This window comes from Borostomias antarcticus (assembly GCF_949987555.1).
Source record: "Borostomias antarcticus genome assembly, chromosome: 1".
Lineage (NCBI taxonomy): Eukaryota > Metazoa > Chordata > Actinopteri > Stomiiformes > Stomiidae > Borostomias > Borostomias antarcticus.
The window spans coordinates 4,274,386-4,346,474 of record NC_140234.1 but is presented as its reverse complement, the minus strand read 5'-3'; the positions used below and the strand labels follow the sequence as shown (position 1 = coordinate 4,346,474).

General features: G+C 43.9%; 2 pseudogenes across 2 annotated transcripts; both read left to right on the top strand.

The window, feature by feature from the left end:
• The first annotated feature begins 24,291 nt into the window (after positions 1-24,291).
• LOC311311399 (7-alpha-hydroxycholest-4-en-3-one 12-alpha-hydroxylase-like) lies at positions 24,292-25,822 on the top strand (annotated as a pseudogene). Its single transcript has one exon. The product of its transcript is annotated as a 7-alpha-hydroxycholest-4-en-3-one 12-alpha-hydroxylase-like (transcript).
• A 327-nt stretch (positions 25,823-26,149) lies between these two features.
• Positions 26,150-62,250, top strand: LOC311316074 (5-beta-cholestane-3-alpha,7-alpha-diol 12-alpha-hydroxylase-like; annotated as a pseudogene). Its single transcript has 2 exons — positions 26,150-26,162; positions 60,753-62,250. The product of its transcript is annotated as a 5-beta-cholestane-3-alpha,7-alpha-diol 12-alpha-hydroxylase-like (transcript).
• Positions 62,251-72,089: the final 9,839 nt, after the last annotated feature.

Below are 72,089 nucleotides of genomic sequence, written 5' to 3'. Positions count from 1 at the left end.
AATCAAAAAACTCATTTCACCTGAAACGGTTGTCAATCACCTTTTAATTTGGCGAATCGCCTTTCTCTTAGGAGAAGGGGCATGGTGGAAATGACGCTAGCTAGTTAGCTAGCTGTCTACATTGACTTAGTTTGCTAGCTTGCTAGTTACGTAGGCCTAATGCAATTTGTTATGGAGTTAGATTGACTGGATTACATGACTGTGTGTGAGAGAGAGATTATATTTTTAATGCAAATCATGTAGTTTGAAAGACGTAATCCATCAACCTCCCTGATAAAAGCCTTACCAAGACTCCCCTTGTATTCTCTTAGTAGGCCTATGATCAATGTAATGGCTTGTGGGTAGAGGCTAGCAATGGTCTACACTAGCCCAGGGGCAGGGGAGCATCACTAGCCTACTGATCCATAGCCAGGACTGGGATGCCCTCAGTGGAGGTCCCAAGTCAGTCTTCCAGTCATTCAGCCAGCCTGTCAGTAGATGTGCTCTACTTGTATTGATTTGTTCATACACTAGTATTCCAGCACGGGTTATGTTCTTGAATGCTTCTGGTGACTAGCAGTTCTCTTAGCAACCTAATTTAATCCCTATCACTGTTTTCAGATCCACATAGGGGAAACATATGGCTGAGAGAGGATTGTGGAGGAAAATCAACAGTACCACACACACACACACACACACACACTTGCATAAACAACCAAGCAAGTTCTACCTTTCTATACCACAAATATAAGTTTAAGAACCTAGGATACATACAGCCCGCCTAAGGGGGTTCTAATGTACTGACCTCCCGGCACAGGCCTGACCCTGCTGGCAAGCTGCCTTGGGCCTAGCCAAGGAACAAGCGTTTCAGCTTCCGCTCACCTGTATGCAGCTTATACCATGCTGACTGGCCTGGACTAGTCACCACATCCACAGTCTAGCCAAGTTAGAGATACCCTTGTGCATTTTACAAAACAAGTGTCATACAATTAAGGTCATCATTTGTGCAGCATGTGTGCTGTAAGTGTAAAGACAAGATACAGATACTTTTCTCCAGGTCTTATTGAATAGCTTGTAGACCAGACTGAAACACTGGGCTGACAGTTCAGTTGTACAAGGCGGACCTGGGAGACCATTCAGGACACCTTGTTTGGGTCGAGGCTCTGCTTAGTCTGCTGGCCCAGGTGAACTATCAAACTGGATGTACTGACGCTGAGAATGGAGACACACACACATGACACAGCTGGCCGACACTTCCTGCACTCTAAGAGGTTAGGGTTAGGGCTAGACTGAATGTAGGTTGGCATAAAATAATACATATTTATTTTTAAATGGATGGAAAGATGCTGCCCATGCCTAGATCTTTATGTCTATTCAGCATGTCTGTTCTCACCCACTGAGGTCCCATCACCAAACGTGAAGCCTCGGATACAACAATAAAACAGGGGCAGATAATGAGAGATAGAGAGAGAGAGACAGACAGATATGTAGACAGATGGGTTAAAAATTAGAACAGTTAGTGTTGTGATCAGACGGTACAACCAAAATGTCACCTCAGTGTAGTGATGCAGACAGAATTATGAACACCTGCTCCTTGCTTAGAAGGAGGTTATCATCTGCCCTCTGAAACATTCAGGACCAGGGACGTACGCAGGATGTTTGTAATACTTTTGTCCATGTTGGTCTCCTCCCGTCACCTCTCCTCCACTGTGGTGTCCATTTTCATCTCCTGTCCACAAATTAACAAAACATAAACATAAGCTATAAACACACACCCACCCACCCACCCACCCATCCATCCATCCATCCACATTATTTTTTAAACTGGCCAGGATCTAACTTAATGTAGTGTCTCTTTGGCTAACATCAGGTATCTCACCTCTCATCTCTATATCCTCTCCTCCTGTCCCCTCTCTTCCACTCTCTTGTACCTCTTGGTTTCCTGTCAACAAATTATATATTTTTAACCGAACATAATCATGCATACTGTGTCTATTTATACACACCTACAAACCTGTCTATTTGTTTATCTATATACAGACATACAATGTATCCCGTCAGTGTGCTTTTCCCATCATGTTAAGTAAAGAGTAGGCAGTGTACCACCATCATCACCTCTTTCTTTTTGATCTTGTCCTCAACAGTTCGCTTTCCAAAGCTGAACTTTGTTTGATGAAATCTTTTCATCTTCTCCCTCTCTTTCCCCCTCTCTCTCTCTGTCAGTGAAGAAAGCAAACACGGTCAACTGTTATGTGAATAACGGCCTCTGCTATAGTTGCAATGGAAAAGAGGGGGCTTCATTTCAACATGAATTTCAACCATTTACACGTCATTGACGATTTATCAGTCACAGACATGCAACGTGCCAACAGTTGACTTGTGTGATTTACACTGTTCCTGAAGTACTGTCTGACAATAGGCTCTTTGCACAAGCTCTACTACTTCCTGAAATTCTACAGGCATATTTATTTCCTGTCCTGTACTATTGGATGGAAGTGATTAATCAGGTGTGCGGCACAATGGTATAGGACAGGAAATAAGGATGCCTGTAGAATTTCAGGAAGTAGTGGAACTTGTGCAAAGCAAAGAGCATATTGCTTGGCAACACCAAACGCCCAGTGTATGAGAAAATAAATATGATAGATTTCTTTGTAGCACTGCTGTTTGTGCATGTGCGCAGGTACACCGCTTTGCTAATCTTAACGTGGGTCAAGAATAGCCTACAATTAGCTAGCCACGTTGTGACGGCTATAGGTACCTGGATCTGGAGGAGAAAAGAAGGGAGCAGAGTTCAAGGACTATGCAAACACCTTCCCAGTCCAGTCCGCCTCCCCCTGCTGTTGGCTGTAGCCCTGGTTCTGGACCCGGACTCGGAACTGAATGTTTGATTGATCTTAAAATGACCTCATATTGGTATAATCACTGGTATGTAGACTATGATTGGTTTGTCAAATAAAGGGAATTATTCGTTTTGTTTTTTCTTGGGTGGACTCAATCTTATTTGGGTCCCTAAATTGGGCCTCAGTCATCAAAACTTTGATTATAGCTTTAGGAGAGCATATTCAATCTTGCTAGAGATAAAAGCAATGAATTAAAATGGATTTAATAAGGATTTGTGCCTATTATTATTTCTCTGACTCAATAGCTGCAGCCCATAGATTACATGTTCTATAGGGTGTGTTAGGGTATTTATTTTCCAAAGTATGGTAAAATGAGCACTTGCGTTTTCATTTGCGTTTATGGTCTTCTAACATTACGACTAGTCTAGATCCTGCTGTAGCCTATTCATATCTACCTGGTTAGATTTCTATCTGAAGTTGGCTAGTTAATGTTAATTGGTGGTGTTATTAGCAAGCTGGCTGGATTTGGACCTGATCCAGGGCTCTTGTTCTTGTGCATTCCATTCATTTCAATATGAGAGGTGTGAACGGCCTATTGGTGGTATTTGGCGCAGCTGCACAGCGTCATTAGTTCATTTTCATTGATGAAGCTGGATTCAATCTATCTAAAACCAGGTGTCGGGGCCCAGATGTTACAGGACAAAGAGCTGTTGTGAATGTCCCTGGGCAGCATGGGGGAAATATCACCTTGTGTTCCTGGAAGAAGAAACAGTGTTTTGTGGTGTGTGGAAGCAGGTCTGTGAGCTTCAAGAATGTTAAGTTGGGGGAGGGGGAGAGCCCTTTTCACTAGCCCAGAGAGATAAGGAGGAGGTCTTAAGATGGTCATTTTTGCTGAAGTATGAGACGCATTGTTTTCTGACCACACATTTGTACTCTGATATCCCTGCTCTGGAGATCAGACATACCTTGTGAGCTCACAATAAACTCATTTAAACATGCCTCAGTTTACGGAATATAATTACTAGATTATCACCCTGCAAAAACCTAGATATGGTCTTTGAGGGCTGAAAACATTTTCAAGAGGTTCCTACAACTGCAAGGAGTTCTCCATCACCATGCCACCCTAGGTCCATCCAGTACTGCACACATGATCACGTTCTGAGGGGGCGGCAGCAGCTCAGGAGGTAGAGTAGCCGTCTGGGAGCCTCCAGTTCAATTCCAGCTATCTCCTCTGCTTCGTCGACGTGTTCTTGAGTAAGACACTAATTTATCCCAAAGAGCAGGCTAACACCAGTTGGCCACCATTGGTGAGTGAATGAGAGAAGATATTGTAAAGCGCTCTATGCTTGAGAAGTGCACTCCACTCACAATGACATATCTGGTGCTCTATATAATGGAGTTGTACAGGATGGAGCAGAGCAGCCCAGGTTTGTTGTCATGTGGGATAATGTTAGTTTCCACCGGGCTGCTCTGGTCTGGGACTGGTTCACCAACCACCATACATAACTTCACAGGTGGATACACCGTTACCCCCTTACTCCCCATTCCTCAGTCCCATTGAGGAATTATTTTCACTTTGGTGTTGGAAGGTGTTGAATATTGGTTGATTTTCAGAGAAATATTGGTTTAATCTGATCCTGTTAGCTGTTCCTAATGATAATTGATTGACCTCTGAGTATGGCTGTAGCTGGAGCTTTCTGTAAGAAATGGTGTCCCTCTTCCATAGACTTATGAGATAAAGATGACATTCCATGGCTGGTACACTCTGTGCCAAACAGCAATTGTTGTGGTTAGCGCCAAGGCGGCGTAGGTTGACTTGACAAAACAAGGCCACAGAAGAGACCAGAAAGACAGTCTTATCAGAGAAGAGACGAGGGGGGGCTGGGGGCACTCAAACCACATAAGAACCGTGCTCGAGCTCAGATGATTTGATTTGAGTCCAGACAGCATACAGACAGGTCAGCTGTACATTAGACTATATGCCATCGTCTTTTGTATGTTAAACCTTCTGTAATAAACAGCTTTTGATGTCGCTCAAATCCTGTGTTGGAGAGATTCATTTGGAATACACCTAAAGAAGGGACACTGGACTGTGTGGTATTGTGTGAGATCTGGGGCCGTCTTTTATTGTAATCAAAACACAACGCAGAGCTTAATAAGGACAATAATAAAAGACAACGAAAGTCAACAAAGGTCTATGAACACCAACCAGACACCTGCATGACTCTCCCTGGGAGCAATGGAAGAGGCATGCAGAGACACTGAGGTGGGGTCAGTCCAGGGTTGGATAGTGAGGAGAGGTCAGTCCAGGGCTAGATACTGAGGGGTCAGTCCAGGGTTAGATACTGAGGGGTCAGTCCAGGGTTGGATACTGAGGGGGGGTCAGTCCAGGGTTGGATACTGAGGAGGGGTCAGTCCAGGGTTGGATACTGAGGAGGGGTCAGTCCAGGGTTGGATACTGAGGAGGGGTCAGTCCAGGGTTGGATACTGAGGAGGGGTCAGTCCAGGGTTGGATACTGAGGAGGGGTCAGTCCAGGGTTGGATACTGAGGGGGGGTCAGTCCAGGGTTGGATACTGAGGCAGGGTCAGTCCAGGGTTGGATACTGAGGCAGGAACACAAATGAACACACTCTACAGTACCTCTCTCAGGTTATACAATGTTTATTAAAAAGGCTAATGAAAAAAAAACATTCGGAAAAGGTAGAGTTTAAAATACCATCCAACCAACGCCAACAGTCACCAACAAATACATTTCCATCCCAGTTTGTATTCCATGTGTGGAGCGCATCCCCTGCTTTTAAAATAATCTCAAATCCAAAATTTATTCCAATCTCTAATTGCAATCTGCACTGCTATGATAACAATATTATAGCCTACCATTACTACTGTTCATCTGATAATTTATTCATGTATATTGTATGAGATGAATGGTTGTAAACCATGAACTCAACCAGGTATATTGGAATTAATTTAAACAGTTCCCTATGCAATCACCATTTCATCAACTTCGTGTTGCAGTACTTTTTGGTTTTATTCTTTCATGTTTTTAAAGCAATTGACTTTTACCCAGAGGACAAAATTAAATCCATTCATTCACCCAACTTCCTGAACAGCATTCCATAGGCCTATAGGATAAGGCCTGCCGTATTATTCAGTTCACCAAGGATCTTCCTCATGTTCCTCTTTTCATTTTCTCCAGTAATCCAAACTCCATATCCAATTCCTATTTAGATTTTTTTTATCACTGACTACGTTTACATGCACTCAATATTCGTTTTATTGTCCATATTCCGGTTATTGAAACATTAGGAATAAGGAGTTTAAATGCGCAAGCAAAAAGGAATATTCCTGTATGGTAATTGTAATCATTCGGTATATTCCGAATTTAAACCAGCGACGCACGGAGAACGTCATCGCAATGAAAGTTTTTCGGCGCGTTTCTTCTTCCTGTTTAGCCCATCTCCCCAGACAGCAAAGAATGGAAACGATAGCAATATGTTTGTGGTGCGCTATAGTGCTTGCTCCCATCCAGCAACACCACTTCACACTCCTCCTTATTCACTTCCTTACTGAAAGGAAAAAACGAGAGGAAATGTTAAATGCCTGTGCTGTGGCTCTCTTTCATATATTTTGAGAATGGCTAACGTTAGTTCAGCAATCTAGAACCAAGATTCCTTGCGAATAAAACATGCGCAGAGCACAAATTCATGTTCCTTTTGGTGGGAATAAACCGATAAGCGTATACATGACTCAATATTCGGTTTGGAAAAGGAATAAACCAGGGGACTTATTCGTTTTTTTTATATTCGGAATATGCCCATATTCCGTTTATTCAAACGGTTTGTTGATGTTTACATGGCCATTGTCAATATTCCGTTTAAGCAAGGTTTATTGAGTGCATGTAAACGCACTCATTGGTTCACCCGAATAAACCAATTGCTTGTAGAATGATTACAGATCTGACTTCAGAATATTATTCCAGATTAAACTGTACAACATATTTGAGTTTTTTTTTGCAAAAGCAAACATCTGCTTTTACTGGCCTATTAGGTACCCTAAATCATGTTGTCTGTCTCATCATATCTGTGGTGCGGTTTAAAATAGTAAGCTTATTCATCTCTTGATGGTGATGTTTTAGAACGACACCATGCAGGACAGATAGTTGGCATATTCGTAAAAACATATTACGTCATAATATGGGAGCTATATCGTGAGGGAATGGATGAAGGACTTAAAACAAACTGATTGTACACAATGATTGTGAACAATACATTGGAACATTTGGACTGTATTTGAGTATTGAATAGAGATATTATTGAAAAAGAAAAGGGCAGGAGTGCTGGGAAGTTCAGATAGGTGTGATCAAGGTGATATTTGGTCAGGAACACAAAAGACTGAGCTAGGGATCCTACCCACACGTGTAGCAGCATATCTCAATATATATCTTATATATAGCGATAGCTCAATAAAAAGGTTAAACAAGAAAACTTTTTGCCAGTTACTTTTCTTTTAACAAGATAATTGAGGTGTCTACTCTTGAGTAGGTTATGATTTGAAATGTCTTCTTTTTGGGTGGAACCTGCAAACATGGAATACAGTGAAATTCCTCCTACGATATTATCTGCTTGTCTGATTAACTATAGTATACAGTAAGATACTATGTAGCTCAAACTCATGAATCATCCGTTTGATTGTTATAAGGTGAAGTGAATACAGCGTTACAGTGTAGCCCTATTCCTATAGTTTTTTTCCAAAGGCCTCCAGATCTGCCTATTACACTAGAACGCATCGCCGGATTTCAATCACCAAAACGTAGCTCCGGACGTATCGATCTGCCTCTGGGTTCAAGCCTCATTTTGGCCTCGGTATTGTAATTGCTAGGCGCAAAGGCAGGCGAAAACTCAGAAAAACACAGTAGTGTAATCCAGGCCTAAGGCTATGACTTCTCTCCTGTATGAACACACTGGTGTGTCTTTAACCCTCCTGACGTAGTGAAGTTCTTTCCACACTGGTCACAGTGGTATGGCTTCTCTCCTGTATGAACACTGGTGTTTCTTTAAATGTCCTGACTCAGTGAAGTTCTTCCCACACTGGTCACAGTGGTATGGCTTCTCTCCTGTATGAACACGCTGGTGTGTCTTTAAATGTTCTGACTGCGTGAAGTTCTTTCCACACTGGACACAGTGGTATGGCTTCTCTCCTGTATGAACACGCTGGTGTATCTTTAAATATCCTGACGTAGTGAAGTTCCTTCCACACTGGTCACAGTGGTATGGCTTCTCCCCTGTATGAACACGCTGGTGTATCTTTAGGTCTCCTGACGTAGTGAAGTTCTTTCCACACTGGTCACAGTGGTATGGCTTCTCTCCTGTATGAACACGCTGGTGTTTCTTTAAACTTCCTGACGCAGTAAAGTTCTTTCCACACTGGTCACAGTGGTATGGCTTCTCTCCTGTATGAACATGCTGGTGTTTCTTTAAACTTCCTGACGCAGTAAAGTTCTTTCCACACTGGTCACAGTGGTATGGCTTCTCTCCTGTATGAACACGCTGGTGTTTCTTTAAATCTCCTGACGTAGTGAAGTTCTTTTCACACTGGTCACAGTGGTATGGCTTTTCTCCTGTATGAACACGCTGGTGTATCTTTAACTTTCCTGAGTCAGTGAAGTTCTTCCCACACTGGTCACAGTGGTATGGCTTCTCTCCTGTATGAACACGCTGGTGTATCTTTAACTCTCCTGACGTAGTGAAGTTCTTTTCACACTGGTCACAGTGGTATGGCTTCTCTCCTGTATGAACACGCTGGTGTATCTTTAAATGTTCTGACTTAGTGAAGTTCTTTCCACACTGGTCACAGTGGTATGGCTTCTCTCCTGTATGAACACGTTGGTGTGTCTTTAAATTTCCTGAATTTGGGAAGTTCTTCCCACACTGTTCACAGTGGTATGGCTTCTCTCCTGTATGAACACGCTGGTGTTTCTTTAAATCTCCTGGCGTAGTGAAGTTCTTTTCACACTGGTCACAGTGGTATGGCTTCTCTCCTGTATGAACACGCTGGTGTGTCTTTAAATGTTCTGACTGCGTGAAGTTCTTTCCACACTGGACACAGTGGTATGGCTTCTCTCCTGTATGAACACGCTGGTGTATCTTTAAATATCCTGACGTAGTGAAGTTCCTTCCACACTGGTCACAGTGGTATGGCTTCTCTCCTGTATGAACACGCTGGTGTTTCTTTAACTCTCCTGATGTAGTGAAGTTCTTTCCAAACTGGTCACAGTGGTATGGCTTCTCTCCTGTATGAACACGCTGGTGTTTCTTTAAATGTTCTGACGTAGTGAAGTTCTTCCCACACTGTTCACAGTGGTACGGTCTTGACTTGTCTGTGTCTCTCTGTCTCTGGGCGGGAGCTGGGGTGAGGGGGGTGTTGGAGGTGGTGATAGTGAGTGATTGAGAGGAGGAGGAGAGAATCTCTGGTCTGATCTGTCTGCTCGAGAGACGAGAGAGAGAGACGTAGAGGTTGTCATGGCTCCTCTTGAGGTGCTTGTTGAGATAGATCTGGGAGGTGTAGGTGAATGGGCACACAGAGCAGGAGAACACCCGAGTCTGGGACAAGTCTGACATCACTCCTGGGAGAGTGAAAGATAAAGAGACAAACATTAAAAAGGATTCTCACACCTGTATTACAAGTGCAAATACTGTATAGTGTTTATACGTATGTAACTAGTGGGGGGCAAAACACGACGACACTACAACTTCAGATTGAGGACAGGAGAGAGAAAGATATGTAAGAGGTTCCTCTGGCTGAGCTCGAGTGAAGGAGAGCGACAGAGGAGAGAGAGGAGTGAGAAAAATAAAAGAGAAAGGAGAGAAAACAAGCATGAATACATTGAAGCCCACGGCAATAGCTACCTTAGATAGCTAGAGTAAGCTAGCACTCCTAAAGATAAGTCAAGCTACCATGTTCCATGGCAACTAACAGCATTCCATTTTGTTCTGAGCAAGTGTGCCTGCCTAATATTGGCAATTTGCGTGCCTCACAACATCGATTTGCACAGGCACCATTGCAGTTCATGACATAGTGCCTTCTGTATCGTTGCATCCATGAGTGTCCTGAATTTCACGCTGTATGCCCATGTCTTGCCTGCTGGCTGGCGCCATGGGAAAAAGACAGAGGAGAGGAAGGACGGTAGAGGAGAGCTACTTGGACAGCGGTTATTATTATGACCAGCAGACCTCTTGTTCTTTCAGCTTTAAGGAAAGAGGTGGATGAGAGAGAGATGGAGAAGACAGAGGGAAGAAGAGTTGAGGACAGATACCTCTAGCGGTGCTCTTTTCTTCCCAGACGTAGTTGAAGGAGATGCTCTTGTATCTGTACTCCTGTCCGTACCAGACCAGCAGCTCCTTCCCGACAGCCAGCAGCCGACAGCAGCGAAACAGGATCCCTCCACGGTACTGAAACGCTACCAGGTTCTGCTCTTCCTCAGTATGGGCACAGTTCACATACCTGGGGGAGAGAGGGGGTGGTTTCATAAGAACAAACAGGTGAGGGAGGGAGAGACGGGAGGAAGGAAAGATGAAGGAAGAGAGGGAGGGAGAAAAAGTGGGTGAGATGTAGGGACTGACTGTATGGAGGGAGGAAGGGAGGGAGGGAAACTTTCAAGACTGGACAGATGGTTTATTTTGAGTGAGAGCAGCAGAATAGATCCTGGAAATATGAGAAATGAGCATGTGTTCATATTTCTTAACCTGATTGTAATGCCTAATTATTCTACAGTTTACACATGCAAAGATGGGTCCATCCCTGACATGATCTCTGAAAAGCCTGCCTATTGTTGTCCTGTTTAATTGTTCATGAAGTCTTTCCCTTAACATAGCCTTTTTATTTGCATCTCATCGTTTATAGGCCTCTGGATTAATTTATAGTTGCTTCTCTATGAACTTCCTTCTGTTAGTTCTATCACAGTCCCTTACCATCTCTGGATCCTGCTGTTTCGGTCTCTTGACATGATGTTCATATGCGCAGTTTGACTTTTTGATCAGGGGGGCAAGTCAGTCCCAGCCTACTTCTAACAATATAGATTAGGCCTACTTCTAACAATATAGCCTAGGCCTACTTCTAACAATATAGATTAGGCCTACTTCTATCAATATAGATTAGGCCTACTTCTATCAATATAGATTAGGCCTACTTCTAACAATATAGCCTAGGCCTACTTCTAACACTATAGCCTAGGCCTACTTCTAACACTATAGATTAGGCCTACTTCTAACAATATAGATTAGGCCTACTTCTATCAATATAGCCTAGGCCTACTTCTATCAATATAGATTAGGCCTACTTCTAACAATATAGATTAGGCCTACTTCTAACAATATAGATTAGGACTACTTCTATCAATATAGCCTAGGCCTACTATCAATATAGCCTAGGCCTACTTCTAACAATATAGCCTAGGCCTACTATCAATATAGCCTAGGCCTACTTATAACAATATAGCGTGAGCGCAGCCAAATAGATTCTGGAAATCTGAGAAATGAGCATGTGTTCATATTTCTTCACCTGATTGTAATGCCTAATTATTCTACAGTTTACACGCACAAAGTGGAGTCCATCTATTTGTAGGCATCTGGTATGACTTGCACAAAGTCCTCCGTGGGAGCAGTGAAAACAAGTGCCAGGGGAATGCTCAAGTCCAAGCCATGCCAAACATGTACAAATATTGGGATTGCGATACATTTCACAGGAGAGCATATTGAGACTGGTAAGATTACACCCTGTGCTTCCCGTCTCAGAAAAGCACATTTTCACTAACACAAATCCCTATCCATCCATCCATCCATCCATCCAAGTATGAATGGATAACTATCTGTATGTCTTCTATATTTTACTTCAATTCAAAGGGCTTTATTGGCATGGGAAACATACATTTACAATACCATACCAAAGCATCCCAAAAGGTCACAGAAATGTTATGGTTGAATTGAATGAATAAGTAAGTGTAATATTTACAAATATATTTAAATGGTAACTTTAAAGTTTGTATGTACAGTGTGTATATGTATAGTGATCAGTGCGGTGTGCAGGGATACTGATCGAAGATTTTCAATCGTGGAACCAAGCCAACCAGCTATCTGATCAATCGTGACCACAAGTCCGTATGGTAGAAGCCATAGCGCGCCACAGACTGGAAGAAGAGGAAGAGGAGTATGCCCACATGATGTACAATATCGATGATGAAAAAAGAGTAGAGCCATACAGAGAGCAGATGGCAGTGAATGGATGCAACATTGAGTTTGAAGTAGACACTGGGGCAAGCCTGACTATAGTGAATGAGAAAACATACAGGAAGATGGGAGGGGGGAAACTCCACCATACAAGAACAAAGCTGTATATGTACACCAGAGATAGTGTAGGGGTGCTAGGCAAGATGTACACACAAGTCAGTTACAAGGGGCAGACCAGACAGTTGCCATTGATAGTGGTAAGAGGGGAGGGGCCAAATCTCTTGGGGATAAATTGGCTAGAGGCCATTAGGCTAGACTGGAGGGCCATTTTCAGACTACATACAGGTCAGCAGCAGGAGTTGAGTGAGCTACTCTCACAACACGGAGAGGTGTTTAAGGTGAGCTGGGCAGTTTAGTGGGAGCTACAGCAAAGATCTCTGTTGACCCCGAGGCCAAGCCAAGGTATTTCAAAGCCAGGCCTCTGCCATATGCCCTCAAGGACAAAGTTGAGACAGAGTTGGTTAGATTAGAGAAGGAAGGCATCATAGAGCCTGTGAGTTTCCGAGTGGGCCACTCCCATAGTTCCTATACTTAAACCAGACAAAACAACTAGAATATGTGGGGACTATAAAGTTACCGTCAATCCAGTGTCTAAGATAGATAACTACCCAATTCCAAAAACTGAGGACTTGTTGGCAGTACTGGGGGGGGGGCAGAAATTCACCAAACTAGACATGTCTCAGGCATACCAGCAACTCCCACGGGATGAAGAATCTAAGAAGTTCACAACAATTAACACCCACCGCGGTTTATACCAGTACACCAGGCTACCCTATGGGGTGTCATCAGCCCCAGGCATAGGAGAGAGACATGTGTCTTCATGGCACCAGAGGTGGTGTACCTGGGATACAGGATCAACGAAAAAGGAATTCATTCCGTAGCAGATAAGTGTTGAATCTGGCTGATTTTCAAAGAAATATTGATTTAATCTGATCCTGTTAGCTATTTCTAAATTATTATGATCGACCTCTGAGTATGGCTGTGGCTGGTGTGTTCTGTAAGAAAACGGTGTCCCTCTTCCATAGACTTATGAGATAAAGATGACATCCTTAGGGCTGGTACATTCTGTGCTAAACAGCAATTGTTGTGGTTAGCGCCGAGGCGGCGTAGCTTATCTTGACCAAACAAGGCCACAGAAGAGAAAGACAGTCTTATCGGAGAAGAGACAAGGGGGGGGGACACCCGAACCATAAGAACGTTGCAACGAGACCAATGCTTTAATTTGAGTTCAGACAGCATACAGAGAGGTCAAGTGTACATTAGACTTTATGCCATCATCTTTTGTATGTTAACCCTTCTGGAATAAACAGCTTTTGATGTCTCTTAAATCCTGTGTTGGAGAGATTAATTTGGAATACATCAGAACAAGGAGACACTGGACTGTGTGGTATTGTGTGAGATTGGGGGCCGTCTTTTATTGTAATCAAAACACAACGCAGAGCTTAATAAGGACAATGATAAAAGACAACGAAAGTCAACACAAGGTACAGGCCATTGCAAGCGCTCCACAGCCAACTGACCAGACACAGTTGAAGTACTTCTTGGGCTTCATGCTTAACTACAGTAGGACCCCACTAATCCCAACTTCAGAGATCCCAACCTCCCGGTCTACCGGACAGGCTTAAAAAACTTTTTGTTTTTGTTTTAGCCTGCTATCTGGTTACTGGTGGGATTTTCATTACAGTACTGTACTTAAATCTGTCATAGTAAACATGTACTGTATCCTACTGTGAATAAAAACTTAACTGTATGTAGACCTACATGTTGCCTGTAGGCTGTAGCCTATTGTCACGTTTCATTTCTTTGTTTCTCTAAAGCGGGAAAATGTCGAGCACAAAACGCAAACTAGTCGTAGGAAGTACTGTATTTGATCAAAGCACGCACTCAAGTGGAAATTCGGTTATCTTATTATAGGCTAGGCTATATGAGTTTAGTTGGCTATTTGATTGCAATCTTGATGCATTTTCACAAGTAATTAAGGGTATTTATCGGTGTATTATGAGTCTATATGAAACAAGTATACCACTTATTGAATTTGGTGCATTTTAACATGTTTCAGTCATCCGGACATTTCAGAGATACGAACGACCTTCGGTCCCGTTGGGTTCGGATAAGTGGGGTCCTACTGTACTACTTCCTTCTAGTCTAATAAACATGATGAATCACTTGAATGTCTTTCCTACCTTGTAATTTCTTCGGAAAATGATATTTAGCTAATGTTTTGAAAACAACAAAGATGTGTGAAACGTCACTATTATGTGCTCCACGTATTGACGCAATGACGTAGTACGCGATTTTCGGGGACCAACTCAAATTTGCTCTAGAGCGCGTACTAATTGTCAAAAACTACATTGGGTAACTTTAAAGGAGTAGTAAAGGGAAAAATCATGTTTAGCCCTGTTTTAAGGTTACTAATGATCATATACAAGAGTTTAACATATTTTTTGAATGATTTTCCACAGTGCTCACCCACATCCATTGTATGACCAAAACGGTGGTAGAGCAATTATCACACTCTCAAAAGTGCTAGTTTTGTCAACTTTTTGATCTGAACCATTGTATATGATCATAAGTAACCTTAAAACAGGGCTAAAAATGATTTTTCCCTTTACTACTCCTTTAAGAAATTCCACCAGTATCTGTTTGGGAAACACTGCACCATTGTGACAGACCACAAACCGCTGCAGGACCTCCTGGGAGAGTAAAGGCATCCCACACCTCGCCGCGACCAGAATGCAAAGATGGGCACTGATTTTGGCAGCTTATGAGTACACCTTGGAGTATAAGGAGGGCTCAAAACACGGGAACGCGGATGCACTGAGCAGGCTCCCCCTGCCGATCACGTCCGCTGCCACACCACGGGAAGAAGAGGTGGTAATGCTCATGGAGCACATGAATGGCACACCACTACAGGTAACGCAGATATGGGAGGGGACCCGGCGAGACCCCATTCTGTCCAGAGTACATCAGGCGCTGCTGCAGGACTCCTGGCCCTCAGAGTACTGCAACAACCCAGAAATGCAACCATACATGAGAAGAAAAAAGGAAGTGAGTGTGGAGGAGGGGTGCATACTGTGGGGAAGTAGAGTTATAATCCCACCTCAAGGAAGACGAATCATGATTGAGGAGCTTCATGAAGCTCATCCGGGGGTCCGGGGGTCTCACCAATGAAGTCTTTGGCCCGCAGCTACGTATGGTGGACAAACATGGACGCGGATTTAGAGTCCGCTGTGCGGGAATGTCATGCATGTCAGTCCTACCAAGCCACCCCTGCAACAGCATCGCTACACCCGTGGGAGTGGCCAGACCAACCATGGATGAGGCTGCCTCTGGACTTCTGTGGGCCAGTATTGGGGAAGATGCTCCTCATCGTCGTAGATGCCTATTCAAAATGGATCGAGGCTCACCCAATGTCGTCTATTAATTCACCCAATGTCGACACTTCCTTCCAGCTTTCGTTAAGAGCAGACGCTTTTTTTGCTTGCTCCTGCTCTTGTATTTTTTCTATCTCCCCTTACTTTGTAGTTCTTTTTTCTGTGGATTTTCAAATCTAAACATGGAATTGATAAGCTGGTCTCTCAACGCAATTGACAAAATCTTTTCAACAAGAAACTCAGGACCGGGGGAACCTATGTGCCCAGACGGGACCTTTGCCGCGGGCTACTCCAGGGACGTGTGGGACAAGTGGCAGGTTCTGTGCCTTGCGCCCCTTTCCATAGAGAACATTGAAGACATTTACCTATTTGCCTCAATGATAACGGGACATCTGCTCTTCGGACTGAGCTTTGCCCTGGTCTATCGAAGAATTGGGAAGACGGCAGTCACTCTAGCCCAAAGGGTGCACGTCATGCTAACGGAGCTGGGCAGAGCAGTGAGTAATCTACCTGTGGTGATTTCTGAACTGAACCGTAAGATCGATACCCTGCAAGGCGACGTGGCAGAGTTGAGGACCAGGCTCGATAAAGAGAAGCGTTACAGAGAGGAATGACCATTGGAATCTGTTGTTCTTCTCCCTAACCCAAACATCTAATCTACTTTGGCTCCCACCCGGCCGTCAAGGCCGTTTCGCCCAAACTCCCCTGAAGATTCACAGGCTAAAGAGGCGCTGCACCGTCCCCCCTCCTCCCTGCCCTCCTCCTGTTGACTTTTGGTCTTGAGGCTGATCGAGGACGTCTCCATAGCAACCTGCTGTTATCACTAAGACATTCCGTCCGAGTCCTCGGCCAGAGGCCTTCAGGCATACACATACACACACACACACATGGACTGAACTCATGGACTCAGAAACACACACACACAAACCACACCACACGCACCCACCCCTTCCCCAGCCCTCCCCCACCCCCTCCTTTCGCACCCTCCCCCCCCCCTCTCTCATTACAGTAAAGTGCTGTCAGGTTATTGGCTGCGCCGATTGTATGGCTGCATGTCGAGGCTGGCTGCCTGTATGGTAATTCCCTCCCCCCTCCCCTCCCCTGGTAACTGTAACTGCCTCGTACTGTATTTTGTAACTGCCTTGTAATGTATTTTGTATGTCGTAATTGCCTTGTGTTTTGTATGTATTGTATTTTGTATGTCGTTCTTTCTTCCCTTTTTATGTGTTATTTGTATTGTAAAGCGCTTTGTGCATTCGTGCTGTGAAAGGCGCTATATAAATAAAACTTACTTACTTCATCCATGACTATCGAGAGACTGAGAAGCATTTTTGCCACCCCTGCAGTGATTGTCAGTGATAATGGGCCTAGTCTGGTCAGTGCAGAGTTCAAGAACTTCCTACAAAAGAATGGCATACAGCATGTCACAACAGCACCATACCACCCGTCCTCAAATGGCTGTGCAGAGCGGGCGGTGCGGGTGGTCAAGGAGGGACTCAAGAAGAAGGGGGAAGGTAGTCTGGAGACAAAGCAATCCAGGTTCCTGTTTAAGTACAGATCAACCCCCCAGACCACCACGGGAGCCACGCCAGCTGAGTTGCTCATGAACCGCAGGATCAGGACTTGGCTAGATCAGGTGCGTCCCTCGCTATTTACTTGTGTCTGATTCAGTCTATGTGAGGGGATACTCAGGCCAGAAGTGGATTCCGGCAACTTATAGAGAGGACCGGTCCAGTCTCTTGGAGAGTGAAAACACTGGATGGGAAACTGGTGAGACGACATCAGGATCAGATACGGCCATGTTATGATCACAACCTGGCTGATACCCGTCTCTAAGAGGAGAGTGTTCCTGTGGACACAGCAGAGCAAGGACTAGAAAATCAGGCACACGAGGTAGTATGGGCACCGCCACAAGAAGCAGAGGATCCAGGCATACTGGTGCCGCCAGCAGACCTAGAGAATTCAGCATCAGATGCAGTGGCACCGGGGCCTCCAGACATTGGGGTTTTGGGAAATTGTTACCCAGTGAGAGTTAGACAGGCACCCACGTATCTCAAGGACTAAGTGGTAGCAGGGGCAGAATAATCCCCTCGTAGAATCAGACTAGGTTTAAGTGAATTTGTTCAGCACATAAAATGATTTTTGTAGACTATGGGGGGAGGAATGTTGTAATGTTCTGATTCATGTTGTGTTATATTCAGTCAGGCAGTCAGGTGATATAAGGAGAGGGGCTTAATGTAGAGGGGGACCGGAAGTAACGTTCAGCAAGGAGATAACCACCAGAAGGCGTAGTAATGGAGTCTGAAGAGCAGAATGCAATAAAGAGTAAATAACTTTAAAAGTGTATCATCCTTGAATTTATTACAGTAATTGTATAGCAACATGTAAACCTCAGTTGCTGGCGGTCCATCTGATGCCTGACCAGCCTCAGTGCAAATGTATAACTATGTGTGTGTTTATTCTATCCAGAATAAATCAGCCTTCAGCAGCAAGACGTGGTCCAGCTATTTAATACATTGAAGAATATAGGTAAAGAGCAGAATGCAATAAAGAGTAAATAACTTTAAAAGTGTATCATCCTTGAATGTATTACAGTAATTGTATAGCAACATGTAAACCTCAGTTGCTGGCGGTCCATCTGATGCCTGACCAGCCTCAGTGCAAATGTATAACTATGTGTGTGTTTATTCTATCCAGAATAAATCAGCCTTCAGCAGCAAGACGTGGTCCAGCTATTTAATACATTGAAGAATATAGGTAAAAGTCCACAGTCTTAAAGTCAATGTAATGCTTGTTTGTGTGTTTTTGTGCTCATGTAAACAGCCTGGAATGTGCAGTGGAAGGGATAGAAGGAGACAGCTGATGCTGCTGTGGCCGTTCAGGGTAGTGGGTGTCAAGAGGTCGCTCTTAGGCCACAGGGGGGGCCTCTCCTCTGGGGTATTAATGACACATCTCTATGGGACACTAAACAGACACAACCTAGACTGACAACCAATGGTGATTAAGATATCATGTTAGGGTGACAGGCGACACATCTGTATGGTCACTCCTCCACCAATCTAGCTTCACCTAAACGGGCAGGCTTAGGCGTGGGGGCTGGGCCGAGAGAGCACTATTTAACGTCTCAACCAAACCTTGAGACTTTGATTTGGAAACGGTAGGAAACTCGGACGGACAGATTAGCTGCTCCCAGCAGGCAGGCCCGCTGATAACACATGGCGGGGAGGGAAGTCTAAGACCTTGACTTCGCACCACAGCCGCAGCCAGCAGAGAAGCAGGGAGAGAGAGACGAGGGAAACATCCCAGAGAAGAGAGAGAGAGAGACTAGGGAAACATCCCAGAGAAGCAGGGAGAGAGAGACGAGGGAAACATCCCAGAGAAGCAGGGAGAGAGAGAGACTAGGGAAACATCCCAGAGAAGCAGGGAGAGAGAGAGACTAGGGAAACATCCCAGAGAAGCAGGGAGAGAGAGAGACGAGGGAAACATCCCAGTGTTCCATGTGATTGTATCTTTGTACAATAAATCTATCATCTGTCGCCGCTTCCAATCCCGTGTTGGGGTGATTTTATCAATACTATTACAACAAAGAAGGCTATCAACATCGTGGTTCATAATTAGATGGTGCTGCAACTCTTATCAAGGCTTACAAAGAATTACACAACGCAGAGCAACAGAAGAAGAACGCCAAAAGCCAACATACACAATGCAGAAACGCATGCGTACAAGACCAGATCGGTCACATCAGCAATTTTTTTTGAGTCAGCACAGGTGGTGGCCTCTAGATTTGCTAATGAATTACGTTATACGGCCATGTTCTCCACTTAATATCACCAGCGAATAAAAGAAGTGAACGCACGCAGCAACGACCAGCAACAGAGAAATTCACTGAAAACAGACCGCATGTCGGTATGTTCGCTTCACGCGCTTCCCTCTCAACATGGTCATACAAAACCGCTTGCTGAATTCAGAAAAGATGAATAAACTATTCTGTTTTCGATTCAAATGTGTAGCTATATGACCCTCCCCTGGACTCAAATTAAAAAGAACAGTAACCCTCTCCTGGACTCAAATTAAAAAGAACAGTAACCCTCTCCTGGACTCAAATTCAAAAACAGTCGTCTAACCCTCCCTTGTTCATTCGAAGTTCACTTCCTAAACCGAAGCCCCAAACGGCTTCGCTCTAATCTTTCAAAAATAAAAAATAACATACAACTTACCGAATTGAGGATTGTCGTAGCCTACAGTGAAAGGCTAGTGAGTAGGTTGTGATGGAAACGTTTGTTAAGAGCTTAATAAAGAGCTTGTCTCTTGTTTTCTTCAGATGGATAAAAACATCTTTGCAATGCGGAATCTTTACAGGCGTGACAAACAATGTTCAACTGTGAAAAGTTTCCAAGGTAGAGAGAGAAACAAATTACGAACACAATTTATATACACTTTAGGTCGTGACTGCTAGTCTTTTCAATGCTCTTAACCAATCGGTGAAAGCCGGGAACAATGACGCGTTTCACTGTTAAGACCATAGACATTATAAAGAACTAGACTGGCCATTGTGCTGTAGAATTCCAATGGACTCACGTCCGACGTGGCAGCCATCTTGTGCAGGGCATCCCACTATGTGACGTCAATGATCCCACAGATTCACTGTGTAATGGTAGATGTTAGATCATCTGGGAGAAAGTCCCTGTAAATGTGCATAAGTGGCATTTCCTATCACTGGGATTAGCTGGAATGCTTGTATATTTATATTGCGATTTTAATTGTGACTTGCCAAGAGATTATAGATGCAGCCCCCCTGCCTCCCCCTCCAGTAGTGGGGGGGCGAAAGGGGTGATCGCCCCTGGGTCTCACGCTTAAGTGGGCCTCACCGCAGGCAGGAACTTTATTTTCATTCTAGCGCTGCCACGACTCAGAGCCGTGTCGGGGGGGGGGGGGGGGGGAGATACTTGGGCAGAGAGAGAGATACTTGGGTAGGAGCAAATGCATCTGGATGCACCTTCTCAATTCTTGCCAAATGATGTGATGGTAATGAGAGTTTCTGTCTGTTTATTAAGGTTGAAGGAAGAGATCAATGCTCAAAAACAGCTCATTGGCCACCAAGAACTCACAGGAAAGTGAACAAGAGAAAAACTAGTAGGGGATAAAACTCACTTAGCTGACACTTTTATTTAAAAAAAAATCATTTAACGTAGGAAAAGCCAATGTACTACTTGCCAGAACTCACAAGTGCATCTCCTTTCTAAAACAAGTGACTAAGTGCATAGTCTCGTGCTGAAGGCAAAGTGCAGAATAGCAAACTAAAAATATAATAGGCGCCTAAGAGGGAGGATCCTGGTACTACTGTATCTCTTGAAGAAGTGAGTTTTGAGCCTGTGGCAAAAGATGGACAGCGACTCTGCTGTCCTGATGTCAGTGGGCAGTTCATTACATCACTGCAGGGCCAGGACAGTTAAGAGCCGTGACCGTGTCCATCGACCGCTGGAGCCTCGGAGTGAGAAGGCAACCACTCACCCCAAGGTAACACAGCATAGTGGTTGGGAGGGAGTGTAGGGTTTGACTATGGCCTGGAGGTAGGAGAGAGCTGTTTAATTCATTGCCCTATAGGATAGTCCCAGAGTCTGGATGCAAGCTGCTACAAGGAGCCAGTGTAGAGAACAGAGAAGGGAAGTTTGTGGGAGAACTTGGGTGGTTCACCAGGAACAGCGGAAGGAAGGAACAGAGGAACACCAGGCGAGCAGCAGCTTTCTGGACAAGTTCCAGGGGTTTAATGGCCGAGGCAGGGCTGCCCCAGCAAGGAGGGAGTTGCACTAGTCCAAACGCGAGATGACAAGGGCCTAGATGAGCACCTCGGTACATGCATTTTCCCTTTACTACTCCTTTAATATAGTGATAGTATACATCTTATTGTAGAAGAATGAGGATAAAACAAAAAATTGATGAGTAGAAGAAAAAATGCTATTTTGTAGTGTCTCCACTTAATTATTAATTATCGTTTTAAAACTAAAGGTTTATATATTCTCACACCTAGTTTTCATTTTTTCGTTTGTTTTCTTTAACTATAATAACCTTGATCCAGGCCCTTCTCATCTCCCGCCTGGATTACTGCAACTCCCTCCTTGCTGGGGCCATGGCGTTAGCCATTAAACCCGTGGAATTTGTCCAGAAAGCTGCTATGTGCCTGGAATTCAACCACCCCAAGTTTTTTCACACAACCTCCCTTCTCCGTTCTCTACACTGACTCCCTGTAGCAGCTTACATCCAGTTTAAAACTCTGGTACTAGCCTGCTGGGCAATGAAAGGAACAGCTCCCTCCTACCTCCAGGCCATGATCAAACCCTACACTCCCGCCTGACCACTACACTCTGCTACCTCGGGAGGACTGGTTGCCCCGTCACTGCGAGGCCCCTGTAGTCAAATGACGCGGTCACAGCTCTTCTCTGTCCAGGCCCCACAGTGGTGGAATGAACTACCCACTGACGTCAGGACAGTAGAGTCGCAGCCCATCTTTCGCTGCAGGCTCAAAACACACCTCTTCAAGAGGTACAGTACTACAAGGAGTATTACTGTACAAAGCACCTATTCTATTTTTAGTTTGCTATTCTTCACTTTGCCTTCAGCACCAGATTATGCTCTTAGTCACTTGTTTTAGAAAGGTGATGCACTTGTGAGTTCTGGCAACTACTTTAAATGCAATTATTGTAAGTATCTTTGGATAAGTGTCAGCTAAATGACTGTAATATATTGTAATGTAGCTAGCTAGCTAGGTTTTAAGTGGATTAATTGGAAGGCTACAACATATTGACATCATGTTCATACAAATCAAAACATTTGCTGATTTTGTGTTTTGTGGAAGGGTGTATTGCTGTTTTGAAATAAATCATTTTCATCTGGATATGTTTCACTAATAGGATAAAGATGATCACCTAGAATAACTTTGTATTGACTGGTAATGGCTCTACACTTTCAGTATCCAAGTGGTTTCACACTATGGACGTGTGGGGGAGCATGTGGTGTACACTAAGAGAATGGTATTGACCTGAATGCTTCAGGTGGTTCACATTCATTTGGGGATTTATGGGTTTTGTGTTCATATAAGAGCAGTTAAAACAGATCAGTCAAATTTGGCCTTGAACACTATAAAACGGGGGCTCATTTTAGACCTAGAACCCGGGTAACCCAGGTGAGTTGTGGCTGTGGGTGTGTATGGGGATGTTTTCCATCTGCTGGATGAACATAATATTGTTTTACCCATTCATTCACTATAGCGGGTCATTTTACCCATTCAATTCCTATGGCGGGTCATTTTAAACCCAGAACAGCACCCTGATCAGCTTGTTCTCACACTACAACAGATTCAGCTTCATCAAGGTGATCAATATTTCATCTGCAACATGCATTTTCAAGTTGGCCATATAGAACTGCTAAACTAAAAAAGCACACATTCAACAACTGTACATGCTGACGAAATGCATCACAGGCAGAGGTCTGTGCTCTCTGAGCGCTATTCTAGTTATTGTCATGTTTCTGTAACACTATTTAACTGGCCACCCGAAGACCTTAATCAACATGCAATGATAGCAGTCAACCACATAGTGGCGGTGTTGCACAGAGCTCAGCTAGGAGACCTCAAACTGCAAGCAGAGGATGCAGATTATCAGATTATAAACACTATGAAGAGTGAAGATGTTCTTCTGAAACACAGACCGAGGCCTGATTAATAATTTTAACTCTATTCACCTGTTCTCTTTATTATGTTGGAGATACTGTATCTATCTGTGGGTTCACTTTCAAACGAACATTTCTGAAGATGGAAACACCAGCCTCTCCATGTCCTTTTTAATCTGATGATCACCTGTTGTGACCTTAATTGACTTCTGCTTCATTCCTTTGGGTTTAGGAATGTCTCATGACATATTTTAGATATGAAGACATTTTAGGTATGAGGAACTGCTTATCTCTACATTATAGCTTATCTAATGATAATTACTTATCATATTTTACCTTAACTCCTCCCACTGCTGCTTGGACCAGTGGGTCCAGTTTGTTACATTCCTCATAGGGCTTCTGTTAGTGTGTTTTGGGTACTGTACTGTTCACATTTCTCCTAATTCCACGGGATTAAACATTGATATTCGTAAATAAATACATTGAGTGTTCCATAAAGTACGTTTTTAACATATGGATGGAGTTAATGTTTAACATTTTGTGCTAGTGCCTATTGTACTGTAAGCGGGGTACTGGGGTGCTGAGAAAATGTATTTGGTCCAGCATTAAGCTACTACAGTAGATAGGCCGTGTATCATACCAAAATATAAACTACACACATGTAGGAAGACAAAATACCGATATTATTTGGTCACTTTAGGTGGTACCGACTCTGGATAGGCCCCTGGACTAAATGGTTAGTTTGTAAACTGCCTGATCAGCCTTTTCTATCCATTTTGCATCTTTCAGAATGGCATATTATGCAAATTAATTGATTACTACTTCTAGCTACTTTTGGGAGAACCAACAGCTACTTCCCTTACAGAGGAGCTGGCAACACTGCACTTAGCACCCCGATATCAGTCAGTCTTTCATTGTTCATGGTGTTGCGCACTGAAATGTATCCATTTCAGTGCAGAAAAGTTGGCATCAGCTGTGCTTAGAGATAGGGCCATGGCAGGGTCTTGAAGACAACAACTTGTTAAAGAACGTAGTGTCTGGAGTACTTGGGTATATGTTGTGCAAGGGGGAGGAGCACAGTGTTTGACTAATACAAAGGAATATGAGCTGGAGAACAGATTAGCTCTGCGAGTAGCACAGGAGAGGACGATGGGCTTTCTGCTGCCATTCCTGCTTGCTCTGCTAGCCTTCCTCCTTGGAAGACTCTATCTCCTGGGGACCTTCCGTCAGAGGCGTCCCGGGGAACCCCCCTTAGATAAGGGACCCATTCCTTGGCTGGGCCATGTCCTGGAGTTTCGCAGGGATACTGCAAAGTTCCTGGAGAGAATGAAAAGGAAACATGGGTATATTTTCACAGTGCTGCTGGGGAGCTTTTATTTCACATTCGTCACAGATCCATTTTCCTTTGGGACTATTGTGAAAGAAGCCAGCACAAAGCTGGACTTTTTCGAGTTTGCGAAGTATCTAGTTTTGAAAGTGTTTGGTTACCAATCCAACATCGAAGATGAGCACAAGATGTTGCAGATATCCAGCAACAAGCACCTGATGGGGGATGGTCTGGGGGTCATGACACATGCCATGATGAATAACCTTCAGAATCTGATGTTGCAGTGTGGGGGCAGGCGAGGACCATCACATCTGGATGGAGGACGGGCTTTTCAACTACAGCTACAACATCGTCTTCAGGGCAGGCTACTTAGCTTCGGCAATGAGACCCCCAAGTCCTCGGGGAGCCTGGAGAAAGCCAAGGAAGTTGACAGAGTAGAATCTGAGGAGCTCTTCTCTGAGTTCCGGAAGTACGACCAGCTGTTCCCCAAGCTGGCCTACGGGGTGCTGCTGCCGTCGGAGAAGATGGAGGTGGAACGTCTGAAGAGGCTGTTCTGGAACACGCTGTCGGCCCAGAAGATCAGCACCAAAGACAATGTCAGCGGCTGGGTGCGCGATCAGCAGGAGATTAGGGAGGAGCACGGCATGCAGGAGTTCATGCAAGACAGGTACATGTTCCTGCTTCTGTGGGCGTCCCAGGGTAACACGGGGCCGTCAGCCTTCTGGCTGCTCCTCTATCTCATGAAGCACCCCGACGCCATGAGGGCGGTCCGGGCGGAGGTGGAAGACGTGCTGAAGGAGGCCAGGCAGGAAGTGAGGCGTGGTGGGCCGCTCATCGACCTGACCCGGGACATGCTGCAGAAGACGCCCGTCATGGACAGCGCCGTGGAGGAGATCTTGCGTTTGACCGCCGCCCCCGTCCTCACCAGGGCCGTGCTCCAGGACATGAGCCTCAAGATGGCCAACGGACAAGAGTACCACCTCAGGGGGGGGCGACAGGGTGGCCCTCTTCCCCTACACCGCCGTTCAGGTGGACACAGACATCCACCCCGATCCGCTCACGTTCAAATACGACCGTTTCCTCACACAAGACGGGGGCAAGAAAAATGATTTCTAAAAGGAGAAGAAGCTGAGGTACTACAACATGCCGTGGGGGGCGGGAATCAGCATGTGCCCTGGTCGTTTCTTCGCCACCAATGAGCTGAAGCAGCTTGTTTTCCTCATGCTCACGTACTTTGACTTTGAGTTAAAGAATCCAGATGAGGAGATGCCTCATATTGACATCAAGCGCTGGGGCTTTGGGTCCATGCAGCCAACTAGAGACATTCAGTTTAGGTACAGGCTCAAGTTTTAGGTTTGAAAGCACACTTAGATGTTAATCTAACCAAACTCACAGTAGTGAGTGAGTATTTAAGGGGTAATTTGTTTGAGCGCACAACATGTCCTGATGAAGACTGACAAGGTCGAAACATGTTGACTTTTTTAAATTATGTAAGCCTGATACATTTAAGTCGCACTGAAGTGAAGAAAGCATTCTGTCCCTTTTTGGTTCACATAATTGGTCATAGTGTTCACCTATTCAACGATGTATGCCAACAAAATTACAAAATTCTACTTTTGTTGTAATCGTATATCCAAGTTTATAATTTCTTACTTCCTGCAAAACGGTAGGTCGCGTGCAATGACGACATCAGGTACCTTAGATTTTAGGCCAATAATCTCACGACATCCACCCGTCAATCAACGCTATCCTTCTATTGAATCTGTCTAAAATTCCTCTAAACACATGTCCCACCCTCACAGCTTGTGTGCATCGTAAATACGTAAAACTACGGAAGTTAGATGATCTCAAACGTCTGTTTCTGTGCGACTTTAAAGGTTTTTTAACATTACCACTTCCTTTCCGAATACTTATTCTGAGTGCCTGGATCTACTTTTGTTTTTGGATATTGCCTCCATTCCCAGTGATCCAAGAGCACCAACAACACTAATGGTTTATCTCACTTTTTGAGCACCTTGTTCCTCCCTGTTGTCTAAACTCATAGTAGCGTTCATCATTACAGTAGGTTATGCTTGAAATGTTGCCATATTCACTAATAAAGTATTTTAGATCATCATGTTACTGTGAAAACTGTTATACGTAGATTTACTCATATCTTATCATCTTTATTATAACAGTATTAAAAACTGAATTTCGATAAATTAGATCACCATTGCAATAAACATTAAAACTGAACATATGAATGTTTTGTGTGAGCCTTCCCCAAAGGGAAACAGCCTATAAACCTTTAATGAATGTATCCAAATGACCTTTGTCACCTATAAGTATGCTCTAATCCAGGGTTTCCCAACCTGGGGTCCAGGCCCCCCTTAGGGGGGCGCCAACAATTGCAGGGGGTGCGCCAGGCCTCAGACAATTTGAGGCCCTAATATTAGCTAGACAAATATTTGTCAAAGAATCATGTTATTGACATGTCACACAGCAAAATAAATGATTATATCTGATGAAGGGCCAAAAAGCCTTTTATGTACGGCACTACAATATCATATAAATTCAACAAATTAAACAGAGACTATGAATCGTATCAACATTAATATTCCTGCTACATTGGCGAAGCACTTAACTTTACCCTAACTCACACCTGATGTAATTTGCACACACAAACATACACAGACTGGACGTTCACACCGATTTGGGGGAGGGGGGGAATTCCATCAGGTGTAAGTGGGGGGCTCAGGGGAAGAAAGGTTGGGAACCCCTGCTCTAATCCATATTGTGACACTGTTCTACAGTGTATAGCAGGCCACCATGGAAATGGAGAAAAGTTAAATCTGGTGTTGTGAGTGTGAGCGAATACATTTCATGCTACATCTACCATGTCATGAAAATGTCATTTTTTAAATCATGAACATTAGAGATTTATTGAGCAAGAATGTGCAGTGAATATGAGGAGAGCATGGCTGGCTTCAGATAGCTCTAAGTAAAAAATGATAAATGTTGCAGCTTATTTACACTGTAGCAATCCTGGATGAACATATTAGTAGGCCTACATACTGTGATGGGAATGAGTTGTGGGACTCTGGACTGAGCATGGATTCACTGATTGACTGAATTGAACACAGGTGGGACTGATTGAGATGTAAGCAGACAACAGGCTGGTCAGATGAAGAGATGTAAACAAAATGAAGAAACAGTAACAGCTACAAATAAATACATAAATAAGTTAAAAAATCATGTCACAGCATAATGCCTGAGTATGTACTGTACATGTATTAGCATTTTTATTCTGCATCCCCCCTGGGCTTGAACTCTTGTTGAGTTACCTGCCATGTGAGAAGCCATAGATGGTTTCATACTGACTTAAGCAATCACAAGGGCTGCATGTAACTGTCACAGGTGCATTGAGGTTTCAGCAGTTTTCACAAAACCAAAGACCAAACAATAAAACCAAGGTATACACTCGACAAGTGAAGAAGAAAAGACAGAGCTTCTAAACTTACAGACTTACAAGATGGCACCGGAAACACCAGGGACTATGCACAGCTACAGCAAATGGAACAGACAAAGAACAAGATGGGAGCTACTGTACATGTAGGCTAGAAATACTGTACACATACTAACGAGGCAGATGGAAACCAATCAAACAATCAGTGGCACAGGTCTCTCAATCTGAGCCAATTCAGCCAGTTGTAGTCCTAGGTCCGCTATTGGGGCGGGGTTGCCAACAACAACAAGTACTGTACACATGTAAACATGTGGTCCCCCACCCATTATGCATGTTCCCTTGTGGTATCAAGCCCCCTGCTTCTCATTAGGCGTTTTTATACAGAGATCCCACTTTATTGCCCTGTAGAAGACCCCTAAATTTTCCAAGTGTGTATCTCTGCAGGCCCAGAGACTTCCAGGGGGCGGGTCAACTGTCAATCAATTTCTACTTTGGCCAATCAGAGACTGACAATCGTCTTGTCAATCAAAAACTCGCCTGAAACGGTTGAAAATCATCTTTTTAATTTGGCGAATCGCCTTTCTCTTAGGAGAAGGGGCATGGTGGAAATGACGCTAGCTAGTTAGCTAGCTTTCTACATTGACTTTGTTTGCTAGCTTGCTAGTTACGTAGTCCTAATGCAATTTGTTATGGAGTTAGATCAATGTAATGGCTTGTGGGTAGAGGCTAACAATGGTCTACACTAGCCCAGGGGCAGGGGAGCATCACTAGCCTACTGATCCATAGCCAGGACTGGGATGCCCTCAGTGGAGGTCCCAAGTCAGTCTTCCAGTCATTCAGCCAGCCTGTCAGTAGATGTGCTCTACTTGTATTGATTAGTTCATACACTAGTATTCCAGCACGGGTTATGTTCTTGAATGCTTCTGGTGACTAGCAGTTCTCTTAGCAACCTCATTTAATCCCTATCACTGTTTTCAGATCCACATAGGGGAAACATATGGCTGAGAGAGGAGTGTGGAGGGAAATCAACAGTACCATACACACACACACACACACTTGCATAACCAACCAAGCAAGTTCTACCTTTCTATACCACAAATATAAGTTTGAGAACCTAGGATACATACAGCCCGCCTAAGGGGGTTCTAATGTACTGACCTCCCGGCACAGGCCTGACCCTGCTGGCAAGCTGCCTTGGTCCTAGCCAAGGAACAAGCGTTTCAGCTTCTGCTCACCTGTATGCAGCTTATACCATGCTGACTGGCCTGGACTAGTCACCACATCCACAGTCTAGCCAAGTTAGAGATACCCTTGTGCATTTTACAAAACAAGTGTCATACAATTAAGGTCATCATTTGTGCAGCATGTGTGCTGTAAGTGTAAAGACACGATACAGATCATTTTCTCCAGGTTTTATTGAATAGCTTGTAGACCACACTGAAACACTGGGCTGACAGTTCAGTTGTACAAGGCGGACCTGGGAGACCATTCAGGACACCTTGTTTGGGTCAAGGCTCTGCTTAGTCTGCTGGCCCAGGTGAACTATCAAACTGGATGTACTGACGCTGAGAATGGAGACACACACACGACACAGCTGGCCGACACTTCCTGCACTCTTAAGAGGTTAGGGTTAGGGATAGACTGAATGTAGGTTGGCATAAAATAATACATCCTTATTTTTAAATGGATGGAAAGATGCTGCCCATGCCTAGATCTTTATGTCTATTCAACATGTCTGTTCTCACCCACTGAGGTCCCATCACCAAACGTGAAGCCTCGGATACAATAATAAAACAGGGGCAGACAATGAAAGATAGAGAGAGACAGACAGACAGACAGATATGTAGACAGATAGGTTAAAAATTAGAACAGTTAGTGTTGTGATCAGACGGTACAACCAAAATGTCACCTCAGTGTAGTGATGCAGACAGAATTATGAACACCTGCTCCTTGCTTAGAAGGAGGTTATCATCTGCCCTCTGAAACATTCAGGACCAGGGCCGTATGCAGGATTTTTGTAATACCGAGGTCATTTAGTTGTGGTGCTTCAATCTGGTGCACTTTGAGAGCAGAATTAAGATGCTAGATCTATAAAGAACAACACACATCATATTGGATTAATATCATCCAGGTGCGGCACACCTGATTAATCACTTCCATCCAATGGTATAGGACAGGAAATAAGGATGCCTGTAGAATTTCAGGAAGTAGTGGAACTTGTGCAAAGAGCCTATTGCTTGGCAACACCAAACGCCCAGTGTATGAGAAAATAAATATATATATAGATTTCTTTGTAGCACTGCTCTGTTTGTGCATGTGCGCAGGTACACCGCTTTGCTAATGTTAACGTGGGTCAAGAATAGCCTACAATTAGCTAGCCACGTTGTGACGGCTATAGGTACCTGGATCTGGAGGAGAAAAGAAGGGAGCAGAGTTCAAGGACTATGCAAACACCTTCCCAGTCCAGTCCGCCTCCCCCTGCTGTTGGCTGTAGCCCTGGTTCTGGACCCGGACTCGGAACTGAATGTTTGATTGATCTTAAAATGACCTCATATTGGTATAATCACTGGTATGTAGACTATGATTGGTTTGTCAAATAAAGGGAATTATTCGTTTTGTTTTTTCTTGGGTGGACTCAATCTTATTTGGGTCCCTAAATTGGGAATCAGTCATCAAAACTTTGATTATAGCTTTAGGAGAGCATAATCAATCTTGCTAGAGATAAAAGCAATGAATTAAAATGGATTTAATAAGGATTTGTGCCTATTATTATTTCTCTCAGACTCAATAGCTGCAGCCCATAGATTACATGTTCTATAGTGTTAGGGTAATTATTTTCAAAAGTATGGTAAAATGAGCACTTGCGTTTTCATTTGCGTTTATGGTCTTCTAACGGGGGGGGGGTCAGTCCAGGGTTGGATGCTGAGGCAGGGTCAGTCCAGGGTTGGATACTGAGGCAGTGTCAGTCCAGGATTGGATACTGAGGCAGGGTCAGTCCAGGGTTGGATACTGAGGCAGGGTCAGTCCAGGGTTGGATACTAGGGGGGGGTCAGTCCAGGGTTGGATACTGAGGCAGGCACACAAATGAACACACTCTCTACAGTACCTCTCTCAGGTTACACAATGTTTATTACAAAGGTTAATGAAAAAAAAACATTCTGAAAAGTTAGGGTTAGAGTTTAAAATGCAGCTGTCCAGCCATCCAACCAACGCCAACAGTCACAACAAATACATTTCCATCCCAGTTTGTGTTCCATGTCTGGAGCGCATCCACTGCTTTTAAAATAATCTCAAATCCGAAAACTTACTTTTAAGCTACTTATTCCAGTCTAGATCCAATCTTCCAAAGAGATACAGTTGTAAGCCATGAACTTATATGTATATTGGAATTCATTTAAACAGTCCCTTTGCAATCACCATTTCATCTACTTTGTGTTGCAGTATTTTTTGTTCTATTCCTTCATGTTTTTAAAGCAATCGACTTTGACCAAGGGGACGAAGTTAAGTCCATCCATTCACCCAACGTCATCCTTGAGCGCAGCATTCCATAGGCCTATAGGATAAGGCCTGCCGTATTATTCAGTTCACCAAGGATCTTCCTCAAGTTCCTCTTTTCATTTTCTCCAGTAATCCAAACTCCATATCCAATTCCTATTTTGATCATTGGCTCACACCTGAATAAACCAATTGCTTGTAGAATGATTACAGATCTGATTTCAGAATATTATTCCAGATTAAACTGTATAACATATTTGAGGGGTTCTTTTGCAAAAGCAAACATCACCTTTTACTGGCCTAATAGGTAACCTAAATCATGTTTGCCCATATCTGTGGTGCGGTTTAAAATAGTAGGCTTATTCATCTCTTGATGGTGATGTTTTAAAACGACACCATGCGGGACAGACAGTTGGCATATTCGTAAAAACATTCACATACCCTGATAGATATTAATTATTATTATCAAGTCTCATCATAATACGGGAGATATCGTGAGGGAATGGATGAAGGACTTAAAACTAAATGATTGTAAGGACTATATATCGGAACATTTGGACTGTATTTGAGTATTGAATAGAGATATTATTGAAAAAGAAAAGGGCAGGAGTGCTGGGAAGTTCAGACAGGTGTGATCAAGGTGATATTTGGTCAGGAACAGGAAAGGCTGAGCTGGGGAGTCTACCCACACGTGTAGCAGCATACCTCAATATATATCTTATATAGCTATAGCTCAATAAAAATATTGTAACTTTTTGCTAGTTACTTTTCTTTGAACAAGAGAATATTATTATTTGAGGTGTCTATTCTTATGTAGGTTATGATTTGAAGTGTCTACTTTTTGGGGGGACCATGTAAACATGGAATACAGTGAAATTCCTCCTACGATATTATCCTCTTGTCTGATTAACTATAGTAAACAGTAAGACACTATGTAGCTCAAACTCATGAATCATCTGTTTGATTGTTATAAGGTGAAGTGAACACAGAGTTACAATGAAACCCTATTCCTATAGTTTTTTTTTCTCAAAGGCCTCTGGATCTGCCTATTACACTAGAACGCATCTCCGGATTTCAAGCAGCAAAACGTGGCCCCGGATGTATCGATCTGCCTCCAGAAAAACTCAGTAGTGTAATCCAGTCCTAAGGCTATGGCTATGACTTCTCTCCTGTATGAACACGCTGGTGTTTCTTTAAATTTCCTGACGCAGTAAAGTTCTTTCCACACTGGTCACAGTGGTATGGCTTCTCTCCTGTATGAACACGCTGGTGTATCTTAAATTGTTCTGATGTAGTGAAGTTCTTTCCACACTGGTCACAGTGGTATGGCTTCTCTCCTGTATGAACACGCTGGTGTTTCTTTAAATATCCTGACGTAGTGAAGTTCTTTCCACACTGGTCACAGTGGTATGGCTTCTCTCCTGTATGAACACGCAGGTGTATCTTAAAATTTCCTGACGCAGTAAAGTTCTTTCCACACTGGTCACAGTGGTATGGCTTCTCGCCTGTATGAACACGCTGGTGTATCTTAAATTGTTCTGATGTAGTGAAGTTCTTTCCACACTGGTCACAGTGGTATGGCTTCTCTCCTGTATGAACCCGCTGGTGTTTCTTTAAATATCCTGACGTAGTGAAGTTCTTTCCACACTGGACACAGTGGTATGGCTTCTCTCCTGTATGAACCCGCTGGTGTGTCTTTAATTTTTCTGATGTAGTGAAGTTCTTTCCACACTGGTCACAGTGGTATGGCTTCTCTCCTGTATGAACACGCTGGTGTATCTTTAAGTCTCCTGACGTAGTGAAGTTCTTTCCACACTGGACACAGTGGTATGGCTTCTCCCCTGTATGAACACGCTGGTGTGTCTTTAAATATCCTGACGAAGTGAAGTTCTTTCCACACTGGACACAGTGGTATGGCTTCTCTCCTGTATGAACACGCTGGTGTATCTTTAAATGTTCTGACTGAGTGAAGTTCTTTCCACACTAGACACAGTGGTATGGCTTCTCTCCTGTATGAACACGCTGGTGTGTCTTTAAAGATCCCGACGTAGTGAAGTTCTTTCCACACTGGTCACAGTGGTATGGCTTCTCTCCTGTATGAACACGCTGATGTGTCTTTAAATCTCCTGACGTAGTGAAGTTCTTTCCACACTGGTCACAGTGGTATGGCTTCTCTCCTGTATGAACACGCTGGTGCGTCTTTAAATCTCCTGACGTAGTGAAGTTCTTTCCACACTGGACACAGTGGTATGGCTTCTCTCCTGTATGAACACGCTGGTGTGTCTTTACATTTTCTGATGTAGTGAAGTTCTTTCCACACTGGTCACAGTGGTATGGCTTCTCTCCTGTATGTACACGCTGGTGTGTCTTTAACTTTTCTGAGCCAGTGAAGTTCTTTCCACACTGGTCACAGTGGTATGGCTTCTCTCCTGTATGAACACGCTGGTGTTTCTTTAAATGTTGTGACGTAGTGAAGTTCTTTCCACACTGTTCACAGTGGTATGGCTTCTCTCCTGTATGAACACGCTGGTGTGTCTTTAAATTTTCTGACGTAGTGAAGTTCTTCCCACACTGTTCACAGTGGTACGGTCTTGGCTTGTCTGTGTCTCTCTGTCTCTGGGCGGGAGCTGGGGTGAGGGGGGTGTTGGAGGTGGTGATAGGGAGTGATTGAGAGCAGGAGGAGGAGAGAATCTCTGGTCTGATCTGTCTGTTTGAGAGACGAGAGAGAGAGACGTAGAGGTTGTCATGGCTCCTCTTGAGGTGCTTGTTGAGGTAGATCTTGGAGGTGTAGGTGAATGGGCACACAGAGCAGGAGAACACCGGAGTCTGGGACAAGTCTGACATCACTCCTGGGAGAGTGAAAGAGAAAGAGACAAACATTAAAAAGGATTCTCACACCTGTATTACAAGTGCAAATACTGTATAGAGTGTTTATACGTATGTAACTAGTGGGGGGCGAAACACGACGACACCACAACTTCAGATTGAGGACAGGAGAGAGAAAGATATGTAAGAGGTTCCTCTGGCTGAGCTCGAGTGAAGGAGAGCGACAGAGGAGAGAGAGGAGTGAGAAAAAGAAAAGAGGAGAAAGGAGAGAAAACAAGCATGAATACATTGAAGCCCACGGCAATAGCTACCTTAGATAGCTAGAGTAAGCAAGCACTCCTAAAGATAAGTCAAGCTACCATGTTCCATGGCAACTAACAGCATTCCATTTTGTTCTGAGAAAGTGCCTGCCTAATATTGGCAATTTGCGTGCCTCACAACAGCGATTTGCACAGGCACCATTGCAGTTCATGACATAGTCTGTATCGTTGCATCCATGAGTGTCCTGAATTTCACGCTGTATGCCCATGTCTTGCCTGCTGGCTGGCACCATGGGAAAAAGACAGAGGAGAGGAAGGATCGTAGAGGAGAGCTACTTGGACAGCGGTTATTATTATGACCAGCAGACCTCTGGTTCTTTCAGCTTTAAGGAAAGAGGTGGATGAGAGAGAGATGGAGAAGACAGAGGGAAGAAGAGTTGAGGACAGATACCTCTAGTGGTGCTCTTTTCTTCCCAGACGTAGTTGAAGGAGATGCTCTTGTATCTGTACTCCTGTCCGTACCAGACCAGCAGCTCCTCCCCGACAGCCAGCAGCCGACAGCAGCGAAACAGGATCCCTCCACGGTACTGAAACGCTACCAGGTTCTGCTCTTCCTCAGTACGGGCACAGTTCACATACCTGGGGGAGAGAGGGGGTGGTTTCATAAGAACAAACAGGTGAGGGATGGAGAGACGGGAGGAAGGAAGGATGAAGGAAGAGAGGGAGGGAGAAAAGGTGGGTGAGATGTAGGGACTGACTGTATGGAGGGAGGAAGGGAGGGAGGGAAACTTTCAAGACTGGAGAGATGGTTTATTTTGAGTGAGAGCAGCAGAATAGATTCTGGAAATATGAGAAATGAGCATGTGTTCATATTTCTTAACCTGATTGTAATGCCTAATTATTCTACAGTTTACACATGCAAAGATGGGTCCATCCCTGACACGATCTCTGAAAAGCCTGCCTATTGTTGTCCTGTTTAATTGTTCATGAAGTCTTTCCCTTAACATAGCCTTTTTATTTGCATCTCATTGTTTATAGGCCTCTGGATTCATTTCTAGTTGTTTCTCTATGAACTTCCTTCTGTTAGTTCTATCACAGTCCCTTACCATCTCTGGATCCTGCTGTTTCTGTCTCTCTAGTGACATGATGTTCATATGCGCAGTTTGACTTTTTGATCAGGGGGGCAGTCAGTCTCAGCCTACTTCTAACAATATAGATTAGGCCTACTTCTATCAATATAGCCTAGGCCTACTTCTATCAATATAGCCTAGGCCTACTTCTATCAATATAGCCTAGGCCTACTTCTATCAATATAGCCTAGGCGTACTTATAACCAGGGTTGGGAAGTTTACTTTTAAAAAGCAATCCCTTACAGTTACAGTTACTTGTGAAAAAAATTGTAGTCTGTAACGTAATCCGATTACCACAATTTAAAAGTAAAGTAAGGGATTACTTTCAGTTACTTTTGGATTACTTTAAATAAAATGTACTGTGTATTTCACCAGATATAACATGTACAGTACTGTGTATTTCACCAGATATAACATGTACAGTAGGACCCCACTCATCCGATCCAGAGATCCGAACCTCCCGGTCTACCGGACAGGCAGCTTGACCCTGCTATCTGGTTACTGGTGGGATTTTCATTACAGTACTGTAGGCCTACTTGCATTTAAATCTGTCATAATAAACTGTACTGTATGTACTAATGTACTGTATCCTGTGAATAAAAACAGAACTGTATGTAGACCTACATGTTGCCTGTAGGCTGTAGCCTACTGTCACGTTTAATTTCTTTGTTACTTTAATGTCGAGCGCAAAACGCAAACGAGTCTGCTGCGCGAGAGCTGCATTCTTTGGTAGCCAGAAAGCGCGTCAGCAACCTGAAGCAGAGGAACATCTAGTCGTTATTCGTTCCCAGTTAATGGACTTCAGGAACACAGACGTGTTGTAAGCATGTAGATTAGCCTAATAGGCCTACTGTGTTTGTTAAATAATACCCTACAGCCTATAGCCGTTAGCCTACATCGGTTGTTTTAGAGACTTTCCTTTAGGCTGCAATAGCTTAAGACACGACAACTTGTCTGTCATTTCATTTATTTATTTATTGATTATCATTTGCTCTAACTGTTCTAATGTTGGGTTGTTTTTAAGCTATACCATTTTTTTCTGCGAATACAGTAGCCTATCGATGCAGCGTAGCCTAGGCCTCATTTGAGAATAAAGTACTGTATTTGATCAAAGCATGCACTCAAGTGGAAATTTGTTTATTTTATTCTAGGCTACAGTAACTGTAGGCCTATTATAGGCTAGGCTGTATGCGTTTAGTTGGCTATTTGATTGCAATTGTGATGCATTTTCACAAGTAATTAAGGGTATTTATTGGTCTATTATGAGTCTATATGAAACAAGTACCACCTATTGAATTTGGTGCATTTTAACACGTTTCAGTCATCCGGACATTTCAGAGATACGAACGAACCGTTGGGTTCGGATAAGTGGGGTCCTACTGTACTGTGTATATCACCAGAAATCCTACATTCTTTATTATTTTTCTGTGTTCTAGAGCTGACAACATAGCGAAACAGCAGTTGCCCAGCGTCCGCCCAGTTAGAGCAAGTGTTAATGCCAAGAGGTTAGGGTGCGTGTCATCTTGCCTTGGCTAGTTAATTGCAGACTGCAAAACACGACACTCGTTGCTAACGTAGCTAATGTTGGGCGTAAACGTCGGAGCCAGCTCTAAACTCCAGCTCTAATGCCTTCTGCAGCTGTGATTGACGCTATTCAGCTATACAACTTGCCAGTGGACACACAGCCTTATATATTATGGATGAAGCACCCACTGACCAGTTTTCCCAGCCAGTTAGTTATAGTTCTTGAATAATGGTGCGTTCGTTTATAACTGGGAGGTGGAAAATTGCCACTTGCTACTAGGAATGATTAAATAAAACGCCGCATAAACTCGCACTTCCTCGTCGCGAATTCGGATATGTTTCTCAGCCTCCAGTTGCCGGCTGGTGTCAATGTCATATAATCATCGTATCATTCGCTATAGCTCGAATGCACACAGGTCGGAGGTAGGTATTTTGCCCCTTGCAACTTGCCACCTCCGACCACAAACGAACGCACCATAACACCAACAGGCAATATTGAGTGAAAATAATCTGAATGGGCGCTTGGGTCTGGTTTTCTGGTTGAACATTAGTGCTATACTGTAGAAGCCTACTGTTAGCTAATTTCGCTGTCAGTGGAAGTAAGGTTAACGTTAGCTACCCTAACATTTGACATTCTAACGTTAACTTACCGGCAAATGCCTTTTTCAGGTTGGACATTGAGTCCTTGGCCGTCGAGAGGGTTTTGTTGGCTGGGAGGCATAGTTTACACTGTGCTGTAATATTGTTGTGGTTCTGTGACAGGTAAATGAATAAAAAAATGCTGGTATTTCCAGGATTTGAATGCACATTGCGGTATTTCTGCCATGATGCCCGTGCTGCTCGCTGTCTGTCTGGCAGCTGTGGTTCAACGAGCACATCAGTGGGAATCTTGTTGGCGCGCTGCGTGCAATTGGTATTACTAGCCTACTTCTTTTTTTTTTTTTTTAAGCTATTTTGTAAAACTGATGAGGCGAGGGGTGATTGTAATCACGCCTGTAATCCCCGTTACTATGCAAATGTAACTAATCTAGATTACATATTTTAAATTGTATTGTAACGGATTACAGTTACTGTTTTTTGTAATCTGATTACGTAACGGCGTTACATGTAATCCGTTACTCCCCAACCCTGCTTATAACAATATAGCCTAGGCCTACTTATAACAATATAGCCTAGGCCTACTTATAACAATATAGCCTAGGCCTACTTATAACAATATAGCGTGAGCGCAGCCAAATAGATTCTGGAAATCTGCGAAATGAGCATGTGTTCATATTTCTTCACCTGATTGTAATGCCTAATTATTCTACAGTTTACACGCGCAAAGTGGAGTCCATCTATTTGTAGGCATCTGGCATGACTTGCACATAGTCCTCCCTGGGAGCAGTGAAAACAAGTGCCAGAGGAATGCTCAAGTCCAAGCCATGCCAAACATGTACAAATATTGGGATTGCGATACACTTCACAGGAGAGCATATTGAGACTGGTAAGATTACACACTGTGCTTCCCGTCTCAGTAAAGCACATTTTCACTAACACAAATCCCTCCCTCCCAAATTCTATATTTTACTTCAATTCAAAGGGCTTTATTGGCATGGGAAACATACATTTACAATGCCAAAGCAAACATCCCAAAAGGTCACAGAAATGTTATGGTTGAATTGAATGAATAAGTAAGTGTAATATTTAAAAATGTATTTAAATGGTAACTTTAAAGTTTGTATGTGCAGTGTGTATATGTATATGTTACGGTCAATGTGAGAAAACGGGGAATGTGAGCTTTTCCCGATTATTGCGCACATTCCCCGACCTCGCGGGGAATGTAGGAGAAACATGTGCGTTTCTCACATCTCCCGGGTAATGTGCACATTCCCTGACCTTGCGGGAGATGTGAGAAATTGGGTAGTATTTCTCACATCTCCCGTACGGTCGGAGATTGTGCACATTAACCGGGAAATGCTTACAATTCCCGACCATGCGGTAAATCTAGGAAAGCGCAACCGTATATAAAACTTCTGCACAGCCGGGTGGTGGGAGAGGGCTTATGTGACGCCTCCGATGGTGTGCACCATAAGAGGCACCCACGATACTTGGGCTAACGTTAGGCTACTGGCGCACACCTGTGAGAGATTTTTCGTCTTTTCGTCTGTCTTTCGGCTAGCTAACGTGTAGGGTTCCTTTGGAGGTTCCCACCTTCCTGTTGTTGCAATGTTCCTTTTGCGTTTGTTAACTTGATCACCAGTGTAGGCCTATCCTCCCAATACTACTTACACTGTGTGCAGCATAGGCTATATTACTGTTCAAGGTAGACCACAGACTGTTATTAACTGTAGGGGAGGACCGGGACGAATGAAACACTTTTTGGTTTGATCAGATTTACACAGAAATTAATAAAGATGGGAGATTAAATTTTTTGATGACAAACAACTTGTACATGTCCTTACTAACCTATTAGTTGTAAGTTTCGTTCTCTGGTGTAACAGTTCAATTCAAGACGGCCGAGAACAGAAGATGTGCATTGTTTCTCTTGTCCCTGCCGTGCGGGGCGAGTGAAACAGATGAGTGGGACGAGTGAAACAGTGAGATTGTTTTGCTTATTGTGTTGCGTAGCCTCGCGGCTTGTAGGCTAATTATCTTAACTTTCAACACATGTATAATTAGACCCAATTTAATGTTTCCATTAATGCAATTGATGCTGTATTCGAAAACCATGGGCAAAATGTCAAGCACCTCTCGTTCTAAGCGCACGAGCCCTCTCCCACCACCCCTTTGCGCAGAGGTTTTGCATACGGTTGGACTTTGCTAGATATACCGCAAGGTCGGGAATTGTAAGCATTTCCCGGTTAATGTGCACAATCCCCGACCTTGCGGGAGATGTGAGAAATACTAACCAATTTCTCACATCTCCCGCAAGGTCGGGGAATGTGCACATTACCCGGGAGATGTGAGAAACGCACATGTTTCTCCTACATTCCCCGCGAGGTCGGGGAATGTGCGCAATAACCGGGAAAAGCTCACATTCCCCGTTTTCTCACATTGACCGTAACATATATACTATCTGTATGTCTTCTATATTTTACTTCAATTCAAAGGGCTTTATTGGCATGGGAAACATACATTTACAATGCCAAAGCAAACATCCCAAAAGGTCACAGAAATGTTATGGTTGAATTGAATGAATAAGTAAGTGTAATATTTACAAATGTATTTAAATGGTAACTTTAAAGTTTGTATGTACAGTGTGTATATGTATAGTGATCAGTGCGGTGTGCAGGGATACTGATTGAAGATTTTCAATCGTGGAACCAAGCCAACCAGCTATCTGATCAATCGTGACCACAAGTCCGTATGGTAGAAGCCATAGCGCGCCACAGACTGGAAGAAGAGGAAGAGGAGTATGCCCACATGATGTACAATATCGATGATGAAAAAAAGAGTAGAGCCATACAGAGAGCAGATGGCAGTGAATGGATGCAACATTGAGTTTGAAGTAGACACTGGGGCAAGCCTGACTATAGTGAATGAGAAAACATACAGGAAGATGGGAGGGGGGAACCTCCACCATACAAGAACAAAGCTGTATATGTACACCAGAGATAGTGTAGGGGTGCTAGGCAAGATGTACACACAAGTCAGTTACAAGGGGCAGACCAGACAGTTGCCATTGATAGTGGTAAGAGGGGAGGGGCCAAATCTCTTGGGGATAAATTGGCTAGAGGCCATTAGGCTAGACTGGAGGGCCATTTTCAGACTACATACAGGTCAGCAGCAGGAGTTGAGTGAGCTACTCTCACAACACGGAGAGGTGTTTAAGGTGAGCTGGGCAGTTTAGTGGGAGCTACAGCAAAGATCTCTGTTGACCCCGAGGCCAAGCCAAGGTATTTCAAAGCCAGGCCTCTGCCATATGCCCTCAAGGACAAAGTTGAGACAGAGTTGGTTAAATTAGAGAAGGAAGGCATCATAGAGGCCTGTGAGTTTCCAAGTGGGCCGCTCCCATAGTTCCTATACTTAAACCAGACAAAACAACTAGAATATGTGGGGACAATAAAGTTACTGTGAATCCAGTGTCTAAGATAGATAACTACCCAATTCCAAAAACTGAGGACTTGTTGGCAGTACTGGGGGGGGACAGAAATTCACCAAACTAGACATGTCTCAGGCATACCAGCAACTCCCACGGGATGAAGAATCTAAGAAGTTCACAACAATGAACACCCACCGCGGTTTATACCAGTACACCAGGCTACCCTATGGGGTGTCATCAGCCCCAGGCATAGGAGAGACAAATGTGTCTTCATGGCACCAGAGGTGGTGTACCTGGGATACAGGATCAACGAAAAAGGAATTCATTCCGTAGCAGATAAGTGTTGAATCTGGCTGATTTTCAAAGAAATATTGATTTAATCTGATCCTGTTAGCTATTTCTAAATTATTATGATCGACCTCTGAGTATGGCTGTAGCTGGTGTGTTCTGTAAGAAAACGGTGTCCCTCTTCCATAGACTTATGAGATAAAGATGACATCCTTAGGGCTGGTACATTCTGTGCTAAACAGCAATTGTTGTGGTTAGCGCCGAGGCGGCGTAGCTTATCTTGACCAAACAAGGCCACAGAAGAGACGAGAAAGACAGTCTTATCGGAGAAGAGACGAGGGGGGGGGGTGACACCCGAACCATAAGAACGTTGCAACGAGACCAATGCTTTAATTTGAGTTCAGACAGCATACAGAGAGGTCAAGTGTACATTAGACTTTATGCCATCGTTTTTTGTATGTTAACCCTTCTGGAATAAACAGCTTTTGATGTCGCTCAAATCCTGTGTTGGAGAGATTAATTTGGAATACATCAGAACAAGGAGACACTGGACTGTGTGGTATTGTGGGAGATTGGGGGCCGTCTTTTATTGTAATCAAAACACAACGCAGAGCTTAATAAGGACAATGATAAAAGACAACGAAAGTCAACACAAGGTACAGGCCATTGCAAGCGCTCCACAGCCAACTGACCAGCAGTGTTGGGCTCGTTACTCAAAAAATGTAATATATTACTTATTACTCATTACCCTTTTTAAAAGTAATATCGTTACTTTACTTATTACTCCCAGCCAAAAGTAACTAGTTACTTATGTAATATATTACTTTCCACATTGACTACCTTTTGCAGCGTGCTCATCACGGGCCGGTTCTCTTTCCACCAACTTCATGTTGCTGTGTTGGCGTAGCAAATGTTTCAGGAGATTTGAGGTGGTGTTTCTGGCACAAGAAAGAGTCTTAGTAGAACTTACACACAGTTTACACTTGACAACATTCTTGTTGTCTTTCAGTTCCAGGAAATCGAAATAGTGTGCGTATTTCCAGCCGTGGAATGTTAACGTCGTCATGTTCAAATAGCTCCGCTCGCTCGCTGCTTGCCTGGTTATAATGTGACGGGACGTGATATGAGCGGAACGTTATTCAATCTGAAATCAAAACTTTATTTCACCCTTTGTAAAACGAAAATAAATAAACAGAGCAGGCCTATGACAAAAGTAAAGCAGTAGCGAGCTTTCTGGGGGCAAGTAACTGTAATATTATTACTGAAATGTGATTAGTAACTCGCTACACCCCTCGTTACTGGAAAAAGTAATATTATTACTGTAGCGCGTTACTAGAAACGCGTTACTGCCCAACACTGCTGACCAGACACAGTTGAAGTACTTCTTGGGCTTCATGCTTAACTACAGTAGGACCCCACTAATCCCAACTTCAGAGATCCCAACCTCCCGGTCTACCGGACAGGCTTAAAAAACTTTTTTTTAGCCTGCTATCTGGTTACTGGTGGGATTTTCATTACAGTACTGTACTTAAATCTGTCATAGTAAACATGTACTGTATCCTACTGTGACCAAAACGGTGGTAGAGCAATTATCACACTTTCTCAAAAGTGCTAGTTTTGTCAACTTTTTGATCTGAACCATTGTATATGATCATAAGTAACCTTAAAACAGGGCTAAACATTTTTCCCTTTACTACTCCTTTAAGAAATTCCACCAGTATCTGTTTGGGAAACACTGCACCATTGTGACAGACCACAAACCGCTGCTGGACCTCCTGGGAGAGTAAAGGCATCCCACACCTCGCCGCAGCCAGAATGCAAAGATGGGCACTGATTTTGGCAGCTTATGAGTACACCTTGGAGTATAAGGAGGGCTCAAAACACGGGAACGCGGATGCACTGAGCAGGCTCCCCCTGCCGATCACGTCCGCGGCCACACCACGGGAAGAAGAGGTGGTAATGCTCATGGAGCACATGAATGGCACACCACTACAGGTAACGCAGATATGGGAGGGGACCCGGCGAGACCCCATTCTGTCCAGAGTACATCAGGCGCTGCTGCAGGACTCCTGGCCCTCAGAGTACTGCAACAACCCAGAAATGCAGCCATACATAAGAAGAAAAAAGGAAGTGAGCGTGGAGGAGGGGTGCATACTGTGGGGAAGTAGAGTGATAATCCCACCTCAAGGAAGACAAATCATGATTGAGGAGCTTCATGAAGCTCATCCGGGGGTCCGGGGGTCTCACCAATGAAGTCTTTGGCCCGCAGCTACGTATGGTGGACAAACATGGACGCGGATTTAGAGCCGCTGTGCGGGAATGTCATGCATGTCAGTCCTACCAAGCCACCCCTGCAACAGCACCGCTACACCCGTGGGAGTGGCCAGACCAACCATGGATGAGGCTGCCTCTGGACTTCTGTGGGCCTGTATTGGGGAAGATGCTCCTCAGTCTATTCAAAATGGATCGAGGCTCACCCAATGTCGTCTATTACTTTATCCATGACTATCGAGAGACTGAGAAGCATTTTTGCCACCCCTGCAGTGATAATGGGCCTAGTCTGGTCAGTGCAGAGTTCAAAACTTCCTACAAAAGAATGGCATACAGCATGTCACAACAGCACCATACCACCCGTCCTCAAATGGCTGTGCAGAGCGGGCGGTGCGGGTGGTCAAGGAGGGACTCAAGAAGATGGGGGAAGGTAGTCTGGAGACAAAGCTATCCAGGTTCCTGTTCAAGTACAGATCAATCCCCCAGACCACCACGGGAGCCACGCCAGCTGAGCTGCTCATGAACCGCAGGATCAGGACTCGGCTAGATCAGGTGCGTCCCTCGCTATTTACAAGTGTCTGATTCAGTCCATGTGAGGGGATACTCAGGCCAGAAGTGGATTCCGGCAACTTATAGAGAGGACCGGTCCAGTCTCTTGGAGAGTGAAAACACTGGATGGGAAACTAGTGAGACGACATCAGGATCAGATACAGCCATGTTATGATCACAACCTGGCTGACCCCTGCCTCTAAGAGGAGAGTGTTCCTGTGGACACAGCAGAGCAAGAACTAGAAAATCAGGCACACGAGGTAGTATGGGCACCGCCACAAGAAGCAGAGGATCCAGGCATACTGGTGCCGCCAGCAGAACTACAGAATCCAGCACCAGATGCAGTGGCACAGGGGCCTCCAGACATTGGGGTTTTGGGAAATTGTTACCCAGTGAGAGTTAGACAGGCACCCACGTATCTCAAGGACTAAGTGGTAGCAGGGGCAGAATAATCCCCTCGTAGAATCAGACTAGGTTTAAGTGAATTTGTTCAGCACATAAAAGAAGGATTTTTGTAGACTATGGGGGGAGGAATGTTGTAATGTTCTGATTCATGTTGTATGTTATATTCAGTCAGGCAGTCAGGTGATATAAGGAGAGGGGCTTAATGTAGAGGGGGACCGGAAGTAACGTTCAGCAAGGAGATAACCACCAGAACGCGTAGTAATGGGGTCTGAAGTGCAGAATGCAATAAAGAGTAAATAACTTTGAGAGTGTATCATCCTTGACTTTATTACGGTAATTGTATAGCAACATGTAAACCTCAGTTGCTGGCGGTCCATCTGATGCCTGACCAGCCTCAGTGCAAATGTATAACTATGTGTGTGTTTATTCTATCCAGAATAAATCAGCCTTCAGCAGCAAGAAGTGGTCCAGCTATTTAATACACAATGCAGAAACACATGCGTACAAGATCAGACCGGTCACATCAGCAATTTTTTTTGAGTCAGCACAGGTGGTGGCCTCTAGATTTGCTTATGAATTACGTTATACAGCCATGCTCTCCACTTAATGTCACCAGCGAATAAAAGAAGTGAACGCACGCAGCAACGACCAGCAACAGCGAAATTCACTGAAAACAGACCGCATGTCGGTATGTTCGCTTCACGCGCTTCCCTCTCAACATGGTCATACAAAACAGCTTGCTGAATTCCGAAAAGATGAATAAACTATTCTGTTTTCGATTCAAATGTGTAGCTATATGACCCTCCCCTGGACTCAAATTAAGGGGAGACACGGTAGGTGAAAACATCGTTTTTCAACGCCCTGGTCAAATTTGAGATTTTGTGCTAGTTTGCTTCCATAACATGTCTTCTTTCATACTAGTGGAAATAAAACATCAAAAATACGCATTTAGATGTTTATTTTACTTCATTTAGTCTGTTTGCGTCTGTAGATTCTTCCTAAAATCACCAAAAGTTAGCCTTTTTTCGGAACGTCTCACAGCGTTTCTTTCGTCTGGATCCCGGTCATCCGGGTATCGTTTTAAAGATCTGGCTCTCGTGCACAATGTTATCGCAACCAAACCTGATAGTTTCATTTGTATCAGCAACCAATCGTGGAAATACAAAGGCGGGTTTGATGCTAACCGTGAAATCTCATTGGCTGTTGTTGATTTCTGAGAACGTGATTGGTTCAGCGCGTCATGTGACACGTTTCCACTTCCTTATATCTAATCCAAATAATGCCGTCTGTAAAGCGTTCTAAACGTAATAAGCAACAACAACAACAGTGTTTGACCGCAAGGTTGAACAGAAAACATGAGAAACTAAATGGAAATGTTTAAATTTATGAGATATAAAGTGCCTATTCGCGCAAGTTGTCATTAGCCGGTGCTAGCATGTCCAGTGAGCAGCAGGGAGATGAGGCTAGCGTTAGCATGTCCAGTGAGCAGCAGAGAGATGCGGCGCGTTTGAATGAGCTGATAACTGGGTTGATTTGTCCTAATTGTGCAGGAACTGGTATTAAAATTAACATAGATCCTCAGAATAGTGGGTTCTGTAGTACTTTGCTCTTAGAGTGCAGTCTTTGTGAGAAATGGCTATCGCAAAAGTGTCTACACATCGACTCGGCTTCATGATACAACTAGGAATGATGTTGCATTTGATGTCAATGTGAGGATGGTCCTCTTAGCGCACGAGTTAGGGTTGGGGTATGCAGCTCTCCAAAAGATTAGTAAAGTGTTGGATCCCAGGGCTTCATCTGAAAACGTATCAGAAACATGACAAGAGGGTGACAGGTAGGCTATTGAAACGTGTTCCCTCTCTCTCTCCCTCTCTCTCTCTATCCAATATCAGAAGCCTATACATATGCACAGTAGTCTCTCTACCTGTGGCATATCTACATGCATCCATTAACTGACCAAATAAACTTTTTTAATTTCAGTTGCTGAAATAGAGAGAGGTCTGGAGTCCTTTCACAGAAGCAGAGAGCAGATTAGGCAGGCATATGCAGATGTGGACCCAGAGGTAGGTAAGCTGACTGCCAATAAATGCAAAATGTTACAAAATTATTACAGTTATTGAGAATTATTACAATAATTCTCAATAACCAGCGTTCAGTGGACAACATGAAGGCGGCAATATGGGGTAGTCTGCTTCACTGATGACAACCCCATGCGCACCAGGAACATATTGTGGTTTTAGGACAGTTTTGGGGACTGCAGCTGAGTGGGTTCTACAGACCAGCTGCTTAGAACAGTTTTGTGAACTGCAGCTGAGTGGGTTCTACAAACCAGCTGCCTAGAACAGTTTTGTTGATAGCTAGTGTGGTGCCATCTGAGGAGTGACTCTGTAGACCTATGACGGCGTAGCTTGATGTCTCCTATGGTGTTGCTTTTGACGATGGTTATATCACTTGTTTGTTTGGCAATCTATATTTAGCTTCTATTGGTGTTTACCCTGCATTGTTTACCACATCTTGTCCTGTGTATTTATGAATCAGCTTACTCTTCATGTTCATTCATTCATGTTTTCTCCATGTAAAACGCTTAAAAAAACACAAAAAGCTAGATAATCTGTTTTCTCATGCATGTCCTCGTCAAATGTGTCTATCTTTGTCCATGATCTGTTTAACAAAATAATACAAGCTTTCTAAAAGGGAATGTTCTCTTCCCTACTAACATTGTCTCGTCTCTAGTCTCGTCTTACTAACATCCCACTCGTGGGCTTCCAACTAAACAGGTCTTACTTCTCTATACAAAATGTCTACTCCTGGACTATTTTGAATCCACAACATGCTGTGTTATTCAGTTTTCAGTTTCTATGTGTTTTCAGATGTTGTGTAATGTTGTTACTAATGATGTGATTGGATATTGTGTTTGTAAATATTGGTTTACAATGCAAATGTATGTTTTTTTACAATACAAATTTTCAAAGCCCGTTTTCTCAAAATGAGTTATTTCTCATCTTAGGGACATCAAAACCACCACTTGAGTAGCACCTACATACACCTAACTTTCCAGTTTTGTTCCAATCCATATTCTGAGAGTTTGTCAAAGGGGGATTTTTTAAATTTCATTCATAGCCTGATTTATATAACAGTTTATCCCTAAAACATGGCGAAAATTGGTCTTTTTATGACTGTTGACAGTATTTTCTGATTTCTGAAGTGAAGAAAAGAGATATCAAAAATCCCCCTTGGACAAAGTTTGAATAGGGATATGTGAACAAAATGAAACAAGAATTTTGAATCTGGCTTGAACCAGTTAAAAAAATTGATTTCCTGAAATTATGCAAATTAGCGCATATTTAGCGCATATAATGCCTAATTTGCATATTCATCCATAAGATTTCAGAAAACTTGTAATACAAAAAAGATGCTCCTTAATGTACCTAACAAACTGGGGGAGTTTGATGGTGATACCTATTAAGGATTTTTTTTTTCCTATTCACCTGGGGTGTCTCCCCTTAAAAAGAACAGTAACCCTCTCCTGGACTCAAATTCAAAAACAGTCGTCTAAAGCCCCCCGCAGACCGCATCCGCCACGATGTCGTATGACGGCGCACGGCGCTGTGTCCAGCTAGCCCCGCACACAGGCTGCGACATTCGACGCATTCTAGTGCACTTTTAAAAATAAAAAAAAATAATTAAAAAAAAAAATCCCAGTTGATCAGACAATGACAAATGTCCAACAACCTCGCAATGGGTAAGTTAATCTTATAATTTCTTCAATAAAATAATGGTGATAGTAGCTAAGCTATTGTGATAGTTTTACAAAGTGATTTTGTATCTTTTAGAAACAATTACTTTGATGCTGTATCAGTCACATAACCGTTTTTGTGTCTGTTTCAGTAGGCAATTGTGGCAAAACATTGTAGCTAGCCTATCTGCACTCGCAATATTGTGCTAACGTTAGCCTAGATAACATAGTTAACGGACCTTATGTATGTATGTTATGTAACATAACGTAGTTAACAGACGTTAGTACAGGTATGTTGTGCTATGCACCACGTTTTTCAAGCAGGCAACATTTTATGGCAAAACATTGTATCTGGCACTCATAATGTAGCTAGTGCTACATAGTTAACAGACGTTAGTAGGCTAATATGTAGCCTAACGTTTGGCTATGCATCAACCGCAGTGTTTGAGTGTCTGTTTTCAAGTAGGAAAAACATTGTAGCTAACAAGAACATCTGGTGTAGACATTAGTAATATGCACCAACCGCAGTTGGTGTGTTTGTTTTCAAGTTGGCAACAGTAAGAACATAGCCTAATTTGCCTACTTTGCCTACTAACATTTGTTAACTATGTATAAGATATCCAAGTATAATGAGCATGCCACATAATGCCATATACCTACAACATTTTAGCAGTGTAGCCTATATGCAGGTAATATTATTATTGATTTTATTAAGACACATACAACCTTTCTCCCACACAAGCTAGATATTTACTATTGATATTGTTTTGTCCCTTTTCCTTGAGCAAAACAGATACTTGTGTAACAGAGGACCCAGGGATGCCTACATTCTCCGTGACAAGCTGGCTGCATACTTCGGCTCCCCATAGGGCAGTTTGGCCTGGCAGGATGGGTGTAGGCAAACCAAGCCCTCCTCTCCAGCCTACACCAACTGGCAGTCCTCCTCACCAGTCTATACCACCTGGCAGTCCCCCTTACCAGCCTATACCACCTGGCAGTCCTCCTCACCAGTCTATACCACCTGGCAGTCCTCCTCACCAGCCTATACCACCTGGCAGTCCTCCTCACCAGTCTATACCACCTGGCAGTCCCCCTCACCAGCCTATACCACCTGGCAGTCCTCCTCACCTGCCTATACCACCTGGCAGTCCTCCTTCAGCCTATACCACCTGGCTCTCCTCACAAGCCTATACCACCTGGCAGTCCCCCTCACCAGCCTATTCATGGGTTTCAAATGTAGTCCTAGACCTGCCATATTAGGGACCAACACAGGTGTTTCAATTTATCTGATTGGCTCTACTGCATAGAATCCTATGCAGAAGAACTAATTAATTCATTTGAAACACCTGTGTTGGGTCCCCAACATGGCAGGTCTAGGACTACATTTGAAACCCATTAATACTATCTGGCTCTCCTCACCAGCCTATACCATCAGGCAGTCCCCCTCACCAGCCTATACCACCTGGCAGTCCTCCTCACCAGCCTATACCACCAGGCAGTGGAGACACGCATAGCTGGGTGTTTGGCTGACATCTCTGAGTGGATGACGACATCACCTCAAGCTCAATCTGGACAAGACTGAGCTGCTGTTCCTCCCGGGGAAGGGCTGCCCGCACCGGGACCTGGCCATCACCATTGAAGACACAGTGGTGACCCCGACTCGGACTGCGAGGAATCTGGGTGTGACCCTAGATAACCAACTGTCGTCTTCCGCACATGTCACACGCTCCTGCAGATTCATGCTCTACAAAATCAGGAGGATTCGCCCTTTCCTCACTGATGAAACGGTGCAGGTACTCATCCAGGCCCTGGTCATCTCCCGCCTTGACTACTGCAACTCCCTCCTCGCTGGGGCCCCGGCGTCAGCCATTAAACCTCTGGAACTTGTCCAGAAAGCTGCTGCTCGCCTGGTGTTCAACCACCCCAAGTTCTCCCACACAACTTCCCTCCTCCATTCCCTACACTGGCTCCCTGTAGCGGCTCGCATCCAGTTTAAAACTCTGGCGCTAACCTACAGGGCAATGAAAGGAACAGCCCCCTCCTACCTCCAGACCATGGTCAAACCCTACACCCCCTCCCGACCGCTACGCTCTGCTACCTCGGGGCGACTGGTTGCCCCGTCACTCCGAGGCCCCTGCGGTCGATCGACACGGTCATGTCTCTTCTCTGTCCTGGCCCCGCAGTGGTGGAATGAACTGCCCACTGATGTCAGGACAGCAGAGTCGCTGCCCATCTTTCGTCGCAGGCTCAAAACTCATCTCTTCAAGAAGTACTACAACAATCTTCCCTCCTAAGCACTTATTGTATTTTATTGTATTGTATTGCACTGTACTTTAGATTGCTTTTCTTGAACTTTGCCTTCAGCACTAGATCATGCTCTTAGTCACTTGTTTTAGAGAGAAGATGCACTTGTGAGTTCTGGCAAGTAGTAGTACATTGGCTTTTCCTACGTTAAATGCAATTATTGTTAGTCGCTTTGGATAAAAGTGTCTGCTAAATGATTGTAATGTAATGTAAATGTAATGCAGTCCTCACCAGCCTATATCACCTGGCACCTCTGTGACAAGCTGACTGCTTTCTTCAGCTCCCCAGAGGGCAGTCTGTACTGGGGGATGGAAGGGTGTAACCAAACCAATCCCCCCTCACCCCTCCCTCACCACTACAGACACACACACACTCTCTCTCTCTCTCTCTCTCACACACACACACACACTCACACACACACACACACACACACACACACCACCACCAGCAGTAGTAGTATTACTAAACAATAAATTCATTATATAAATCCATGCACTCATGCCATTTTTTATTCAAAATGAACATGACTACAGTTATGCTACTATGGAAGGAATATTGATTTAGCAGTTTAGTTTTTTGGTCATAGTTCAACCCCAGGATTATTTATTATAGCTATGTACATAACACACCCATGTTATTTAATTGCACTGACTATGTCATGGACACAAACAGTCATCGGTTGGGATAAGTAGGGAAGGGATGGGGTAAGTAGATGAGGATGATACTGATAGATTACAGATAGTAATGTAAATTGTCCGTTTGGGAACCTTTACGTCTAGTGGAGTACCTAGGACTGGACTGAGGAACTGGTTTGTACTGACACTGTAAGGACAAGCGATTAAAAGAATTCCAATGTACCTGTAGGCTACTCATACTTATTTTACACATAGCAAATATTATAATAGTTATAACGTTATTTTATTCTGTACAGTAGGCACCACTAGAGGGCAGTCTGGTATAGCCTACCATATAGACACAGCCTGCACCTGGGCCAATCTATAAACCGGTGTGCACCGTTTTGTTATGGTTCCCACTTTAACTCAATCAGCAGTGATTCAATCCACCACCTGAGGCCGCGTTTCCCAGATTCGCCGAACTTCTCCGCGCTACGACGCTTCTCAAGGTATACCTTGAGGTGCGCCGAGAGGCAGAGCACCGTGCCTTCCCTCACCCCGGAGGAGGAGAAGGCCCTATCGATCATCGGCCTCACAGCCTCCCAAGGCATCACTGGTGGCCTTGATTTGGAGTCTGGAGAGGGCCCCTCCAACATCCAGCCCTCAGCTGAGTCACCCCAAGCCTCCCAGCCCTCAGCTGAATCACCCCAAGCCTCCCAGTCCTCAGCTGAGTCACCCAGAGCCTCCCAGCCCTCAGCTGAGTCACCCCAAGCCTCCCAGCCCTCAGCTGAATCACCCCAAGCCTCCCAGCCCTCAGCTGAGTCACCCCAAGCCTCCCAGTCCTCTGAAGAGGAGACCCCAGCACGGTCAGACCGCTCCACCCCGTCGACACGCTCTCCCCCCACCCCCCACACACCCCATGACGTCCCCCCCCGCCCCGTGAGAGGCAGCTGAACACCACGGATGCGAGGTGCGACTGCAGCGAGGAGCTCCTGGAGGTGGGGAGGCAGAGGCTGGCTGTGCAGCGTGAGAGGCTGGACCTGCAGAACAAGCAGCAGGCCCTAGCGGAGGCACAGTTTGTGTGGCCCTCCATATCAGTGCCCATCATTCTGCCAAATCCAGGTAGGCTAAGTGTGTATTTTGTATACTCTGTCTATTCCCACACTGCATGCATTCCATTCAATGTCGCTAATTTAATTTTCCTCCCTTGCAGATGATGCAGATGCCAGAGACACACTGCACACACTCACCACACACTGCACACACTCACCACACACACACTTACCACACACTGCACACACTCACCACACACACAACATACTTACCACACACTTACCACACACTGCACACACTCACCACACACACTTACCACACACTGCACACACACCACTGTACACTGCGCGCACACACTACATACACTCACAACACCACTCATCCTTCCTACGTGTTGCTACCTTGTCGTGGTGGGAAGGCTTGCGTGCCTCCATGACCATGAAGGCTATATTGGTGGGGGGTCACCCCCCAGCAGGTTCAACCATGCCGGGCAGGTTCAGGGTAGAGGCCAGACGAAAAGCAACAACTGGCCCTCCAGGTTGGGGGTTGGGCATGGGTCTAACAACCCACCTTGGAAAAAGACAGCCTGTTACAGGACAAAAGTCTGAAGAACAAACCTGCCCATGTTTTTTCCCAACCAATATTAAACAAGTTCCCTTTATCCTGTATATTTGTTGTTTCTTGCCACATTACAACAGTAGAGGTTTTGAAGAAGGCACACAATATAACAAACAGCATTTGTAAGATCACTAAATACTGTGAATCTGTTAGCAAAGTTCACTATAAGGACAACAGTATTGGGCCACCTACACATTACACCTACAGGAACCTTCATGACATCCCATTCTAAATGAATAGGCATCATATGGAGTTGGTCCCCCCTGTGCAGCTATAACAGCCTCCACTGTTCTGGGAAGGCTTTCTACAATATTCTGGAGCGTGTGTGAGGATATTTGACTATTCATCTAGATGGCCTCATTGGATTAATCAATTCGCCAGGATATCTGTCTGACAATATATAAAGACAGCCAGAAAAGTCATGTCATCAAATTATCCCTTTACATAAGAAAATGTTGTTGTTGTTCACAAAGTGGATTATATTAGGCTATGGATAGTCCGTATATGTTGCTTGGCTCAATAAAAGTTTTAAAAACAACATTCCCATGATGTGTTGTGTAGGCTCCATGACATTATTTTCATCATTCAAGTTAATTGTATTTTGTGTACACTAATGATGTGAATCGCGCAGGTAGGATAGATAGATGTGTGCTGTATTGCAACTCTCCTTTTTAAAAGTGTAATTTTGCTCTAATCGAACTAAAACTATAACGGGATGAACGGAGCGCATCGCCAAGGGACAGCTTACGATGGGGTCCGACCGCCCTTCATAACGTATCCCTTGGCTGTGGTATACCTTGGCTAAGAAGGCTCTGGGAAACGAATCGCCACCTAGATGTGGACCTAACGACGTTCTTAAGAAGCACGTAGCGCCACGATGCCTTAACGATGCCTCTGGGAAACCGGCCCAGGTCTAAATACGGCCATGTTCTCCACTTAATATCACCAGAGAATAAAAGAAGTGAACGCACGCAGCAACGACCAGCAACAGAGAAATACACTGAAAACAGACCGCATGTCGGTATGTTCGCTTCACGCGCTTCCCTCTCAACATGGTCATACAAAACAGCTTGCTGAATTCAGAAAAGATGAATAAACTATTCTGTTTTCGATTCAAATGTGTAGCTATATGACCCTCCCCTGGACTCAAATTCAAAAGAACAGTAACCCTCTCCTGGACTCAAATTAAAAAGAACAGTAACCCTCTCCTGGACTCAAATTCAAAAACAGTCGTCTAACCCTCCCTTGTTCATTCGAAGTTCACTTCCTAAACCGAAGCCCCAAACGGCTTCGCTCTAATCTTTCAAAAATAAAAAATAACATACAACTTACCGAATTGAGGATTGTCGTAGCCTACAGTGAAAGGCTAGTGAGTAGGTTGTGATGGAAACGTTTGTTTACTCAAAAAGAATAAAGAGCTTGTCTCTTGTTTTCTTCAGATGGATAAAAAAATCTTTGCAATGGGGAATCTTTACAGGCGTGACAAACAATGTTCAACTGTGAAAAGTTTCCAAGGTAGAGAGAGACACAAATTAAGAACACAATTTATATACACTTTTGGTCGTGACTGCTAGTCTTTTCAATGCTCTTAACCAATCGGTGAAAGCCGGGAACAATGACGCGTTTCACTGTTCAGACTCTGCAGGCCCGCGGAGACTTCGAGGGGGCGGGTCAACTGTCAATCAATTTCTACTTTGGCCAATCAGAGGCTGACAATCGTCTTGTCAATCAAAAACTCATTTCGCCTGAAACGGTTGAATCACTTTTTATTTGGCGAATCTTCTTTCTCTTAGGAGAAGGGGTGTGAGACGCAAAGCTAATTTGTCATTAATAAGTGTCAGCTGCGGACGATCAAGCGAACATATTGGACGTCTTTCGAGGTAAGGGAGATTGACACAAGTAACATAACAATAAGCAGTTATTTTAACGTATTTTCAATTAGTTATAACATTGACAGCGCCTAAATGCTCACATTTAAGAACGTAGACGAAGATGCTGAGATGCCTGACGTTAGATAAATAGCTAGTTAGTGAATACATCCATGATCCTAGCCGTCACAACGTGGCTAGCTAGGTGTAGGCTATTCTTGACCCAAGTTAACATTAGCAAAGCGGTGTACCTGCGCACATGCACAAACAGAGCAGTGCTTCTACAAAGAAATCTATCATATTTATTTTCTCATGTAAACACTGGGCGTTTGGTGTTGCCAAGCAATTAGGCTCTTTGCACAAGCTCCACTACTTCCTGAAATTCTACAGGCATCCTTATTTCCTGTCCTATACCATTGGATGGAAGTTATTAATCAGGTGTGCCGCTTATAGAGATAAATAAATAGACAGGTAGGTGTGTATACATATACACAGTATGCATGATTATGTTCTGTTAAAAATATATAATTTGTTGACAGGAAACCAAGAGGTACAAGAGAGTGGAAGAGAGGGGACAGGAGGAGAGGACATAGAGATGAGAGGTGAGATACCTGATGTTACCCAAAGAGACACTACATTAATTAGATCCAGGCAAGTTTAAAAAATAATGTGGATGGATGAGTGGGTGGGGGTGTGTGTGTTTATAGCTTATGTTTATGTTTTGTTAATTTGTGGACAGGAGATGAAAATGGACACCACAGTGGAGGAGAGGTGACAGGAGGAGACCAACATGGACACCACAGTGGAAGAGAGGTGACAGGAGGAGACCAACATGGACAAGAGTGGAAGAGAGGTGACAGGAGGACACCAACATGGACAAAAGACAGGAGCAGAGGTGACAGAAGGAGACCAGCATGGACATCAGAGTGGAGGAGGCCAGGCTGGGAGAGAGGTGACAGGAGGAGCTAGTCTCATGTTTCTAATAGATGGTGTGTTCTCATCAACATTCACTTAAGTTGTGTCCTCTCTGGATGACCTCCACTGCTCTCAGTTAAAGATGATATTAATCCAATATGATGCGTGTTGTTCTTTATAGATCTAGCCTCTTCATTTTGCTCTCAAAGTGCACCAGATTGAAGCACCAAAACTAAATGACCTTGGTATTACAAAAATCCTGCGTACGGCCCTGGTCCTGAATGTTTCAGAGGGCAGATGATAACCTCCTTCTAAGCAAGGAGCAGGTGTTCATAATTCTGTCTGCATCACTACACTGAGGTGACATTTTGGTTGTACCGTCTGATCACAACACTAAGAGTTCTAATCTAATTTTTTAACCTATCTGTCTACATGTCTGTCTGTCCATCTCTATCTTTCATTGTCTGCCCCTGTTTTATTATTGTATCAGAGGCTTCACGTTTGGTGATGGGACCTCAGTGGGTGAGAACAGACATGCTGAATAGACATAAAGATCTAGGCATGGGCAGCATCTTTCCATCCATTTAAAAATAAATATGTATTTTATGCCAACCTACATTCAGTCTAGCCCTAACCCTAACCTCTTAGAGTGCAGGAAGTGTCGGCCAGCTGTGTCGTGTGTGTGTCTCCATTCTCAGCGTCAGTACATCCAGTTTGATGGTTCACCTGGGCCAGTAGACTAAGCAGAGCCTCGAGCCAAACAAGGTGTCCTGAATGGTCTCCCAGGTCCGCCCTGTACAACTGAACTGTCAGCCCAGTGTTTCAGTGTGGTCTACAAGCTATTCAATAAAACCTGGAGAAAATGATCTGTATCTTGTCTTTACACTTACAGCACACATGCTGCGCGAATGATAACCTTAATTGTATGACACTTGTTTTGTCAAATGCACAAGGGTATCTCTAACTTGGCTAGACTGTGGATGTGGTGACTAGTCCAGGCCAGTCAGCATGGTATAAGCTGCATACAGGTGAGCGGAAGCTGAAACGCTTGTTCCTTGGCTAGGACCAAGGCAGCTTGCCAGCAGGGTCAGGCCTGTGCCGGGAGGTCAGTACATTAGAACCCCCTTAGGCGGGCTGTATGTATCCTAGGTTCTCAAACTTATATTTGTGGTATAGAAAGGTAGAACTTGCTTGGTTGATTATGTAAGTGTGTGTGTGTGGTGCTGTTGATTTTCCTCCACACACATCTCTCAGCCATATGTTTCCCCTATGTTGATCTGAAAATGGTGATAGGGATTAAATTAGGTTGCTAAGAGAACTGCTAGTCACCAGAAGCATTCAAGAACATAACCTGTGCTGGAATACTAGTGTATGAACAAATCAATACAAGTAGAGCACATCTACTGACAGGCTGGCTGAATGACTGGAAGACTGACTTGGGACCTCCACTGAGGACATCCCAGTCCTGGCTATGGATCAGTAGTGATGCTCCCCTGCCCCTGTAGTCCAGGCATTTTATGACATAACCTTGAACAAATTGCAACAGAAATTATTTCAACTGTTGTAGTGTCATACATATGTTCTTTATAACATATCAGTTAGTCCCCCAAAATCCCAGTGGTGGAAAGTAATGAAAAATGCAGATGGAAGGTATGTGACAAATATACCAATTTCCAATTTTCGCCTATGTAAAAGAAAAAGGTTTATGCATGTTTTCTTGTCTGATGTCCACACAACACTGTCCCCAATCAACCAGAAACTATATAGGATGCATCACAGTGCATATACAGAAATATATTTTTAATTCAATTGGCATTTGGTGAAGAGAAAAGGGGTGAATCTCACATATTGCAACAGAAAATCTGACATTAATCAAATGGCTTAAGAGTCTAGAACCCTGGAGAGGACAGTCTACAACCCTGGAGAACAGTCTACAGCCCTGTAGAGAACAGTAGAACCCTGGAGAACAGTCTACAGCCCTGTAGAGAACAGTAGAACCCTGGAGAACAGTCTACAGCCCTGTAGAGAACAGTAGAACCCTGGAGAACAGTCTACAGCCCTGTAGAGAACAGTAGAACCCTGGAGAGGACAGTCTGAGACGTAGAACCGTCCATAGCAGTGGACTACCTAATCACACGCGCGAGGGGGTAACATACAGGCGAAATCGCAGACACTTACTCAAGGTACCTAAAAATGAAGACAGTACTGAAGACACAAATGCAGAGGGCGCTAGTGCAGGGTCACCGGTGTGTGACACGCCCATACGTGAGTGTGGTGAACACATAGACATAGAGAGGAGGTTGGGTAGACAGACCAAAGCGCCAAAGAGACTCATTGAGGAAATGTGATGGGGCAGTAATGAGGTGATGGGAGCTTGGTGATATGAGGTGATGGGACAGTAACAAGAGTTTGTTTTTGTTTGTCATGTTATGTTATTATTTTATTCTCTACAGTTGTAATTGTTACAGGCTCTGAAACTGTTAATTGAGGGTTAAAGCTGAAACACTGTTTGGCGTTTAAGAGAAATTGTTTATGTTTCCAGACACTGTAAACATAGTTCTTGACAGGAGAGATGTGTCATACGTGATGACGTCACGGACGTCAAGGTTGATCGAGGCAGTGATGCGGGAGCCAGCGAGAGTGATGGCCGCCTGTAATGGGAGCTGTGAATAAAAGTATAGCCGTATGCACACTGTTGTCCGGTTCCATTATTAAGTGTTAGCAGCCGAACACAACACTAGCTAGGTTTTAAGTGGATTAATTGGAAGGCTACAACATATTGACATCATGTTCATACAAATCAAAACATTCACTGATTTTGTGTTTTGTGGATGGGTGTATTGCTGTTTTGAAATAAATCATTTTCATCTGGATATGTTTCATTAATAGGATAAAGATGATCACTTAGAATAACTTTGTATTGACTGGTAATGGCTCTACACTTTCAGTATCCAAGTGGTTTCACACTATGGACGTGTGGGGGAGCATGTAGTGTACACTAAGAGAATGGTATTGACCTGAATGCTTCAGGTGGTTCACATTCATTTGGGGATTTATGGGTTTTGTGTTCATATAAGAGCAGTTAAAACAGATCAGTCAATTTTGGCCTTGAACACTATAAAATGGGGGCTCATTTTAGACCTAGAACCCGGGTAACCCAGGTGAGTTGTGGCTGTGGGTGTGTATGGGGATGTTTTCCATCTGCTGGATGAACATAATATTGTCTTACCCATTCATTTCCTATAGCGGGTCATTTTACCCATTCAATTCCTATGGCGGGTCATTTTAAACCCAGAACAGCACCCTGATCAGCTTGGTCTCACACTACAACAGATTCAGCTTCATCAAGGTGATCAATATTTCATCTGCAACATGCATTTTCAAGTTGGCCATATAGAACTGCTAAACTAAAAAAGCACACATTCAACAACTGTACATGCTGACGAAATGCATCACAGGCAGAGGTCTGTGCTCTCTGAGCGCTATTCTAGTTATTGTCATGTTTCTGTAACACTATTTAACTGGCCACCCGAAGACCTTCATCAACATGCAATGATAGCAGTCAACCGCATAGTGGCGGTGTTGCACAGAGCTCAGCTAGGAGACCTCAAACTGCAAGCAGAGGATGCAGATTATCAGATTATAAACACTATGAAGAGTGAAGATGTTCTTCTGAAACACAGACCTAGGCCTGATTAATCATTTTAACTCTATTCACCTGTTCTCTTTATTATGTTGGAGATACTGTATCTATCTGTGGGTTCACTTTCAAACGAACACTTCTGAAGATGGAAACACCAGCCTCTCCATGTCCTTTTTAATCTGATGATCACCTGTTGTGACCTTAATTGACTTCTGCTTCATTCCTTTGGGTTTAGGAATGTCTCATGACATATTTTAGATATGAAGACATTTTAGGTATGAGGAACTGCTTATCTCTACATTATAGCTTATCTAATGATCATTACTTATCATATCTAACCTTAACTCCTCCCACTGCTGCTTGGACCAGTGGGTCCAGTTTGTTACATTCCTCATAGGGCTTCTGTTAGTGTGTTTTGGCTACTGTACTGTTCACATTTCTCCTAATTCCACTGGATTAAACATTGATATTCGTAAATAAATACATTGAGTGTTCCATAAAGTACGTTTTTAACATATGGATGGAGTTAATGTTTAACATTTAGTGCTAGTGCCTATTGTACTGTAAGTGGGGTACTGGGGTGCTGAGAAAATGTATTTGGTCCAGCATTAAGCTACTACAGTAGATAGGCCGTGTATCATACCAAAATATAAACTACACACATGTAGGAAGACAAAATATCGATATTATTTGGTCCCTTTAGGTGGTACCGAATCTGGATAGGCCCCTGGACTAAATGGTTAGTTTGTAAACTGCTTGATCAGCCTTTTCTATCCATTTTGCATCTTTCAGAATGGCATATTATGCAAATTAATTGATTACTACTTCTAGCTACTTTTGGGAGAACCAACAGCTACTTCCCTTACAGAGGAGCTGGCAACACTGCACTTAGCACCCCGATATCAGTCAGTCTTTCATTGTTCATGGTGTTGCACACTGAAATGTATCAATTTCAGTGCAGAAAAGTTGGCATCAGCTGTGCTTAGAGATAGGGCCATGGCAGGGTCTTGAAGACAACAACTTGTTAAAGAACGTAGTGTCTGGAGTACTCGGGTATCTGTTGTGCAAGGGGGAGGAGCACATTGTTTGACTAATACAAAGGAATATGAGCTGGAGAACAGATTAGCTCTGCGAGTAGCACAGGAGAGGACGATGGGCTTTCTGCTGCCATTCCTGCTTGCTCTGCTAGCCTTCCTCCTTACCATACCATACCATTTTATTTATAGAGCACATTTAAAAACAACAAAGTTGACCAAAGTGCTGTACAAGTCAAACAACAATAACACACAAAGAACACATAGTAAAACATACACAGTATGGAGGACTGGAGGACTCTATCTCCTGGGGACCTTCCGTCAGAGGCGTCCCGGTGAACCCCCCTTAGATAAGGGACCCATTCCTTGGCTGGGCCATGTCCTGGAGTTTCGCAGGGATACTGCAAAGTTCCTGGAGAGAATGAAAAGGAAACATGGGGATATTTTCACAGTGCTGCTGGGGGGCTTTTATTTCACATTCGTCACAGATCCATTTTCCTTTGGGACTATTGTGAAAGAAGCCCGCACAAAGCTGGACTTTTTCGAGTTTGCGAAGTATCTAGTTTTGAAAGTGTTTGGTTACCAATCCAACATCGAAGATGAGCACAAGATGTTGCAGATATCCAGCAACAAGCACCTGATGGAGGATGGTCTGGTGGTCATGACACATGCCATGATGAATAACCTTCAGAATCTGATGTTGCACAGTGTGGGGGCAGGCGAGGACCATGAAATCTGGATGGAGGACAGGCTTTTCAACTACAGCTACAACATCGTCTTCAGGGCGGGCTACTTAGCTTCGGCAATGAGACCCCCAAGTCCTCGGGGAGCCTGGAGAAAGCCAAGGAAGTTGACAGAGTAGAATCTGAGGAGCTCTTCTCTGAGTTCCGGAAGTACGACCAGCTGTTCCCCAAGCTGGCCTACGGGGCGCTGCTGCCGTCGGAGAAGATGGAGGTGGAACGTCTGAAGAGACTGTTCTGGAACACGCTGTCGGTCCAGAAGATCAGCACCAAAGACAACGTCAGCGGCTGGGTGCGCGATCAGCAGGAGATTAGGGAGGAGCACGGCATGCAGGAGTTCATGCAAGACAGGTACATGTTCCTGCTTCTGTGGGCGTCCCAGGGTAACACGGGGCCGTCAGCCTTCTGGCTGCTCCTCTATCTCATGAAGCACCCCGACGCCATGAGGGCGGTCCGGGCGGAGGTGGAGGACGTGCTGAAGGAGGCCGGGCAGGAAGTGAGGCGTGGTGGGCCGCTCATCGACCTGACCCGGGACATGCTGCAGAAGATGCCCGTCATGGACAGCGCCGTGGAGGAGACCTTGCGTTTGACCGCCGCCACCGTCCTCACCAGGGCCGTGCTCCAGGACATGAGCCTCAAGATGGCTGACGGACAAGAGTACCACCTCAGGGGGGGCGACAGGGTGGCCCTCTTCCCCTACACTGCCGTTCAGGTGGACCCAGACATCCACCCCGATCCGCTCACCTTCAAATATGACTGTTTCCTCACACCAGACGGGGGCAAGAAAAATTATTTCTACAAGGGCGGGAAGAAGCTGAAGTACTACAACATGCCGTGGGGGGCTGGAATCAGCATGTGCCCTGGTCGTTTCTTCGCCACCAATGAGCTGAAGCAGCTTGTTTTCCTCATGCTCACGTACTTTGACTTTGAGTTAAATAATCCAGATGAGGAGATGCCTCATATTGTCATCAAGCGCTGGGGCTTTGGGTCCATGCAGCCAACTAGAGACATTCAGTTTAGGTACAGGTTCAAGTTTTAGGTTTGAAAGCACACTTCCATTTAATAAGATGTTAATCTAACCAAAATCACAGTAGTGAGTGAGTATTTAAGGGGTAATTTGTTTGAGCGCACAACATGTCCTGATGAAGACTGACAAGGTCGAAACATGTTGACTTTTTTAAATTATGTAAGCCTCATACATTAAAGTCGCACTGAAGTGAAAAAAGCATTCTGTACCATTTTGGTTCACATAATTGGTCAGTGTTCACCTATTCAACAATGTATGCCAAAAAAATTACAACTTTTGTTCTAACACTTTTGTTCTAAACACTTTTGTTGTAATCATATATCAAAGTATAGAATTTCTTACTTCCTGCAAAACGGTAGGTCGCGTGCAATGACGACATCAGGTACCTTAGATTTTAGGCCAATAATCTCACGACATCCACCCATCAATCAACGCTATCCTTCTATCGAATCTGTCTAAAATTCCTCTAAACATATGTCCCACCCTCACAGCTTGTTTGCATCGGAAATACGTAAAACTACGGAAGTTAGATGATCTCAAACGTCTGTTTCTGTGCGACTTTAAAGGTTTTTTAACATTACCACTTCCTTTCCGAATACTGATCTGAGTGCCTGGATCTACTTTTGTTTTTGGATATTGCCTCCATTCCCAGTGATCCAAGAGCACCAACAACACTAATGGTTTATCTCACTTTTTGAGCACCTTGTTCCTCCCTGTTGTCTAAACTCATAGTAGCGTTCATCATTACAGTAGGTTATGCTTGAAATGTTGCCATATTCAATAATAAAGTATTTTAGATCATCATGTTACTGTGAAAACTGTTATACGTAGATTTACTCATATCTTATCATCTTTATTATAACAGTATTAAAAACTGAATTTCGATAAATTAGATCACCATTGCAATAAACATTAAAACTGAACATATGAATGTTTTGTGTGAGCCTTCCCCAAAGGGAAACAGCCCATAAACCTTTAATGAATGTATCCAAATGACCTTTGTCACCTATAAGTATGCTCTAATCCAGGGTTTCCCAACCTGGGGTCCAGGCCCCCCTTAGGGGGGCGCCAACAATTGCAGGGGGTGCACCAGGCCTCAGACAATTTGAGGCCCTAATATTAGCTAGACAAATATTTGTCAAAGAATCATGTTATTGACATGTCACACAGCAAAATACATGATTATATCTGATGAAGGGCCAAAAAGCCTTGTATGTACGGCACTACAATATCATATAAATTCAACAAATTAATCCGAGACTATGAATCGTGTCAACATTAAAATTCCTGCTACATTGGCGAAGCACTTAATTGTACCCTAACTTACGCCTGATGTAATTTGCACACACAAACATACACAGACTGGACGTTCACACCGATTTGGGGGGGGGGGGGTGGGCCAATTCCATCAGGTGTAAGTGGGGGGCTCTGGGGAAGAAAGGTTGGGAACCCCTGCTCTAATCCATATTGTGACACTGTTCGACAGTGTATAGCAGGCCACCATGGAAATGGAGAAAAGTTAAATCTGGTGTTGTGATCTGAGGTTGTTTGTGGTTGTTTCTGGCACACAATACATTTCACACTACATCTACCATGTCATGAAAATGTCATTTTTTAAATCATGAACATTGGAGATTTATTGAGCAAGAATGTGCAGTGAATATGAGGAGAGCATGGCTGGCTTCAGATAGCTCTAAGTAAAAAATTATGAATGTCGCAGCTTATTTACACTGTAGCAATCCTGGATGAACATATTAGTAGGCCTACATACTGTGATGGGAATGAGTTGTGGGACTCTGGACTGAGCATGGATTCACTGATTGACTGAATTGAACACAGGTGGGACTGATTGAGATGTAAGCAGACAACAGGCTGGTCAGATGAAGAGATGTAAACAAAATGAAGAAACAGTAACAGCTACAGATAAATACATAAATAAGTTTTAAAAAATCATGTCACAGCACAATGCCTGAGTATGTACTGTACATGTATTAGCATTGTTATTCTGCATCCCCCCTGGGCTTGAACTCTTGTTGAGTTACCTGCCATGTGAGAAGCCATAGATGGTTTCATACTGACTTAAGCAATCACAAGGGCTGCATGTAACTGTCACAGGTGCATTGAGGTTTCAGCAGTTTTCACAAAACCAAAGACTAAACAATAAAACCACGGTATACACTCGACAAGTGAAGAAGAAAAGACAGAGCTTATGAACTTACAGACTTACAAGATGGCACCGGAAACACCAGGGACTATGCACAGCTACAGCAAATGGAACAGACAAAGAACAAGATGGGAGCTACTGTACATGTAGGCTAGAAATACTGTACACATACTAACGAGGCAGATGGAAACCAATCAAACAATCAGTGGCACAGGTCTCTCAATCAGAGCCAATTTAGCCAGTTGTAGTCCTAGGTCCGCTATTGGGGCGGGGTTGCCAACAACAAGTACTGTACACATGTAAACATGTTGTCCCCCACCCATTATGCATGTTCCCTTGTGGTATCAAGCCCCCTGCTTCTCATTAGGTGTTTTTATACAGAGATCCCACTTTATTGCCCTGTAGAAGACCCCTCAATTTTCCAAGTGTGTATCTCTGCAGGCCCAGAGACTTCCAGGGGGCGGGTCAACTGTCAATCAATTTCTACTTTGGCCAATCAGAGACTGACAATCGTCTTGTCAATCAAAAAACTCATTTCACCTGAAACGGTTGTCAATCACCTTTTAATTTGGCGAATCGCCTTTCTCTTAGGAGAAGGGGCATGGTGGAAATGACGCTAGCTAGTTAGCTAGCTGTCTACATTGACTTAGTTTGCTAGCTTGCTAGTTACGTAGGCCTAATGCAATTTGTTATGGAGTTAGATTGACTGGATTACATGACTGTGTGTGAGAGAGAGATTATATTTTTAATGCAAATCATGTAGCTTGAAAGACGTAATCCATCAACCTCCCTGATAAAAGCCTTACCAAGACTCCCCTTGTATTCTCTTAGTAGGCCTATGATCAATGTAATGGCTTGTGGGTAGAGGCTAGCAATGGTCTACACTAGCCCAGGGGCAGGGGAGCATCACTAGCCTACTGATCCATAGCCAGGACTGGGATGCCCTCAGTGGAGGTCCCAAGTCAGTCTTCCAGTCATTCAGCCAGCCTGTCAGTAGATGTGCTCTACTTGTATTGATTTGTTCATACACTAGTATTCCAGCACAGGTTATGTTCTTGAATGCTTCTGGTGACTAGCAGTTGTCTTAGCAACCTAATTTAATCCCTATCACTGTTTTCAGATCCACATAGGGGAAACATATGGCTGAGAGAGGAGTGTGGAGGAAAATCAACAGTACCACACACACACACACACACACACACACTTGCATAACCAACCAAGCAAGTTCTACCTTTCTATACCACAAATATACGTTTGAGAACCTAGGATACATACAGCCCGCCTAAGGGGGTTCTAATGTACTGACCTCCCGGCACAGGCCTGATCCTGCTGGCAAGCTGCCTTGGTCCTAGCCAAGGAACAAGCGTTTCAGCTTCCGCTCACCTGTATGCAGCTTATACCATGCTGACTGGCCTGGACTAGTCACCACATCCACAGTCCAGCCAAGTTAGAGATACCCTTGTGCATTTTACAAAACAAGTGTCATACAATTAAGGTCATCATTTGTGCAGCATGTGTGCTGTAAGTGTAAAGACAAGATACAGATCATTTTCTCCAGGTTTTATTGAATAGCTTGTAGACCACACTGAAACACTGGGCTGACAGTTCAGTTGTACAAGGCGGACCTGGGAGACCATTCAGGACACCGTGTTTGGGTCGAGGCTCTGCTTAGTCTGCTGGCCCAGGTGAACCATCAAACTGGATGTACTGACGCTGAGAATGGAGACACACACACATGACACAGCTGGCCGACACTTCCTGCACTCTAAGAGGTTAGGGTTAGGGCTAGACAATGTAGGTTGGCATAAAATACATATTTATTTTTAAATGGATGGAAAGATGCTGCCCATGCCTAGATCTTTATGTCTATTCAGCATGTCTGTTCTCACCCACTGAGGTCCCATCACCAAACGTGAAGCCTCTGATACAATAATAAAACAGGGGCAGACAATGAAAAATAAAGATGGACAGACAGACATTTAGACAGATAGGTTAAAAAATGAGGTTAAAAAATTAGATTAGAACTCTTAGTGTTGTGATCAGACGGTACAACCAAAATGTCACCTCAGTGTAGTGATGCAGACAGAGTTATGAACACCTGCTCCTTGATTAGAAGGAGGTTATCATCTGCCCTCTGACACATTCAGGACCAGGGCTCTACGCAGGATTTTTGTAATACCAAGGTCATTTAGTTGTGGTGCTTCAATCTGGTGCACTTTGAGAGCAAAATGAAGAGGCTAGATCTATAAAGAACAACACGCATCATATTGGATTAATATAATCTTTAACTGAGAGCAGTGGAGATCATCCAGAGAGGACACAACTTAAGTGAATGTTGATGAGAACACACCATCTATTAGAAACATGAGACTAGCTCCTCCTGTCACCTCTCTCCCAGCCTGGCCTCCTCTACTCTGATGTCCATGCTGGTCTCCTTCTGTCACCTCTGCTCCTGTCTTTTGTCCATGCTGGTCTCCTCCTGTCACCTCTCCCCCACTGTGGTGTCCATGTTGGTCTCCTCCTGTCACCTCTCCTCCACTCTGATGTCCATGTTGGTCTCCTCCTGTCACCTCTCTTCCACTCTTGTCCATGTTGGTCTCCTCCTGTCACCTCTCCTCCACTGTGGTGTCCATTTTCATCTCCTGTCCACAAATTAACAAAACATAAACATAAACTATAAACACCCCCCCCCCCCCCCCCACCCACCCACCCATCCACATTATTTTTTAATCTTGCCAGGATCTAATTAATGTAGTGTCTCTTTGGCTAACATCAGGTATCTCACCTCTCATCTCTATGTCCTCTCCTCCTGTCCCCGCTCTCCCACTCTCTTGTACCTCTTGGTTTCCTGTCAACAAATTATATATTTAACAGAACATAATCATGCATACTGTGTATATGTATACACACCTACCTGTCTATTTGTTTATCTATATAAGCGGCACACCTGATTAATAACTTCCATCCAATGGTATAGGACAGGAAATAAGGATGCCTGTAGAATTTCAGGAAGTAGTGGAGCTTGTGCAAAGAGCCTAATTGCTTGGCAACACCAAACGCCCAGTGTTTACATGAGAAAATAAATATGATAGATTTCTTTGTAGAAGCACTGATCTGTTTGTGCATGTGCGCAGGTACACCGCTTTGCTAATGTTAACTTGGGTCAAGAATAGCCTACACCTAGCTAGCCACGTTGTGACGGCTAGGATCATGGATGTATTCACTAACTAGCTATTTATCTAACGAGGCATCTCAGCATCTTCGTCTACGTTCTTAAATGTGAGCATTTAGGCGCTGTCAATGTTATAACTAATTGAAAATACGTTAAAATAACTGCTTATTGTTATGTTACTTGTGTCAATCTCCCTTACCTCGAAAGACGTCCAATATGTTCGCTTGATCGTCCGCAGCTGACACTTATTAATGACAAATTAGCTTTGCGTCTCACACCCCTTCTCCTAAGAGAAAGAAGATTCGCCAAATAAAAAGTGATTCAACCGTTTCAGGCGAAATGAGTTTTTGATTGACAAGACGATTGTCAGCCTCTGATTGGCCAAAGTATAAATTGATTGACAGTTGACCCGCCCCCTCGAAGTCTCCGGGCCTGCAGAGTCTGAACAGTGAAACGCGTCATTGTTCCCGGCTTTCACCGATTGGTTAAGAGCATTGAAAAGACTAGCAGTTACGACCAAAAGTGTATATAAATTGTGTTCGTAATTTGTGTCTCTCTCTACCATGGATGTATTATATAAACTGGATACAGCCACTCCATTCACTGGCCGCTATCAACAATGAAGCCCTATTGAACCGCGCCATCTTGGCAAAATTTGTAGTCATTTGACTATTTCCGGTTACTTTTGACTTGCGCAGTTGAGCTTCTCTGGCCGACGCGCGTCCACGAAAAAGTTCACATTTCTCTGAAATGTAGACGCGCGTTCCCGGCTCTCCCCGCTTTGATTTAGCAATGAAAACCGGCTTGCATATTAACCTGTTTTTGTCAAATATATCAATTGGAGAAATTATTTTTTGATCCTGGCATCTTAGTTTTAACAGGTTAAATATAATTTAACATGTTTTGTTTGCTAGTAGATGGTATTCATTCCGTTCGCGATAACGTTATTGCAGCCAGGCTAAATTCCTCCAGGGAGTCAGTGACCGGCGAGTTGAAGAGCTTCACTCCCCGCCAGCAGGAGCTCTGGCCGCGGCTACCGCATCTCGGAAAACCCGCTGAGTTCGTGGCTGCTATTTCACATTCGCCCTTGATCAATCCCAATACCGATCCATGGTAATAATGAATCAATCGTTCAGATCAGATCGGCAGTGCTGCATGCATGTTACAACATCATTGTTAGCTTTATTAACATAACCATAGCCTACATTTATCTCTCTAACGTTAGGCTATCCATCACACCAGTCGGCCATTCGATAGCTGGAAGCGGTGAACGCCAACGTTGACTGAAAACACCCAAACTCAGTGTATCGTTTCATCTTCATGCTACACATCAACTCCTTTACATTGTATGTGAATAAATTCCTGTTATTCTAAAAATATCCCATTTCTGTCCATTCTTGGAAAAGGCTAATAATTGCTGTCAAAAGATCACTCCAGTTTATCACCGTATCCCACTACCATTTCAACTATGCACAGGAGGTTGTCTTGTGGTCATTTTCATTAAAAAATGATTAGCCTGATCAGTTTGTTGTATGTATTAAGCCCTTTTTGAGCGTTTTGTGTGTGTGCATTGTTAAGTGTAAGCTTATGCAGCCTACTCCAAACTTTAATGGTTACAGCAGTCTGAAACTGTGAAAGTCTTCATGTAGGCCTAGTTGTTATTTCCAAGTCTCCAATAGTTTAAGAAAATTTGGTCTTATATTTAGATGTTGTGTATATTCCTCGATTATTTGTATGCTGTGTTGTCCCGTCTGAGTTTGTCCTGTTCGTGATTGGTCTCGTGTTCCCACTCGATAGGCTTGCACCTTGACGTTGGTGAGTGGGCTTTAAACCAAGACGGGCCTTTGTATGTGTGTATGTATGTGGTTTGTGTTTTGTGTGTCATATTCTATTATTGAAATGTAATAACAGAAACAGTGTGCCTCCTCTTATCCTCACAGCTCAAGCCATTTTTAGGAGACCAGTTCACACCTCAACCAGACCTGCTGCTGTTTAGGACCTGCTTTAAGCCCTTTTTTGTGGTGTCCGTTTTCTGTGTTCTGTGTCAAGTAAGCCAACCCACCTTCAATGCAGTGTAGCCTCCACATTTGAATGGTTACAGCAGTCTTGTCGTCTACAAGCAACAGTCTCTGGCTTTGCATGGCAATTTATGTAGTATCATCCGAGTTCTACAAATGCTGTACTTTTTTGTACTGTAAGTAACCCCTCAATTATTCAATTTTACTGGGGAGCAGTGACCATAGCCTACTTGCCAACCCTCCTGACTTCCGCGGGAGATTCATAAATTTGAACTAGGTTGTGTAGTAGATAGGCTACAATAAATTAGGACAGATGCACATTTACTGAACAGCACAGACAAAAGTCGGACATTAAAAACAATTGCTCCATACACACATATATATATATATATAATGTTTCACATTTCGTTTTAATGCTTTTAATGTCTAATTTGTAATGCTTTTAATGCCCCCCCCCCCCCCCCCCCCCCGCAATTTGGTTTGGAAATGCTCCCTATTTCTGAGGTCCCAAGGTTGGTGAGTATGGCAAGCTATAAGCTATTAATACAAGCATACCGCTCAAAAAGGGCTTAATACATACAACAAACTGATCAGGCTAATCATTTTTTAATGAAAATGACCACAAGACAACCTCCTGTGCATAGTTGAAATGGTAGTGGGATACGGTGATAAACTGGAGTGATCATTTGACAGCAATTATTAGCCTTTTCCAGGAATGGACAGAAATGGGATATTTTTAGAATAACAGGAATTTATTCACATACAATGTAAAGGAGTTGATGTGTAGCATGAAGATGAAACGATACACTGAGTTTGGGTGTTTTCAGTCAACGTTGGCGTTCACCGCTTCCAGCTATCGAATGGCCGACTGGTGTGATGGATAGCCTAACGTTAGAGAGATAAATGTAGGCTATGGTTATGTTAATAAAGGTAACAATGATGTTGTAACATGCATGCAGCACTGCCGATCTGATCTGAACGATTGATTCATTATTACCATGGATCGGTATTGGGATTGATCAAGGGCGAGTGTGAAATAGCAGCCACGAACTCAGCGGGTTTTCCGAGATGCGGTAGCCGCGGCCAGAGCTCCTGCTGGCGGGGAGTGAAGCTCTTCAACTCGCCTGTCACTGGCTCCCTGGAGGAATTTAGCCTGGCTGCAATAACGTTATCGCGAACGGAATGAATACCATCTACTAGCAAACAAAACATGTTCAATTATATTTAACTTGTTAAAACTAAGATGCCAGGATCAAAAAATAATTTCTCCAATTGATATATTTGACAAAAACAGGTTAATATGCAAGCCGGTTTTCATTGCTAAATCAAAGCGGGGAGAGCCGGGAACGCGCGTCTACATTTCAGAGAAATGTGAACTTTTTCGTGGACGCGCGTCGGCCAGAGAAGCTCAACTGCGCAAGTCAAAAGTAACCGGAAATAGCCAAGTGACTACAAATCTAGCCAAGATGGCGCGGTTCAATAGGCCTTCACTTTAGATTTCGATTCCTGGGGGCTTGCTCTCTACCTTGGAAACTTTTCACAGTTGAACATTGTTTGTCACGCCTGTAAAGATTCCCCATTGCAAAGATTTTTTTTATCCATTTGAAGAAAACAAGAGACAAGCTCTTTATTCTTTTTGAGTAAACAAACGTTTCCATCACAACCTACTCACTAGCCTTTCACTGTAGGCTACGACAATCCTCAATTCGGTAAGTTGTATGTTATTGTTTATTTTTGAAAGATTAGAGCGAAGCCGTTTGGGGCTTCGGTTTAGGAAGTGAACTTCGAATGAACAAGGGAGGGTTAGACGACTGTTTTTGAATTTGAGTCCAGGAGAGGGTTACTGTTCTTTTGAATTTGAGTCCAGGAGAGGGTTACTGTTCTTTTTAATTTGAGTCCAGGGGAGGGTCATATAGCTACACATTTGAATCGAAAACAGAATAGTTTATTAATCTTTTCGGAATTCAGCAAGCTGTTTTGTATGACCATGTTGAGAGGGAAGCGCGTGAAGCGAACATACCGACATGCGGTCTGTTTTCAGTGAATTTCTCTGTTGCTGGTCGTTGCTGCGTGCGTTCACTTCTTTTATTCGCTGGTGACATTAAGTGGAGAACATGGCCGTATAACGTAATTCATAAGCAAATCTAGAGGCCACCACCTGTGCTGACTCAAAAAAAAATGCTGATGTGACCGGTTTGGTCTTGTACGCATGTGTTTCTGCATTGTGTATGTTGGCTTTTGGCGTTCTTCTTCTGTTGCTCTGCGTTGTGTAATTCTTTGTAAGCCTTGATAAGAGTTGCAGCACCATCTAATTATGAACCACGATGTTGATAGCCTTCTTTGTTGTGATAGTATTGATAAAATGACCCCAACAAGGGATTGGAAGCGGCGACAGATGATAGATTTATTGTACAAAGAATGATACAATCACATGGAACACTGGGATGTTTCCCTAGTCTCTCTCTCTCCCTGCTTCTCTGGGAGGTTTCCCTCGTCT